The 71,555-nt window shown below is 43.3% G+C and overlaps 2 protein-coding genes and 1 long non-coding RNA gene across 4 annotated transcripts; 1 reads left to right on the plus strand and 2 right to left on the minus strand.

Moving 5' to 3' along the window:
• Positions 1-13,167: 13,167 nt before the first annotated feature.
• Positions 13,168-14,400, minus strand: LOC149317033 (uncharacterized). Of its 2 annotated transcripts, none has more exons than XR_016280560.1 (2): positions 14,226-14,400; positions 13,168-13,349 (listed from the first exon to the last, which is right to left on the minus strand). It is a non-coding gene; the product is annotated as an uncharacterized LOC149317033 (long non-coding RNA). The 2 variants fall into 2 exon arrangements; XR_016280559.1 differs by having other exon boundaries at positions 13,168-13,352.
• A 2-nt stretch (positions 14,401-14,402) lies between these two features.
• On the minus strand, positions 14,403-37,916 carry LOC149317034 (adenosine 3'-phospho 5'-phosphosulfate transporter 2). Its single transcript, XM_089516706.1, has 10 exons — positions 37,700-37,916; positions 33,739-33,992; positions 31,375-31,496; positions 29,647-29,801; positions 27,562-27,669; positions 24,620-24,717; positions 22,165-22,257; positions 21,362-21,473; positions 18,008-18,077; positions 14,403-17,523 (listed from the first exon to the last, which is right to left on the minus strand). Exons 2-10 carry the CDS (start codon positions 33,937-33,939, stop codon positions 17,373-17,375), a joined length of 1,110 nt encoding a protein of 369 aa, XP_089372832.1. The 5' UTR covers positions 33,940-33,992; positions 37,700-37,916; the 3' UTR covers positions 14,403-17,372.
• Positions 37,917-48,844: 10,928 nt separating this feature from the next.
• On the plus strand, positions 48,845-49,309 carry LOC149317035 (BTB/POZ domain-containing protein KCTD12-like). Its single transcript, XM_089518348.1, has one exon. It carries the CDS (start codon positions 48,845-48,847, stop codon positions 49,307-49,309), a length of 465 nt encoding a protein of 154 aa, XP_089374474.1.
• Positions 49,310-71,555: the final 22,246 nt, after the last annotated feature.

Below are 71,555 nucleotides of genomic sequence, written 5' to 3' on the forward strand. Positions count from 1 at the left end.
GCAGCCCCAATCCGTAGTTTTTCCTGACCATGGAGAAGTGGAAAAATGCTGCTTCTCCATGGCGCGGAAAAGGGGTGTCCTTGGGAGCCAGAGCCATGGGAGACGGTGGGGACACGTTACGCATGCACTGCTCCGTTTGGACATGACACGTGTGTGATGTCATCATGGCAGCCCCGTGTGGACAGGAGGCCGCCATGATGACACTGCCGCAATGTATTAGAGTTGCGGGGCGTGCGGATGCTCCACCCCCACACAACCTTAGTACGTGGCCAGGCCAGTGCAAAGTGCCGGTCGGGACTGGGCCTCATGAGAGTATGGGAGCTGGAGAAGTCCAAAGTGCAAAGTGAACAGATCAGGTTCTCAAGGAATATCAGGTAACCATGGTGAAAATTGTTAGCCTTCCATAACTGTCATGGATAACAGGGTGAATTTCTACAGATTTTTTTCTTTTATACTATCCCTTGTGCCAATATTAATCTTATATTTCAGTGTATGGCTTTTGTACTGGCACTTTCCTGCTCATTAAGTGTTGCCCGACTCATATATTACTTCTGAGAACAAAAGGGGTCACTGGTGTGAATTTGTCATTAACATGCTAAAGAGTTCTGCTCTAATAAGAATATGACCTGCTCTCTTGTACAGTAATGCAGACCCTCATCAAGAAATCTTGAATATAGCCCTTTGCCAAATATACAGAAATGAACTAAGAACATGAAAGGGAGAAGGGAAAGAAAAAGAATTTCTGTGTGGATGTATAATAGTAAATATTAATATGCTGCGTTTCTGCAACACCTTCTGCTGCCTAAGGCTGTTGCAAATGAATTATACATTACATAAAGCAAGTTGCTTGCAAAAAGAGATTGGGGTGCAGGGGATTTTGCCTGTGGGAGTTAGAATCCAGGAATCAGGATCACTGGTGGCCTCCCCCCTGATGACTTTTCTCACACAGTCATGTACATTTTCCTGGAGCAGCCTTCCCAGACTCAAGGCCTGGCTTCTTGCCTCTGGGCCTCAGGACATAGGGAGAAATCTCAGAGTAAGTTTCTCTGTGTGTCTTCACTGAAAGCTGCTCACTCTTACGGTTGCAAGCCAATTCAGGATGACTATTGTAGACTCTTCAGAGGGTGTGCCAGGCCACCTCTTCTCCTCCCCATCTCAACATTTCTCAAACCAAAACACGTTATTAAACCATCCTGGCCAAAAAATGCTGTTTGAAAACACTGAAATTCTGGACCATGCCAACTATCAGGTCAGAATGCACAGGGAAGCCCTTGGAATCCATAAACACATGGACAACTTCAACAGGAAAGAAGAAACTCTTAAAGTAAACAAAGTTTAGCTACCAGTCCTGAAAAACACCAAAATCAAGACCCAGCAAATGCAAATGAAAACCCCCAGGATGAGGGGGGTTCCCCAGCGGACAATGGATCATTAATTCAAGAGACACCCTGAGGCCTTGCCATTCAAACACAGAACAATACACAGATTAACATGTAAATTGTTTCCACTCTACCAACGATATATATACCCCACTCTCTTCCATGCCAGCATTCTCTGAAGATGCCAGCCACAACTGCTGATGAAATGTCAGGAATAAACTCTTCAGCCTCATAGTCTGAAAAACCCACAAAAAACTGTTTCTCAATGGCTTTGGTACAAAGGCTCTGTGGGAATGAAATATAAGTTGCCTAAAGAGTCAGTGGCTATAGTACTACAGAAGAGCTGTGTGTGCCTTTTTTTTTTTATCTTATTGGTAACTGGCTAGTTGGTCCCAGTTCTGTGGCCCCCTTCATCACACTACTGTAAATGGTTGATGTTACAGTAGGGACTGCACCACTATTAGCAAAAAGCATGATATAAATGTCTTTTTTTCAGTATAAAATAATAATAATAATAAATAAAACTTTTATTTTTATCCCACTTCTGCTGCAAGGCAATCAAAGTCGCTTACATATTTAAAACAGCACGAATATACAATATATGATACATGTACAATACAATATCTAATAATACAATAATCCAATGGGCAAAGTGGTGGCATAATACATAAAATTGGGAGAATTCATTCACAGCTGAGTTGTTCTATTCAGGGAAGGTCTGCTGGAAGAGATCCATCTTAACAGCTTTTTAAAAGCTGTCTAAGCTGGTGATTTGACGGATCTCTTCTGGCAAGCCACTCTGGGAGAGGTTGCAGAAAATATCTCTGGGAGGTTGCAATTAGTCTGGTCTTTATCAGCTGCAATAAGTTCCTCCCAGAGGACCTGAGAGTGCGGGATGGATTATACGGAAGTGCACAATCCCTTAGATAGGTTGGACTCAAGCCATGTAGGGCTTTAAGTGATAACCAACACCTTGTACTGTGCCCGGAAACTTATAGGCAGCCAGTGGAGTGACTTTAAGATAAGTGTTATATGGTCACTCATTTTAGTAGCTTAATGCCATTTTATGTAAATTCTGAAATGTTGCTTGCTTCTCTTTTTCACACCCTCTTTTCACACCAATAAATCACTTGGCATCTCTCCCTTCCCCCTCTCTGGTCCTTTTTGTCCTTTCCCTAGCTGTTGCCTGTATTCATATTACTGCTCATTTCCTGGTCCTTCTTTTTCTTGCCTTCTTTCCTCCTTCCCCTAAATGCTTTCTCCTTCCCTTCCCTTCCCTTCCCTTCCCTTCCCTTCCCTTCCCTTCCTTCTCCCTCCTTCTCCACCCCTCCACACATCTCCTTGTTGCACTCATTTCCTTGCTCATCTTCTCACTCTTCCTAAGTTTTCTGAGTACATTTTCCTCTTTCCTCCTTTCCCAGCAATTTCTTTCTCCCATCCTCTTTCTTCTCCTCTCTTCCTTATAGCTACAGTCATCTTTCTCCTCCCACCCTCCCTCCCTTCCTCTGTTTCTCCAACTCTTCCACCTTTGATCCCAGAATACTAAACCTTGATCTTTATCTTCTTCATCATGTTCTTTTCCCTTTCCCTCCTTTTCCCATCCTCTCTCAAATTTCTCATGATAATTAGTACCATTATTGTAATTATTGTTAGGGAACTAGAGCTAGATTCTCAGAACTGAAAATAGATAAGGTCATCCCATCTTCTCTTCCCTTTTGTAGTTATTGTTGAATGCCTTTGAGTTGATGGTGACCCTGTAGATGAGACATCTCCAAGACTTCCTGATCTCCACTCCTCTGCTTAGTCCCTGTAAATTCATATCTGCAACCTTAATAGAATTCTACTCATTGTCTCAGCTGAATTTGTGTAGATCCTCTATGGTTATTATTTTTGTTTTCTTTATGTTCAGCACTAAGCGTGCCTTTGCACTTTCTTCCTTAATCTTCCTTAGTAGTTGTTCTAGGTCTGTGATGTTTTCTACTAGTAGCATGGTGTTATCTGCATACTTTCGCTTGTTGATATCCTTCCTTCTATTTTCAATCATCCTTCTTTTGTGTCCAAGCCTACTTTCTGTGTAATATGTTCTGCATATAAGTTAAACAGATAGGGTGAAAGGATGCAGCCTTGCCTGACCTTTTGCCAGCTGGGAACCATTCTGTTTCTCCATATTCTGTTCTAACAGTAGCTTCTTGTCCTAAGTACAGATTTCTCATCAGGACTATCGGATGGTGGTGGCACTCCTATGTTTTTAAGGGTGTTCGTCAGCCTTTCATGATCTATGAAGTCAAAGGCTTAGGTGTAGCCTATAATACACATGCTGATTTTCTTTTGAAATTCCTTGGTGCACTCCACTAGCCATTGTATGTTTGCAATGTGGTCCCTAGTGGCGCTTCTTTTCCTGAACCCTGCTTACACCCCTGGGATTTCTCTCTTCATATATGTTGCAGAATTTTGAGCATAATTTTTCCTGCATGGGAGATTAGCGGTAGAGTCCTATAGTTCTTGCAGTCTTTTGTGTCTCCTTTTTGTTTTGGGTGGGATGTATATTGGTAATTTCCAATCTGTTGGCCACTGTTTTGTTTTCCATATCTGTTGACATATGTTGGTTAGCATTGGAGTTGATTGTCAATATGGATTGTAACAGTTAGTTCCCTCCCCTTCCCCTTTCTTTCTCTTCCCTTTTCCCAAAGCTTCTCAAGAAGATTAGGGAGTCCTATAAAACTGGCTGGCTTTTAGTATAACCCCCAAATAAGATGCTCTGAACTTGTTCAAGAAAGGAAATGATACTTATGTGATAGATAAATATTTCTAGTTAGTTATAGTTGGTAACAGTTTTATATTCTGTTTATATAAAACACTCACACTTGCATATTCAGGGGGAAGGAGCAAATAGACCAGAGATGCAGTTAGATGTGAGAACAAAGCAACATAAAGCTTCAGTAGGTGCCAGTAAACCACAGTAAATAATTGTGAGAACAAGCTGTGAATGTGTGAAGTGTATGGCAAGGGAAGGAAAAGTTCACACACCCCTCTCTTTTACCTTTGGAGAAGATGCTGATGTAAATATACAGGATTTTCTCCCCTGTCAGCAAGAAGCAGAGTCTATGACAACAATAAAACAAAACAAAAAAGGCCACCTGCCGCCAAGTTTTTTTTTTAAAGAAAGGTAAATCTTGTTCATGGACTTTGAAATTGTTACTGTACGTATTTATTTTTGCAGAAATATAAATGCCCTTTTACATTATTTAAATGGCATGTAATTAAGTAGCAAGGTTCTTGGCGGCTATGAAGGGAAATCCAGCTTGTGCTATGAATCCAAGCCCAGAGGGCTTCAAAGAAGCACAATAAGAGGAAGAGAAAAGCATGCGGCGGGGGAAAGGGTGATGGAGGGAGGAATAGAACAGAGTGTTTAACATTCAGAATTTGTTCACAGCCGATAATTTATTGGAACTCATCTGTAACAAGGCCTGGCACTGATTTATAAGTTGATTTGAAAAATAAATAAAAGTGATAGAAACCTGCATTCGGTTTTAATGATAGACTGTTGCAGCGTGAAAAGTAAGGATATGAGACATTGCAAGGAAATTAGATATTATGCCCTCAAGACAACTGCAGCTACCAGCCCATTAATTGTTAGATATTTATTATTAAAAATTTCTTTTCATGACTGACTGCAGAATATTTGCACTGTTAAAGTTGTTGAGTTCTGACATGAATGAAGTGTGTGGAACTCATTCTCTCTCTCTCTCAAACTCTTCCACCACCCCGCTTTCATTTCTGGACTTGTGTTATGTGCCTGACAAGGCGAGTGACCTGACAAAGATGGCAGACATGAAAAGAGCAAACTGTGCCTCCAAACTACTTGCTAAATCTGCAGAATCTAAGGGCACAATCCACCCCTCGGTTCTTTTCTGCAATTCTCATTCATCTCAATGAGTCTAGTGCAGGGGGACAAACATGAAGATTATGCCCTGAGTGTGCATAAAAACAGTTATACTTGAAATAATACATCTGTGAACACGTCTAAAATATGGTCCCTGTTGCAGCTAACATCAAAATGTTACACCTGCTGTTCTCCCTGACTTGTGATAACAATTTCGTGAGACACTGCATGAAAGCAACCAAAATTCACCTGCCCCCAGACCATGTTGCTCTTTTTTAAATAACACACCAGACAAGGAGGCCTAATATTCTTTTCTTCCCTTTTAAATGGCTTAATTCTGCAACAATATGCATTTCCATATGCTTTTTTACTCATCCCAGTCATCCAGTTGTACATTTCTTAGTTTGCCATGTGTCTATATTCAATGCAAGAGTTAATAAAATGCTTTCCCTGCGGTTTCTGATGGGGTTAACATCTGCAATTTTTCCAAGCATCACTTTCAGTGTGACTCCAACAGGAGCAGGCATCCTATTGCCTTCCAGACATTTCCCCAGCACTCTTGACTTTCTCATGTGGTGGCTAGGTCTTTATGTCATGGAAACCCTCTGGGTGACCTTGGGCAAGCCACACTCTCTCAGCCTCAGAGAATTGAAATGGCAAATCCGCTTTGAAGAAACTTGCCAAGAAAACCTTATGATTCTCTGAAGATGCCAGCCACAGATGCTGACAAAACATCAGGAATAAACTCTTATAGAACATGGCCACATAGCCCGAAAAACCCACAAAAAACTATGGATGCTGGTGATGAAAGTCTTTGACTTCACAAACCTTATGATAGCTTTGCCTTAGGGTTGCCATAAACAACCTGAAGGTACACAACAACAAAAACAGCAGGTTTTTTAAATGACAGTAGGAATCCAGCTATAAAGCCACAAGTTCTTCACACTTGGGAGTTTCTCACACATGGCTTTTAAACTGTGATTAGAGCTGTTAAAAAAGCAGCTTTGGTGAGACTTATTGCATAATGCTGCCTTCAGCCTGTAGCTGCTGTATCTCCCAAATGTGGTTAAGGCATCCCTTTTTATTGATGGGGAAAACCTGTCAATGAGCTTGAAACTGCACTACTCCATAGGTATGAAATCTTGTTGGGGCAGCTGTGATATTGGCAGTCATGTGGTGTCAGTGTCTGCCCATCACTATTTCCAAGCAGGCAGATTCTATCTATCTATCTATCTATCTATCTATCTATCTATCTATCATCTATCATCATCTCATTTTTTTCTCTTTTAAAACTTTTTAAAACTTAACTCACAGTAGCAGAGCTAGGGACATAACTTATAACATCTGGCATTCTCACTGCAAGAATCTGCCTGAGACACTTTCAGTTTATTGAATTAAAAATGCTTAAAATATTTTTAAGTAGAGCTCAAAAATTCAGCAGTTTGCTGTCTTGATATGCTGTTATAGGGGATGGAGGAAGTAGAATAAAAATAGGCCATGTGTGGATCTCTGGATGGTTTGGAATATGGTTCTCATAACCTTGACCTAGAATGGTCAATGAGAAAGCATTATAATAACTGTAGTTCGAAACATCTTAGAACATCACCCTGCCTATCCTTGACATAAGAGAGGAAGTGTATTGGCATTTTGTATTTCCATGTATGCATGTACTTGCATGTGTATTAGACTCAGGATCCATCCATTCTGATACTTAACTATTATAGATCAGTGACGGTGTAACCTGAAGAACCCTCTCTCTTTGTATGCATGTATGTACACACATACATTTCCCCAAGACTTCCTAAAAACCTTTGCAAAATAGGAACCACATAAGGGCAGACCCGAAATACCAGAAAGTAGGGGCAGTTGGAGCATAGTGTAGTCTCCTTCATTGTGCTTATTCCACCCCCCCCCCCTTATGGGGAGTGATATTCATGAATCTGAAAATGTATTAATTTGTGTGAAAATGTATGATGTTACAAAGTCAAACAGAAAGAAAATCCTGAATATCAGCTCACACAGAGAAGACCTCCTTGGCTCTAGCCATACTCTCATTATGTAGGAGCCTCTGCACTTCTCCAATTGGTCTGCTTTTAAAAGCATATCTATATGCATATATTCCCAAACTGTATTTTCCAACACAGGTAGGATTAGGGTGCCAGAGATCTGGATATGGTGCCATTCACTAGTATGTGTACATGTATTGGAAAATAATGCATTGAATGTGGCATGTGTGATACAATCTTGTTTTTCATGTGGGGAAAAAAACACCATGCACCATAAAATGAGCAAAGAAAACCAGGCCTTACTGAAGATTCATAGCTATGCCTCTGTCCTGTAGGTATTGCTTTTAGCATGTCCAAGGACAAACAGGGAAAAGCTGTTTGCCTGGAAGAATGGAGGTAATGGATGGGCTGCCAGCCTTTCCTGCTGTGGCAATTTTGAGAGGATGATGTGTTATACACCACCCTATTTACTGTTGAGATGAGCTTTAGACATCTCCCATTATTTATTATACAAGGCTGAGGAAATGGTAGAGGTCACCCAAATCAGATGAAGGGGGCAAATGAGGGAAGACAGTCTGTGAGAGAGACAAAGAACAATAGGTAGTCTAAATAATGGATTAAAAGGGGAAAAAAAGATTATAATGGTAATATATTTTTAAAGCTCTAACTTTGTCTGGTCACTATCTCATGGTAGTTCTTACAGTCTGAGAACAGGATAAGCTGCAAAGTCTAAATACTATACATATATTTCTGTTATTGATATTTTTTCTACTGCCCCTCCCCAGGTGAGATCTTTTAGTCACTTTTAAGCAGGGAAACTGGCAAAATAATGTTGGATTCCAACATTGTTGCTAAAAGGGTGATGAATATGAGTGTCTTTCTTATTGCTTCATGCATGCCATTTCATATATATATATATATATATAAACATGTAATTGCTTGTGGACACAATCTGGTTGGCTTGTAGGTGGTGGAACAGGGCAAGAATAAAACGGTAGGAATGAGAGAATGGCAGATGTCGTTTCTCTAACTGACAATGCCCTTATTAGCTGTACTTTAATCGTAACTTAATAAGGAATAGTGCGAAAGAGAAGAGGAGGAGAGTGATGTAACCTCAACCAGATGGAAAGGCAGGAAAATAAAAACTGGTGAAGGAATGGAGTAACAAATGGACAAAACTGATAAGACCTTTGAACTCCTGCCTTGATCAGATAGCACAAGGGAATAACTCACTGGTTGTAGATTGCTCTTTCAGCCATCCTGAGAAAGGTGGCATTAAGGTCTATAAAAAATAAGACCCACATTGTGTATGACCTTCTGCAGGATAAAAACTGCGACCTGGCGTGCATTACTGAGACCTGGCTGGGGCCTGAGAGCGAGGCAGTGTGGGCCCAGGCCCTTCCAGCCGGGTACTCAGTTAAGGACCAGATCAGGTTAGGTGGGCGGGGGTGGTGGTGTTGCCTTGGTCCATAAAAACACCCTCTCCTTAACCAGGATCCCAGTCCGGAAAACAGATCACATCGAATGTATTTACCTGTCCCTGAAGGCTAGAGACAGTCTAGGGATTCTGTTGGTCTACCGGCCACCCCGTGCGCTAACAGACTCCCTGGCCGAGCTGACATAGCTGGTCTCGGAACTGGTGTTAGAGTCCCTAGGCTTCTTGTCCTGGGGGACCTCAACATCCCTTTCGAGGCCAGTGATATTCCAACAGGTGCAGCTCAGGAGTTCATGACTACCATGACAGCCATGGGCCTGTCTCAGTTAGTTTCAGGGCCAACACACTGTGCTGGTAATACTCTTGATGTGATCTTTAGTACGGATATGGAGGCTCCGTGGGTTGAGATCTCTAGTGTCTCTCCCTTGTCATGGACGGATCATTTCCTGGTTGAGGCTAGAATCAAGGCTTCTACCATTAACCCCCCTGGGGGTGGTGGACCTATTAGGATGGTCCACCCTCGAAGGCTGATGGAACCCATAAAGTTCCAAGAAGCCCTAGAGGGGTATACGACTGGTTCTGACGGCGATTCTGTTGATGCCCTAACTGACACCTGGGATGCTAATCTCTCTAGGGCTATACACAGTATCGCTCCCAAGCGTCCTTTCCGGCCTGCTTCCAATAAACAACCCTGGTATACGGAAGATCTCAGGGAAAGGAAGCGGGTCGCGCAACGACTAGAGCATAAATGGCGAAGACATCAGCGCTTGTCTGACAGGACACTCCTTCGCTCTCATTTAAAAGCTTATGGAGTGGCAATACGTGCAGCAAAGAATTCCTTCTATGCTGCACGTATTGCGTCCGCAAAGTCGCGTCCGGCAGAGCTGTTCAGGGTGGTGAGGGAGCTAACTCGGCTTCCTCCCACCCTGAGCCCTATTTTGGAGTCATCTAAAGCCTGCTGCGACGATTTTAACAACTTCTTTGCGGATAAAATCTCTCGGATAAGGGCTGATCTCGACGCCAGTATTTATGCAGATCATACAGGAGAGGTGTCCGAAGCGTCCGTGGCCCCTGTTATACTGGATCACTTTGAGTTTGTTAGTACCGATGAAGTGGACAAGATCCTCCGACGTGTTAGGAGGACGACTTGCTCTCTTGATCCCTGTCCCTCATGGCTGACAGCTCAGGGGGGAGATGTGGTGCGACTTATGTTACACCGCATAATCAACACATCTCTAAGTGAGGGTCAGTTTCCAGCTAAATTAAAATTAGCAGTGGTTAAACCCCTGCTAAAGAAGCCCTCCTTAGACCCCCTGCTTCATAATAACTATAGACCCATCTCGCTGCTGCCTTTTTTGAGGAAGGTGATCGAGAGAGCAGTCGCCTTCCAGCTTCAGTCGATCTTGGATGACACCGATTTTCTGGACCCATTTCAAACCGGCTTCCGGGCGGGCTATGGAGTTGAGACTGCCATGGTCGCCTTAGTTGATGACCTCCGTCTGGGCATGGACAGGGGGAGCGTGTCCCTGTTAGTGCTTCTGGACATCTCAGCGGCCTTCGATACCATCGACCATGGTATCCTTCTGGGACGCCTGAGGGAGTTGGGAATTGGGGGCACTGCTTTGCAGTGGTTCCGTTCCTACCTCTCGGGCAGATCCCAGATGGTGGAGCTGGGGGACTGTCGCTCCGATAGGAGGGCCCTGACATCTCCCTCAGGGAGCGATTTTGTCCCCTATGCTATTTAACATTTACATGAAGCCGCTGGGAGAGATCATCCGGAGACATGGGGCGCGGCGTTATCAGTACGCTGATGACACCCAGATAATTTTCTCTATGTCTCCGACTGATGCAGTAACTAAGGATGGCATCTCTCCTCTAGACGCCTGCTTGGTGTCGGTAATGGGCTGGATGAGGGAGAACAAACTCAGTGTGAATCCAGGGAAAACGGAAGTACTGGTGATAGGTTCCCCGGTTTCGGGTGGTGAGATCTGTCACCCGGTCCTGAATGGGGTCACGCTCCCCCTGAAGGACTCGGTGCGCAGCTTGGGAGTACTCCTTGATTCGTCGCTCCAGCTAACTTCTCAGGTGGACGCGACGGTCAGGAGTGCTTGTTATCAGCTATGGCTGATACGCCAGCTGCGTCCCTACCTGGACCGAAAGGACCTTGAATCTGTTGTACATGCTTTGGTAACCTCTCGATTAGACTTCTGCAATGCGCTCTACATGGGGCAACCCTTGTACCAAACCCGGAAGCTGCAATTGGTGCAGAACATGGCAGCCAGACTGGTCGCTGGTAGTTCCAAGTCGGACCATATAACACCTATTTTGAAAGACCTTCATTGGCTGCCTATTTGCTTCCGAGCTCAATACAAGGTGTTGGTTTTGACCTATAAAGCCCTAAATGGCTTGGGCCCAGGGCACTTGGAGGACCGCCTCTCCCCATATAATCCGCCTCGCACACTCAGAACTTCCGGGACCAAATTGTTGGAGGTCCCTAGGTCCAACTTGATACGGACCTCACAGAGGGCTTTTACTACTGCTGCCCCTTCTCTCTGGAATAAGCTCCCTGCAGAGCTTCGCTCCGCCGCCTCATTAGCTGTCTTTAAGAAACAGCTGAAAACATATCTATTCCGGCTGGCCTTCCCACCTTAGATTGTCTGTTTATTTTCCTGCCCACCTTTTTCCCTTTCGACCCCGGACCGTTGTAAACTCCTTCTCTCTTTTCCTTGCCTTCGACATATATATTTTATTGTTTTCCTGTTCCCGTTTTTGTAGTAATGTTTTTAACTGTTATATTGTATTTTTATCTTGTATTGGAATGTTTTAAAAATTTTGTAAGCCGCCCTGATCATATCTATGGAAGGGCGGGGTAGAAATAAAATTTATTATTATTATTATTATTATAAAAGTGTTACACTGGTGTAAGTCACTAGAAGGATTTCAGCCTATAGCTGCTGCCACATCACAGAATCTTATGGAATCCTGCAATTTGTAGTTTTTTGTGGCCCCAGAGCTCTCTGACAAAACTACTGTGATAAATGGAAGCCTTTCCATTATCAGAGGTTTCTCCCCAGAAAGCAAAGGGATAAATGTGGGAGGAAATACAGTTATGATTTTAAAGAGTCTCAGGGTTGCAGGTGATGAGATAGCAGTTGCCCAATGAGATGGACAGTTGGGCAGATGTGTGAACCTTCAAGATGATTCTGGGCAGACCTTTTAAAAGGTTTTGGAAGGCACTGTGAGAGCAGGGGGGAGGCTTTGCTGGGAAGGCTGGTTGAAGTCGGACAATGGGTCCAGGCTCCCAGCCATCCCATCAAAATCAAGGACTACAAAACCCTTTAAGATTAGGGGAATGTACTAGCAGGTCACTAGGATATTCTGATTCTTTTCTTGATTTGGCTGAAATTATCTACGGTACTCTGTAACTTTTATTTCGATGTATGCCTGAAGAACAACAAAGAGCTACCCTTTTGCTATATAATTTTCTTACTTACAATAACGCCTTCCTTTAAGAGTACACTGTCTCTATCACACTCCGTTTCACATGCCTTGGCTCAGCCTGGCCCTTTCCTAGGATTTGAGAAAAGGGAGGGAAGCATCTCTGCAGCATAGTGGGCAGAAAGTCATTATTTTTGTCATTTATGTTGTTGTGTTTGTGTTTGCTATTTATATGGTGTTCGTTATTGTTGTCTTTTATTGTTTGGAAAATTAATCAAATTGTTTAAAGTAAAAAAAAAAAAAAAAAGGAAGTACAAGTGAAATTTCCAGCAAATGTCCTGTTGTGTTATTAAAGAGGGAGTACTTAAATCAACAGGTGGCGGTGATGAGAATGAGAGAAGAAAGGTGGCCTCAAGGGGTCCCATCAAGCTCAGGCAAAAGCAGGAGGGGGCCAGAGCGAACCCCTCACAATTACAAATCCCAGAATTCCATAGCATTTAATCATGGCAGTTACAGCAGTGTCAAACGGCATTAATTCTGCAGTGCAGTTGCAGCCTATGTCATCCCCAAATGGACTTGATAACTTGCCACCATGTTGACTGGTGTTCATGAACAAATGAGTTTAATTTAGTGGATAGAAGGAGCCAGGAATGGGGGGAAAAATCTCTGAATTCAGATAGCCTTGCATTTCTTAAGACCAGGAATGGGTCAGAATGTCTCTTGCCTTGTAAATCTGTACATTTCTGAGGCCTGCAATGAATTAAGAGGGAAAATATGCACAAAGCTAGGCATATATTTCAAACATGGCAGTACTAAAAAGGCACACATTTGAAAAATACACAGAAACTTGCTTTAGTCTAGTGGTTCTCAAACCTTTTACCCTTGGGATACCCCCCACCCCCTTTTACATCTACATGCAGATATTGCACCCCCTGCTCAGCATAGTATATGAATAAATGTATTTTATTTAGTGTGCATATTTTTGTTCACTTTCCTATTTTAAAATTTTATAAGGAATTAACATCATTCAAATTAGACCAGTTTTATTTAAGTAAATTCAGTATTTAACTCAATCCATGTGTAAATTTTAAACATAAAAAAGCTTGGGAAGAGAGGAGAAGATGGTGGGGCCAGGACCTTCAGATCTATGTCCCTCTTGAGCAACTCTCATGTCCTTCCATGGGTCCTGCCCCGTCATTTGAGAACCACTGCTTTAGTCCATGGAAAAAATAAACAGAGGAAGTGAAAACTCAGTGCATATGTTTTAGAAAAAAAAATACAAGTAACAAATACAAGTAAATTTTGAAAATAGTAACTTTAAAATTCATACACTTATACAAACGTCTGGGCATGAAAAAAGTAATATGTGATACAGAATCAGGATGGGAAAATTCCAGTGGAATTCTATCACAAGAATGAAATGGACAGATTTTTCTCTCTTGCTGAGTCTGCTCAACTATATTTTCATTGTAGTGACCAGATAGATGCATTTTAGATCTGCTGTTGTTGTTGTGTGTCTTCAAGTCATTTCTAATTAATGATATACCTATGATGGTGCTTTCTGGGTCTGAGAGTATGTGACTCACCCAAGGGCACCAGGAGCCCTGGTGACACAGTGGTTAAATGTCTGTACTGCAGCCACTCACTCACAAACCATAAGGTTGTGAGTTCAATACCAGCAAAAAGGCTTAAGCTCGACTCAGGCTTGCATCCTTCTGAGGTCGCTAAAATGAATACTCAGATTGTTGGGGGCAATTAGCTTAGCTTACACTTCGTAAACCGCATAGGGAGTGCTTAAGTGCACTGATAAGTGGTATAGAAATGTACTTGCTATTGTTATGAGTTTCCATGGTCAAACAGGGAATCAAACTCTGGTTTCTGGAGTTGTAGTCCAATGCTTGAACCACTAAACCATGTTGGCTCTCCTACAATTACTGAAATTGGAATAGATTATTTGTGTGGTGCTGGTTCCCACACTCATATTTCTTTTCATGATTCCATAACCAGTAATATTGTCAAGGATTGCTTTGTGGGCAGAGGGTCTTGTTTGTTTTGATGTAGAATAGATCTAAATTTCACAATACCTTTCTTAAAGCTGACTTCTCCTGTTCAGTAGCTTATTATAGGCTGATTCACCCATAGCTGAATGGATCATTGTATGTTTCTTACCTCTTCAATCAACTCTGTTTACTGAAATTTGCTTGCATATTCAGCTGCCAGATAAAATAATCAGTTTTCTATTTCAAAAATAAAATAAAATAAAATAAAAAAAGAAATAATAAAAAAGGAATAATTTATTTGCATACGCAAAATAGCCGATTGATGTAGCTAAAGAAAGAACACCTCTCCCTCCACATTAGGGGCACAGGACTCCATGAAAGTGAAAAAACTGCAAATAAATAAACAGTACTTTTTAAATCTGAGAAAACACCTCTCTAGGAGTTTCTAGGTTTTCCAGCAGAACTCTGTAGTCATTATCCATCAGATTTTGACCATAGAAACATATTGCAGGACCTACAAATGCCTAAAGAGGTATTTTCTCTAGGAATCTTTAGGTCCTTCAGTGCAATTCTGTTGTCAACTTCCAGTAGAATTTCTCTGGAAGACTGAAAGATTCCTAGGGAGAAAGCATATTAATCAAATCTGCAAATAATCAAATCCACAAAAGTCAAAAGCCGCAAATGTGGAGGGACAAGTGATTTTAGCTTCTGGATGAGGCTGGATTCAAATACAGCTTTTGGAAGCACCCACTTTCAGTCATGTTGTAAAAAAAATCCATAATCATTGGTGGTTCTGTGAATGGTTCAGCCTGCGTATGTTATGAATTAAAACATGGCCTGCAGTAAGTCTTCTGCAGCAGATTAGACCATTCTTATATATTAGACCATTCATACATTCATACATATTTCAGTCTTTTCATGGTGAGCATGCTAACTCAGAAAAGTTACTTTTTTGACAATTTTCATAATGTCCCAACCAATGTGACCACTGGCACATGGAATACGACTGGCCTGTGGAAACCACTTTCTGTATGTGGCTAAGGCATGTAGTGGGACTATGAAGGGACTTGCCAATGATTCATGTTTTCTTGATACACATCAATATTTTACTTTTGGTAAATGTGTTTATTATGAGCAGCACTGAAACAGTATACAAAGGGCTGTATGGTAATGTGACAATCACATTATCTACCAGTCTTCCAGGCATAGAATAGGTCACATCTTACCACTTTTGGACTGGAGGGATCAATTTTGCCTATACCAAGAATAAGAAAATCCAGGGAAAAGACATGAGCTAACCAATTATAGAAGTCTTACTGTAGTACATCAGCAACTGTTGGTTGCAAATCATAACAATATGAACAAAAGACAGAGCCATATTGTATTCTGCAGCAAAAATTGGTATAAGAAGCCAACAGTCAACATCCTGAGAATTTTCACATCCATTTTTTAAAAAGGAATTCTTTAGTCCATATGAATATGGTTAGGTTTGAAATGTGTGTGAGAAATTCACAGCAGTGTTACAAAAGAAAGGAATTAGGAACATAACAGAGAACAGTTGGTCTTTAGTATCCTGCATGACTACTTGCTTTTCATCATGATCTGCAAAAGCAGAATGAAGTATCTAAAACCATAAAGTATACACATATGTGCATAATTTATTCAACTTGTAGAATCCAGCTTTTCATGGCACAGAACTGATCTTTTGTTTAAAAAGTGCACAGTACAGAAAGCTCCACTGAAAGAGCTAATTTCCAAGCTAATCACAATATGCAATAAACAGTGCAAAACAATCCATCTTCCTCTACCTAGCCCACTTTTCCAGTTTCCTTTGTTGAAATGTGGCAAGGTAGCAAGGAAATATTTATTTGGTGGTCATGTGACTTGCCTGGCACATTAAGCCCTTCTGAATATTGTTTGGAATTTTAATGTGAGGGGTAAGGCTTTAAAATTGGGGACCCCATACTCACCCTGAAGCCAATGCTGGCAATCCTGACAATGTATGGCTACTTCTGAGGAGGATCCGTGTTTTCTGCTTTCAACCCAACTTTGCTCCAAACTGAGTGGAAATGGAGAAAATCCTGGTGTTTCCCAGAAACTCTAGAATGATCTTGGGTTCATTTGGCCTGTGTAAAGGCTTAAAATTTATTTGGCATGTGAACGGCTGGACTGGGTCCATTTTGGCCTTGTCAGCACAGGAAAAGGGGATGGCCTTTGAGCACTGGCACCTCTGCTTCCGCACTGGCAGAAGCCCGGTGTGTGCCCATTTCTGCTGAGGCCAGAAACAGGCTTCTGGACTCCTTCATGATCAGCTATATCACTGAGCCATTTTTATTGTAGCAGAAGAGGCAGTGCGTCAAGCAGGCTTTACACAGAGCCCCTGCTTGCAAGGAAGCGCAGCAGCTCCAAAAATGGGAAAGGCCAGTAGAGCCGATACAGTGACAGCCTGACTGACCCATTTGCAGAATGACATGGTGTTGAATTTGATTCAGGCCAGTGCATGTGGTTAGCCCAGGACGTAATGCTCTGGACTTGTCCTGGCTTAAGTGGCCGGTATAGATGCACCAAGTATGAGAGAAAAAAAAATATATGTATAAGCAGAAGACTGGTCCTTTTCAACAGGTCCCAGAGCCCTCAGTTCTAAAGAGAATTCCCAGAACAAATCTTTCAGTGCTAAAACTATCTGAACAAAAGCTTTAAAAAACTGGATACAGGGTTTTTTTTTTATTTAAAAATAATATAGTTATGGTATTAATGATCCCAACCTTGCAGGCTTAAATTTTGTTTTATCAATCAGGTTCTGATTAGTTTCTATTAAGTTTTGATATATTACATTTAAATAAACTGACCCCAACAATAAAACACAAAGATCCACTGATATCAGCAGAAAGAGCAGCATCTTTGATTCGATTAAAATGCCCAAGTTAATCATACACACTCTTTCCCAAATGGCCCATGTGGAATGAGGGTTTCCCAAGAATCAGCATTCTTCAAAGCCCATTGTCAAATAGCATTATTCATGCTAAAGTACCCCTCCTAGAAAGAGATCCATGTGCACCAAGGAGAAGCTATCAGAGATATGCTGATGTCCACCATCCACAAGCAGATAAAATGCCTTCAGGTCCTTTGGTTTCAGTATTATTCCCTTTGGAAAGTGAATCAGCTGGAAACTGTTGTAATGAAATAACGAAAAATGAACAGTCCTGTGTAATATATGGCACAAGCCACTGTTTACACAGTTTGGGACAACGTCCTGGTCTTTCTTTCTTCCACAGATTTATTCCAGAGACTGCGTAGTGAAGGCAGTTTAATTTTATCCATATTCTTGCTGTAAACATTGAGAAATATACCTAGGACAACTAACAATCCTGACCACACATACCTAAAGGAAAGAGAAACATCGCATTAGCAGCTGCATGGACATCATACGAAGGGCATTTTAGAAGACAAAACAGAGTTTCAGAACTGAAACTGGTAGAAAGGAAACAGAAGTATTCAACCTACAAAAATTCCATATAAATCTTGATTCAAATGATCTGAAACAGGTTTCTAGTTATTTCTCTTTCTACTATGAATTGTGCCATTGTTATTGATTATTTATTAAGGTCATGCACAGAAAGGGGATGTGTGAATCAAGAAAGGGATAAACACAGAAAAGTTATCTCCTCATTGAAAATACACTTACCTGGGGCACCAGGTACACAACGGAGGACAGTGGCTTGCACAAGCTAGGTGGGCCTTAAAATTTCTAATTTCTCAGCAAAAGTTATATTAGAATGGTTCTAAATAAACCTGTATAACACTATTAGATACAAAATACAATTAATATTAGTTTCATAAAATAGAGAAGTGTGGGTAATACTTACTGGAATGTGAATGGTTTTGAAAAAAACAAAAAGGAAAGTACAATTGTCATTGCTTTTCTTCCTGTTGTGACTGAATAAGAGAAAAAAATGATTTAAACATTCGTTCCAGTTCAAATAAAATGCAGTTTTAAGGCATCAGAACACAAGCCTCATGCAAAGAAAAACTAACATAGCGCTTCAGCCTCAGTTTATTTCAACTAGAATTCAGTTGCAGCCGACAAACTGAAATCATGGTCCCCAAGACATAGAAAATTAGCTGCACTTAAGGTCCCAATAAATGATTGGGATTTATGTTAGTTGCAAATAACGTGCTGTTTCGATATAGGATGCATTACTAATCTCTTCTGATCTGGGAGCCACATGCATGACTTTTTTGCAACCACATAGAATACAATGTGGCCAAAGCATCAGAGTAAAGTTATTTTGACAATAACTTTTCCAACATTCACCAGGCTACAGACATATGTAATATATTTTCTTTTAAAAAGATAAAAAATCTGTTTAATCTTGAATTCTAACCAAAAATGGTAAAAAAGTTCTAATGGCAAGCTTCCTCAGCTAGCATGATGTGTGGAATGCTTGAAGGTGCTTGTAGAAAGGAATTCAAGGCACCATAACCTTTAATTTGTACTTCAATCAATTAAACCTTCAGGGGACCACTTTTAATTTGGAAGAGAGAATGTTCATCTATGAGACTTTTGGCTATTATCTGTGTTTATTTTGGTCCAGGTGTTTCCATGCACTGGACATAAAAAAGAATTAGAAAAAGTGAAAGACCATGTATGTAAATATAAGTTGTAATGTTAATTTGTTTAAGCTCTCAAACCTCCCTTAGTTATCTCAGAATGATATATTTAAATTCTGAACAATTTAATTAATTGTTAAAAGACAGTTGACTCATCACTGCAGATTGACTGCTGTAATAAATACTGCAGTATGCTGGCTGGTTAATACAGCTCCAGCCCATAGAAGTCTACTCATCCCCAGCACCTTTAGGCATTTACACAATGAGGCAGACTTCACAGGGCAAGTGACTGTGCATGGTGGAATTCCCCTGCAGGCACAACAATGTCAGCAAATTATGTCGCTCAGGCTGCCTGTCAGTCTTCTGCTTTAGCAGAAGATTTTGTGGTTATGAAGCCTTTTATAGGACCTCTTATCAGCCTTTCGCCGTACCGTATATCTGTCTCATTCTGCCATAATCTCCTGCAATGAAATAATATGCAGCAGTAACAGAGAACTTTTTTCACCCAATGGATAGCCAAAGCACTTCTTTATGGATGTGTTAAATATTTTATTCCCATTTGAAAAATGAGAAATTGCAGAACAAGAAGGCAAAATGATTCCTCCAAGGTCATCCAAGTGTTCACTCCCAGAAGTAAAACCAGAGCCCAGATTGGAAAGCAGAAAATTGTTCTTCCTATTATTCTCCTTTACAGAAATAAAAAGATTAGGAAATATTGTAGCTTAACTGCACCACTCAATGGCAAATAAAGCTGGCATCTGGGCAGTCTGATGGCATGCAGCCACTTCAGCTGCTCACATCTCAACAGCTGCAAAAACTGTGGCATGTTTGGCTAGACGAATGTCTGTACATACAGCATGGCCTCCATTAGTCATTTAAACTGCATGGTTGGTCCTGAAACTGGGCATATCTTTTTGCGTGGATGTTAGAAATGAGGAAGCCCATAACTTTTTGTCCTTGCTTATGCATTCCTCTACAATGCTGAGGACTAAGGCACCAGGGTATACACAGATTCCTTATATGCTGACCTCATAATGTTTAGAGAGAAATGTTTAGTTCATTTTTACTGTACTATGAGAAGCAGAGGTAAATGGCCATTTCATAATCAGTAGTGGCCATGTGGATGATTGTGGAACAACTGATCACGTTCCATCCCCAATGTTAATCCAAGTTCCTTGGTGTAGCTAAGTGGACTGATGTGCCTAGTAAGTTATAGCCATTATTTTTGAAGTATGAAGACCATTACAGGAAGTCTGTTTGATAGAGAAATTTAGGATGCTTCCAAAGCTTCCCAGACTGATACCCACCTCTATATTACCATACCAGGTTTTTCTTCCAAACTATTTCAACATGCTGATGTTGAGAACATTTTTGCTGCATATATTCACAGAGCAATTTTAGGCAAACAGTAATGGGAAATAAATCCCACTGATTTGAGTGGGGCTGACCCCTGAGTAAGTGAATAGTGAACTTCCAACTAGATAGCAAAATCTTATGGTCCCAGGAACCACAGGGAAAAATATACTGAATCTTCTACACCTTCCTGAGGTGAGAGACAGATGTCCAATATCAACAGGGGAAATCCAATCTTAGATTCCTCTTTCCTAGAACTTGTGAACACTTCTCAGGCCTTTACTTTCTGTTGCTGGGAGATGGGAAAGGGGAAATGACCATGGTTTGGTACTGCCAGACATACAGCAGCTTTCATTTCACAGGAATCCAAACCCTCCTGGTCCCTGATCATGCCTCTGTGTGAAAGAACATTTACACCAGCCCTGAAATGATCTAAAAATTGCATTCCTATTGCCATCAATGGGAGATAAACAGGAATAACAACAATGTCAGAAGGATGGTGAATGTCTCTTCTTCTTTTCACTTTGCTGGCCAGAGGCTGGCAGAGCACTGGATACACTCGTCGATCACTAATCTGTTTTAATGAGTTCCACCATTAGATAGATGCAAGATTTCTTGATCACATAAAATCTTGTCAAAATGTGAAAAATGTGAAGTCCAAGAATTTCTAAAGCACCCAATTTACACGCAAGGAGCATGGAGGTTTTCTAATTCAAGCATCCCCTCTCTGTTTGTGTTTACATACATTTTCTTTCTTGTGTAATATATACTTTGGTAGACAATTCTGAATTACAAATGTATGGAAGGTGGCACTGATCCAAAACACACTGTAGAAATAATCCAGTTTGAGACTTCTTTAACTGCCTTCGCTCACTGCTAAGGAATTCTGGGATTTGTAGTTTATTATGGCATGAGATCTCTCTGACAGAGATGCTAAATGTCTCGCAAAACTGCAGTTCTCTGAATTACCTAGCATTTGAGCCAGGGCAGTTAAGTGGTCTGAAACTGGATTATTTCTGCAGTATGTGTTGGACCATTGTCTATATAGCAATGATCTAAATTTGTGCAAACAGCCTCTGCAGCTGGAAACACTGCATGAAAACAAAAAATGTACATGATTGTAAGACACACAACTCTCCATGGTATGAATCTAGCAAACCATTCACAGAACAAAAGAACCAGAGGAGAGAGAAAAAAATAATTCACAAGTGGGATTTTCTTAAATACTTCTATGAAAATAGGAACCATATATTTACCTGTTACAGCTAAAAGAGCCCCAAAGATTTTGATCAAAGCCAGGACAAAAGAGATTCCAAAATAGCCAGTCAAGGAAAACATGAATGCATAGCCATAGGTTTGCACTGGATGCTACAGAAACAGCAAGAAATTATTAGCAAAATGCTAAAATGATACTGAGATATTATAAAATGCAATAAATATATTTAATGTACTATCAAAGTTACTTTACTATCGAAGTTGGTACAAAGTAAATTGGTTCAAAGTAAAATGTTTTAAAGCAGATTTTACTTCACTTTGACTAGATAATTGAGAAGTAACAATGAAATTATAAGTATGTTTGACTTAAAACTAAATCCTGTTGAGCTTGGGTAAATGTATGAATTTTCAGGCCAAATGGTATCACAGAGCAATCTTATACATGTTTGCTTACAATTGTCCCACTGAGTTCAGTGATTATTACAGGAGTCCATCCTTAATTAGTGAGTCAAAGAATATACTTTATAATCAGTGCTGAGAATATAAAGAAATCTACCAGCATCACTGAAGCTGAGAAAAATGTATTTTTTTAGAATAAGCGTTTGAGGAATACAATCCACTTTGTCAGATGCATCAGAGGTAATGTAGCCCACAAAAGCTTATACTAGAAATTCTTTTTTCTCAAAGGTGCTACTAGCTTTTGTTAAAACAGACTAACGTGGATATCTCTTTTTCTGTGACTGTTAAAGCCATTAATGTAGTTTTACCAAACAAATAATCGAAAAGCAAAGCAATATCAAAATAATAAGTACATTCTTCACTGGAAATAATAAATGCATTTTACCTTTGAACAAAATGTTACTGCAGGAGTTAAACCATTAGTGCATGTCAGTCCCAATAAAATGTACAGGAAACCTATTGAATAGGAATACAAAACCTGGAATAGTTACAAAAACAAATTATTTAAACTTGTGGAATTTTTTTTAAAAGGTTATGAGTTGTGTGATTTGTGGTTTTGTTGGCACATCTCTTTTCTGATACCATCTCTTCTGAAAGTCATATTTCTCAAGCAAAATGAAGGTGAATTCACAAAGTGAAATTATATATTTGTTTCTCATTAACTTTCAATAAACCTTGCTCAGTTGACAGTTAATGAACAGTGATTGTCTGGTTAATTGATCTGCAATTGCAACAACCAAATAGTAATTGGTTTGAGGCAAAGGGAGCCTACATGGATCATTCTTGTTCAGTTTGCACAACTGAATGAGATCCTGACTGTTAATCCAGAAAAGGTAAAATATTCATCTCCTATGTCTTATTTCTATGCTATATCACCTAGCAAAATGCAATATATATTTTAATTTATGTAGATTTTTATCACAAAGGTTTTCGTTACAATCTGAATGGTAATCCTGCAAGACAAGAATGCAAATCTGATTAGAGAAGTTTTGCTGGAAATATTTCGTCCTTCTTATCCATGTTGTTTGTATGAAATCCTGCTATTAAGACTGCTGTTTTTTTCCAGCGATGCAATCTGTTTTTCTATGTGTGTGTGATCTAGGGTGAACAGCAGGGGCAAAAGTTTAAATCATGGCTCTTCCATGGATTGTATAGCTTGGAACTCACTGAATGCAGAACTGGGGAATAGTGGTGATTTTGGGGTTACTCCCTGTCCTAGTCCGGAGTAAGGTATTTTTTCTTAATGTTACTCCTATTCCTACTCCTGTAAAAACCTCTTACACCTTTACCCCTTACTCCTACTCCTACTCCCCAGCCCTGGGGAAAAGCCCCAGTTGTTTTGCAAGGCTGGTGTGTGTGTGTGTGTTTGTGTGTAAGCACCTTTCTTTGCCTCCCAATCCTTTCCCCAGTGCAATATAAGAAAATGGGTTTTTTTTTGGTGTTTGCATGTACAATAACAGGAATAAAGCGTAACAAATATATTTTTTTACTCCTTATTCCTACTCCTATAAAAACCTCTCACTCCTTTACTCCTTACTCCTACTCTCCAGCCCTGATCAAAGCGTACTGATGAGGGAGTCCAATTTGTCTGTTTGCTTCTCTGTGTTATTAGCATATAATAGATACAAAAAGTGTAGGTCTTAATGAATTCATTGGAAGTTAAGCATCTCCATAAATCTCTCCAATCAAACGCAATGCCACTTAAAAGTGACTACCCTATGATTTTGGTGTCATGTAACTCCCTCTCACTTTAAAACAATCTTTTCAATTCTGGGAATAAAATTATACAGGTAATTTCAGTGGATGGAGTCTTAATTTTGCTGAACTAGATCAGTGCTAACATTCGTAGATTTTAGTGGCTGTACTAATACATGGTGGAATACTACTGCTTCTGAAAATAACAGGGACCATGTGAACTTTTTATTATTTGACTGGATGGTGGTCCACAGTATTTTTATTTGCCTGCAGAGATATAAAGCAAGGGATTCATTTGGATGTTTCCAATAAAACTGTATGGATTATATGAAAAAATAAAACAAATTCCAGACATAACATCATCTGTCACAAATGATTTTCTTGAGTAGTACCATTAATTGTAAGAATGCTCCCCTATGTTTGATACAGTGCTATGCCAAAATACTACTGAAGGCATTAAGATTTTGTGTACACGCTACCCCTTTTGCTTGGGCCACTCATGCTGGTATGGACAGCTCCAGGTTTGCCATTTGAACTAGCACAAACCAGGTGTCACTTCTGAGTCAGTGTGCTGGCCATAAGCACTGGAGTTAATCACTGTATCTTACACTGTACTATTCTATTTCCAAAATGTAAAATTAAGATTGCAGCCTCACAGTCTTAATTCAGTGCTCCTAGAACAGCTTTAAAATATGTTCCTGCTTCTCCCACATGTTTAAAATTTTGCATTCAAAATATTGACAAATAAATATCCAATGCCATAAATGTTTGGAGAGTGAACATAAGCATGGCTGTGAAGAAAATGCTAAAGCTACTCAATAGTGGCAGTCTTCTCTTTGACAAGATTCAGATTACAGGGGTGTCAAGAATGTCGATGATTAATTCTACCTTGATAATATAATCAATGTTTGTAAAAAGCATTGTTTGAAGCTGCAAATGTTTTTGAGAAAAAGTTTCATTTCTCTTACAATTCTCTTAGAGTAGAACAACAAATTGTTATACCTGCCAACTATGAGCCAAGAATTTTCTAATATTAGTGTCACATCTTATAAACACAGTGACTTGATTTAAAACAGAAGGGAAAATAGAAAAGAATTCTAACCTTGCTTTTAATTAAATGAAGGAAATGACAGAAGGGAATTTACCATTTCAGAATTTGAGCCATTGTGCAACTTCATAGCTTTTTCCTGTACATTTCCTATAACTGCATCTGCACAGAGGGCAAGGGATATAAGTACCACACCTTTGCAATAAACAAATGAAAAAGGGGAATTAAGTGTGCATATTTCAATATTAGAATACAATAAAATTATATATATATATATATATATATATATATATAAAAAATCAAATGCTAACTACTGTACATATCAAAGACAATGTATGTTTAGAAGCTGTTTGTTAGAATACTAACACTATACCAAATTATTGCCATTCTTATGAAGGGAATCTGTACAGACTACCAAATTACTATCAAATTTATATTGAATAATTCTTAATAAATGTAAGATAAAGTAGCAACATGTGTAGAAAGAAAGAGATAGATAAAATTGTACCTGCCCCATTCCTGCTCCTTAAAAAAAAATCCCAAAGATTGAATATAGTTTTCCAATCTTGATATGCTTCCCCCTCAAACCCCCAATAATATGCTTGATTGGTTAACAATTATTGCAGTCATTTATATGCTGAATCTGTTCATACATTCATCCAATTTTGCAGTATCTTCAGCCAGAGAGTGCTATTTTCCTTTCCTTTCAATTCAGTAAATCACAGGGGAAAATGGCTTGCTTATAGTGCTCTAAACCAGATTTGGGATTATATTAAATTAAAATCTGTACTGATGATTTCAGATATGAAATGTTATAGTGTACAGTAGAAAATGCTAGTGGACACTAGAAAAGAACATGGTACCATAGTAGTACCACTGTCTGACAACAGCAGCAGCTTGTGGTTTGATCCATTTTTGCTTTTTAATGAAATAACAGGTACTTTCAGTCATTCATTTCTCAAACTAACATAGGACATTTGACTGTCCTCATAGCTAAGGAACTCCTAACTTCCTTTCAGAATGCTTTATATTACAGTAAAGATCTGGTAATATATTCACTACGTCCTGAAGTAAAATTTTACTGGACTCAAAAAAGTGTATAAATCAGTAATAACATTGACATCTAAGAGAAAAGGATGGGTTTACAGAGATCTGAAATGTTTAGTTTCGGGTCTGCTACTCCCTGCCCCCAAAGGGTGGGATCTCCTGCTTCATTAAGTGCGCAGCATGTGAAGGGCAGGGAGTTCTAGTGCTATTCAGCAAACAGTTCTGCTTTACAGCATTCGTTTTCTTGCCCCTTCAACTTTCCAAACAGAAAACTGCATGCAAAAGTATATTCCAGAGCTGAATGCAAATGAATTATTCAACAGTTAGGAAAAGGCTGTCCTTTAAAAAAAGGAATTTTAAATTAAAAAAATAAATCTGGGATCCAAGATAGGCCTATACATTAAGGCATTTTTAGAGTATTTGTTAAAATGTGAAGAAATATGGGTGGTCCTCAAGGGAGCAGCTCCTGAAACAAGTTTCTTTAAGGTTCATTCCTTACAGATATGGCCAAAGACTAACAAGGAACCTTCAAATGTTCTTGAATAATCTAGGAATATGGTACAGTTTATTATCACAGTGACATCCTTGGTAAAATGAAATGTAAAGAGAATTCCAAACTATCCACATTTCCAACCTGCAGAGAGCCAATGCTTGACTGATGTCACAATTCTGCTCTCCACAGCATGCATGTCAGTGCATATTTTTCAAAGTACATGTCCCATGCATGACCTCTTCTACTCAGATAACTGTGCCTCCTCCTAGGAATACAGTGTGTTACAGAAAACAGCCTTGTCAAGAAGCCTGTATTGTGTACAGAGAGCCATGAGTCTCTCACATTCTCACTCCAATACACACACTTAATTGAAGGGAAGGGTAAAAATAATAATCTTGTGGCACTTTTAAGAGTAACCAGTTTATTTCAGCATGGACTGAAGCCTACTTTTTCAGATATCTGAACTCATGAAAGCTTATGCTGAAATAAACTGGGTTAGCCTTAAAGGTGCCACAAGACTACTTTTCCTTCTCTTTTTATGCTGAAAACAGTCATCTCCTTGAAATGCAACTGAAGGGTTTGAGTTATACCACAAATAACATTTCACCTCTGAAAACAAATCTGCTTTTTCTGCAAGAGCTGCTTCTGGAAGATCTTTCCATTAGGACCTATCTCACTATGGCTCTTGGCCTTCAGTTCTTACTGGGTCCCCCCCCCCCCCCCCATTTATACTGACTTGTGGTATCTAATTATTTTTTACAAGGGGCATTATTCCTGGTTTACACAACACAAATTAGTTGGGAAGTTCTTCTGCACATACCCTATGAAAATCATCTCAATGGAATGTATTCTTTTACGGTGGTTTGTACTCCTGTCTTCAAATCCTGTAGGCCTTTATGAATGAAGTGAGGATTACAATCCCAAAGCCAATGAAGCCCTGGTAAGATCAGGGCCCCTCTATTCTTCAGTGCTGACAATGTTTACTAGGCACTTTGGGATTTGCTACAAGAAGGAAACGAGAAGGAAACCTACCCTAGCAAATAAAGTTTTACTTTACTTTGTCTTCAATCTGATTACAGGTGGAGTGGAGAGGATAAAGGACTGCATTTTTATTTGGGGGAAACTCTGTATTTATGTCTTTATTATTATATATATTACTTTTAAAAAAATCACTATAGACATATATTAATAGCATAAATTTATGCATATTTACCAAGAAGTAAGCTCCATTGACTTCATTGGGACTTACTCCCAGGTACATGTACATATGATTACAGTCTAAGATTTGCTGGGCCAGTTGACAAATGGCTTTGAATACAGTTTTATCAACAGTGATGTCTGGTGTGACATCACAAATGTTCTAAGATTTTGCAGGGATGGGGTGCAATCAGAACTGTTTTAGATCAGTCAGGTGACTACTTTACCAACAGCTTTCCCCCCTGGAAATTAAATTAATTTATATCATGAATCTTAAATTACACTGTAAAGATAAATTTTACCTGTAAGGTTGAAATTTGGTGCAACTGTGCTATCGGCTAAAGTAAACCATATTAAGCCCAGGCTCATACACATAGCAGCAGAAACATCTGCAATATTATAACGTTTTCCTGTTTTAAAAAAAGGAAGAGAAAAAGATAAATAACCAGAGGTGATGTTGTTTAAAGGCATGGCAGTTATTTCTTCTGTTCATTTGGTCTGATAACATATCAAACAAATAAATTAAAAATACAGAATTTCTCACATTGCACAGACTCATAGAGCCAATTCATAAGCATACCCCATTCCAATCTCTCTGTCTCTCTCTTTCAGTGTGGTGTACAACAAATAAACATAGAAATAAATATAAACAAATAAACATATAAAAATATAAAACTACATTATATGTTATGTTAGTCATAAAACATATCACAAAAATGTTGAATATAATCACAAGAGAACAACAAAAAGCAATACAAAACATAAGGGTAGCCAGATTAAAATGCCCAAACAGAATAGTTTGCAAAATGACTGCAAAATCAGTGCCACATTTCCACAAGAGGCTGAACAATTACAGTGTCACAATAGAAAAGGTCATTGCCCTTAGTAGAAAGCAGTCTTAAGACACAGGGAGGATGTTATAGGGAAAGGTGTTCCTTTACATTTTATATTCATATGTTGTCTTATCAAGATTGTTGCCGCTCCCATATAGTCTTTTGCTAAATGGGAACTACAGAGATAATGCATTTAGAGAACAGGTGGAAGAGACAGATGACAGACTGGTATAATCAATCCCTGGGAACCCCCAATACTTGCATGAGGAGTGAAGTATATGATCTCTTCCCACACTGTCTCCCAACAGTATACATTTATTGGTCTCATGTGGGAAGCAGCAGTGCAGAAGCAATAACTATGCTACTAAGGGTGAGATATGAACCAGCCTTTTACAATAACTGACATGTGGTATCAAAGCATTTCTACTAAAACTGAAACTTCATAACATATTATTGTATAACACCATCTGCACACCATCTACATTCTTGGAAACACAGGGGTTATAAATCTTGTAAGTGCTAGGCTCAATGCCCTTTCTAGCTGCTTTAAAACTATTCTAAAGCAGTAAGGCCAGAAGTCTGGAATTTTCAATTAAATGGAAAAGTGGGTTTCAACTTTGAGATCACTTTCGTATTGGAGATCAACTTTGCTATCATTATATAACTCAGCTATTGCCACTCCACTGCTGGTTCAAAGTCATTACATAACTGCAGCTAAGTTTCAAAAGCACATCTAGTTGCTTTGGAAGAAACAAAAAGGAAAGGGTCAATTTAGAAACCTTGTCCCTGGTTTTGCACAGACTAAATTGAGCAAAGTTCTCCCCGTGGGCTATTCTCTAGTGAATCAAATTGGAAAGAACAAACCTTATATATTTTCTGAATGGTTCAGAGTAACTATATGAGGGCAGGCAAAAGTTCTCAAATTCTTTCACTAAACTATCTTACTTTGGATGTCTCAACAAGTGTAATCACTACCCAATAAACGTAATTCATTATGCATCATTAATTCTCATTCAGGGACCAGGAGCAGCAAGCTAAATAGAAAAGGAAGACTGGCAACCTACTATCTAGTCATGTACTTTAAGATCACCAAAGTAGCAAAAAAGGGAAAGAAACTGACCAACTTGCCTCTCCTTCCCAGTGAAAATCAACACAACCAAAGTATTTCCTAGCCACTTCTGCTGAATTGGTGTATGGATGTTGAGTGAGTGATGGGAAGGAAAGAGGTAAACTCAATGAAACTCAAAAGACAGGTAAACCTTAACTATCACTTGTGGACACTTTGAGCAATCTAGACCAGATATATGCACCATGTTCTCATACCTTGGAGAACGTATCTTGCCAACAAATGCTTTCACAGTCTTTTTATAACTTGTTTTGCTTAAAATTACTTTTGACTCAATTCAGGAGAAAATCCATGCTTTTGGTGCAACCAAGACCTCTACGTGGAGGCATCGGGTGGAGATAAATAAAAATAAATAAGAAATCATTGTCAGGTCTTTACAAGGTGATTTTTGGAAATGAATAGCATTCAATAGCAAGAATAAGGCATACCTTGTATAAAGACTCCTCCTATCATAACTGGGATCAGTTTACAGCACTTGAAGATTACTTGTGTAGGATAATTCAGATATCCTAAGGAGGTATTTGATAAACCCATTGTCCCCACTGTTAGAAAAGCTATTATCATGTAGGTTTTGCCTGGAATCCTGGAAAATATAAATGAAGCTCTGTATTGGGAGCAAATGGCAACACTAAAGAGAGGCTTTAATGTTACAGTAAGCAAGGATCATTGATAAAACTGGCAACTTCGGTTGAAATTCATGGAATTTATGAATGTGGTAACATCTGAATTTCTTGAATTAGATATGATCTGTCAAAATGTTTAACTACTGTAACATCATTAAAGATAATATTTTTCTTTTATATCAATTTGTTTCCAATTTTTCCAATTTAAATAAATGGAAAGCAAATACAGTCAGCCCTTCATATCCATGAATTTTTTTAATCCATGGATTCAGGCATCCACAGCTTGAAAATATTAAAAAAAAATAAATGAATTCCAAAAAGCAAACCTTGATTTTTCAATTTTACATCAGGGACACCATTTTACTATATCATTGTATTGAATGAGACTTGGGCATCCAGGGATTTTGATATCCACGGGGGATCCTGGAACCAATCTCCAGAGAATACCAAGGGCTCATTGTACAGAAATAAAGAATATAGTCTTTTTCAGCCTTCTTTCTTTACTCCACATAAATGCTGTGTAAGGAGAAGATTTCCATTTTAGTACAGTGGTATGGTATTCACCTTTGACAAGCTCAAAGAATATATCCCAGCATCAGTCAATGGGATTACTCTAAAATGTTTCTAGTTGCCTCAGTGAAGATGAATATAAAACCTCCATCTCCCAAATTTCATCTGTTACTGTACACAAGACTAGACTGTTGCAGAAAAAAGAAGAAGAACCAGGATCTTAATAGCCCAGTTTTCTTTCTGAATACTGCCCTTTATACTGAATTGGAAGAATTCTTGCATGTTCTCTGGATGTCAGGAGTTGCAGACTCAGAGATTTGTGAGCAGAGGGGAAATTTCCAAAGGACCACTTCACACATACAAATTCCCCATAAAGCCCTCTGGATTCCAGCCTTTAGCAAGTGTTAACTTTGTAACAAGCTAACTGTACTCAAGTGTTTCATAAAGTATGAAACAGCTAGCATGAAGTTTGACTGAGATTATTCTGCACAAAGCAGCAAAACATAATTCCTCTATTTTAAAGTCAAAATGAATAAGAAAGTAGGTGCAATTGCTATAAAATTTGAGTCCCTTTGAGACAAATTTTTTTGGGGAAATCAGGCTACAAATGAATAATAATAATCATAATAATCATATAATCCCAATAGACTATTTTGTTAATTTTAATACTTCTGCCAACTGATACAGCGATCTGAAAGCATACTTTACATAGAACTCTCTATACAAAAGGGAATGGAATTGTGAAATTCTACTTCATATCCATTTTTAATTTGAACCACCCATCAATTTCTCAGGTCAACAACATGTGGATAAACTCATGGGACCCTAATAATATGACAAAATGATTAGAAATAATGTTTGATCTGATTGCTCTCTTCAGATTTCTATCTTAATTCAAAATTAAGGAAGCTGAACTTAGTTTTACTGTGGAAATATACACCCAGTAAAGCTACTTATCAAAATGGAAGTCAACTTTTAACAAATAGCATTTTGAAGATATAAGTTGGGGGGGAAATCACATACCGTCTCCTTTTGTCCTGAATAAGCTGTAGTTCTATGAGTCCAAAAATGGAATAAAACCCAAACTGCACTAATGTAAGATACCAGCCAAAGGGTTTAAAGCCTTCTACTGAAAATATGAGTTCCTGTGGGGGAAACAAAAAATTATTATATTAAATGCATTTTCAATACAGCCTCATTATTAAATAGAAATCTGCTTTTTTAACATTCAGTTTTTTGAATAACATAATCAGTAGCTGAAGGAATCTAGTCAATCCTCGTGTCAGGATTTGGCCCCAATTCATGTGCTTAGTGGATGAAAACCAGCATTTGATAATGCAAGCCCCAGCATTAAACATCTGCAGCTGCTTTTTGGCTTGGTGTGAGGTTCACACTGATAGAAAAGGGACCACTTTCTGCCCACCTCTTGTGGTGCATTCTAGTTACACTCAAAATAAGCCCTGCTTGATCAGATCCTTTCAGCCTGCAAGACAGATAAAAGGCATGAAGGCAAAGGCTTCCTCATCTCTTGCCTTTAAACATCCATTGCTCTTGAATATGGAGGTTCCATTTACAGCTCTAATTCGCTGCAGCAAATTGCATACTTTTTTATGCTCTATGGCAGTGGTCCCCAAACTGTGCTCTTTAAGGGATTTTGGACTTCAGTTTCCAGAATCCCAGACTATTGGCCAACATGGCTGAGGCTTCTGGGAGCTGAAGTCCAAAGTCTCTTAAAGGGCACAGTCTGGGGACCACTGCTCTATGGGAATAAATCTTTTGCTTTGTCTGTCCCGAATCTACTAACGAGGAGTTTAAGTAGCTAGTATCTGAACAGAGGAATAATTATCTGCCTTCTTTTTCTATTACACTTATAATCTCTAAATTTGCAAAATGTTTGCTGACACTGCATCATCCTTTCCTCTCGACTATTTCTTCTGGAGTATAAACTCTGAGGGATTCTGCTGCATGGGCATAAAGAATGTTTTCAGTTCCTAAGCATCCTGCTGGTTAGTCCCAACCAGAACAGACTCATTCTTTTTTATCTGAACAGATAAACTGAATGGATTCAATGGGTCTACTCTAGTTGGGATTAAAATAGGATTTGGGCATAAAATAGGATTTCTCTTGCATCATTGTGGCTCGTAATATAAATAAACTCATTGGGTGTTGAAAGAATTTGCTAGTAAGCAACACCCATCAGGACTGCAGCCTTAATGACTGACTTCTTGGAGTAATATAAGAGTAGCCTAGCAAAGATCAAGTACAGTGGGTTCCTCTTACCCATGGGCTTGCCATCTGCGGATCTGAGCTTCCGTGGAAGGCAAGCCCCATTATTTTAAATGGATATGTGTGCATACGGCTGCACTGCCAGCTGTGCGCACACTGCATGTCTATAGCAAAGAACAGGACTTGAAGTCCCACATTTTTTTGCTATCCACTGGGGGGGGGGGGGGTCTGGAATGGCTCTTCCACAGATAAGACAGGATGAATGTACTCACTGAAGTCTACATTCTCAGCAAGAAGATTCTCATAATAAAGTTCAATATAAAGCAACAACAAAACAATTGCTACTATTATTATTACTAGCCCACAGGAAAACTAGCCTTCCAGAAAAAAAGGTACACTTCTTACAGGCATTAGTTGATAATGGTAAAAATCTTTTTCATGAGGCGTACTGTAAAAATCTATACATGCATAACGAGACAGATCTATTATCCCAGAAATATACAGGCCTCTTAGAAAGGGCATGGGGTTGTGGTTTTTTTTATACAACTATTAACAGAATTGTAGAGCAAATATATGGTATCTGGGGGGAAAAGCTCCCTCCTCTAAAAGCCAATGGGAGATTATCCAAACTCTTTGTGTACTATACATTTCCTCACTTCCTTTAATAAAGGGAGTCTGATGGATATAGGATTTTTTTCTTTACAGCAGGGGTGCACAACTGTGAAAGGATAGGAGGCTGAATTAGTCCCCCAGGGGATCTTAGAGGCTTACCCCCTGCTCATGCTACCTGCTGCTGCAAAAAATCAAAATCAAAACTTCTGCACATCTCTAGGGGACATGGGGACACTATGACTTTGGGTGAGGAGAAGCCTTTTTTTAACAACTGGAAGTAAACAAAAGTAACTTCCTGTATCTTTTCTGTTTCAAAGATAATTTGGCCCAAGCCCATCCCCTCCAAATGCAGTGGAAATGCCCCACATACCCCTAGAGATCATTTTGGAGCAAAATTGGTTTGTGATTGTTTTTTTTTACCCCAGAGCCATAAAAGTGGCCATTTTGCCCACCCCTGGTTTTATATATAGGTTAATGCAGATGCTGTACATCTGCACCATAATAGCAATTCTACAGAAGAAAACACACAAAACGAATTACAGCACTTACCTGTAGATATCCATAAATAAGAAAAAACAGAAAGACTCCAGATACACAAATAAAAAACTGAGTAGCCTTGTTAAATTTGCTGAGATTAATACCAAGTACTATTACATCATCTACTGATTTGATGTGTGGCGACATAACTTGGGATTTTGATGGTATGCTGATAGAAACATACTTCCGAGAGGAATTGAATTTCAGATCCATGATACTTAGTTTGCTGCATTCGGTGGCAATAAAGTGCTTTCTTGACTTGGAAGCTGAAAAAAACAAACAAAACACAATTGGATCACAATTTGTATGACAATATTTAAAGGAGAATCACAAAAGTCCCCTATATCAAATCAGAACACTGAACCTTCATTTTTAAGGAAATACATTACTTTATGCACCAAACTGATCAACATGTCATACTTGTTATTGCGACTGCACTCCAGAAAATAACTTATTGGATTACCTATTGCTAATATGTAACTGCTACTGTAGTGCAGTGGTTGACAAACTTTTTGGGGCCACTGCCCCCTTTCCTCTTGGGTGACAACCCTAGCACCTCTCCCATGCCAATTTGTTGATAATAGGTTTACTGTTCTACTGCAAATTTAAAACAACCAATCTTGGTCACTGCTCCCTTTGAACCCAGCCAACTTGGGAGCAGCAACCGAGCAACTGGCTGAGCTGAGAAACCTCTTACCCTTGTGGTAAAGGCTGGTGCAGGAGAGAGGCTTCTCAGTCACAGCTCAACTGGTTGCTGCTCCCTTTGCACTGCCACCCTCAGAGCAGCAATCGAGCAGCTGGCTGAGCAATGATCTAGAAGCTTCTCATCCATTCTGTCCTTCGGGCAAAAGCCAATGTAAGCAAGAAGCTTCTTGATCACTGTTCAGCCAGCTGCTCAGTTGCTGCTTCCAAGGTGACCAGGTGCAAAGGGAGAAACCTCTCCCTGGCGAGGAAGGGCTCTCAATCCTTCATTGGGGTAAAGAGGGGCTCAGCTGGTGTGTGTATACAGTGGGTTTACAAAGGCTCTAGACTGGAGAGTGGCATGGACAAGGAAAGGGAGATATTTTAACTAAAGTAGTTGCTCCAAAGTGAAGGACTCTTTCTAAGAAATCAACCCTGGATATTCCTCTGCCTCCTTCCCCAGAAACATATCTTCCCCACACACAAACACTGCTTCTTCTGCTACTTCTCTCAACTTGTCTGATGAAAGAAAGCAGGAGCAGGTTAAAACTTCAGCTCAAACCTGCCATCCAGTTCCTTGCAAAGCTCACAAAGATTAAGCAGGGTCCCAAATGTGAAAGCTTCTTTTTGCCACCACTTCTTCCCCATCTAACTCCTTGCTCCAGTCAGTCCGTCTGTCCCAAATGAACCCATAGATGCTGGATACAGGGATGTTCTTTGCTTTGTTTCAGTGCAGAAATCCCAATTTTTGAAAGCAAAACTATAATCATGTTCTCATTTGTGACCGCGGGATATACAGTAAGAATTTAAATGTGGTTGCATTGCAAGTGCTTGATTGATTTATAAAGTCAAGTAAGAAATAAATACACAAATAGGATATATCATGAAAGGAAAAGGTGTTTATTTAACAGAATTGTCAAATGGACATGCCAATCAAACAGTGCTCCAGACGTTTAATATAGTAATTTCTAACCAAGTTTGAAGGTACATTTTCCCACTCACAGCTTCAGGCTAAACATAGTGTTCAGTAGGGATCTCTAAAAGTTCAACTCAGCAGCTTATTTAGGTGGTAGTTAGTAATTAATTTTTATTTGTCTGGTTGTTTTTCTGGCTGTACTAGAATGCACTTTATGGAGTTAGAGGTTATTTATAACATCTTCAGCCTAATGAGCCTTACATTAGCATTTTCTAAACTAAGAGTATCTTCCTCCAATAAAGTGGGCTCCCTCAACTGAGTCTATCAACAGAATGGTTAGGGCCACCAGAAAAGGGAACATTCAGAAATGTAGTTGCACAAAGCTGACACTGTATTAACAACACATACAAAAGACTTGCACTGCTATGCACAGACTGATATAAAAGGACACTTTTGCTCATCCATTTTTCAAAGCAACATTTCTCTAGCAAATGCATCAGCTACCAAAATAAATATTCAGATCACGTTGATTTGTTTTATTTATAAAACTGAAAAAATATATAATACTACAAAATGAGTATGTGCGCCAATGGCGCACTTGTGCCATTACACTCTCTCAGCCTCAGACGATGGCAGTGGCAAACCCACTCTGAAGAAACCTGCCATGAAAACTCAGTTTGCTTTAGAGCCGCCATATAGTTGGAAATGACTTGAAGGTACACAACAACAACAACAACAAATTCCTATTTACAAACAAAAACTGAAACTAATCAAACAGAGCCAAATAAAAAATTTGAGGCAGCGGTGATGTTAAAATGTCTAATACAGTGGAACCTCGCCATACGCGGGGATCCGTTCCGGATCCCGCCGCGTATGGCGATTTCCGCCTATGCTCGAGCCCCATTGTAAACAATGGGGCTCGTGCACGGCGGTGCGGAGGTGTGCGGGGTGCAACAGGTGCGCGCAGGGCGCAATGGGCGCACGCGCCCATTCAACTGAATGGGATGTGCCGCCCCTTCCGCCCCGCGTGCGCGCCGCAGCTTGAGCACATATGCTCAAGGCCGCGTATGGCGCGCCCGCCTATGGCGAGGTTCCACTGTATACAGTCTATGTACATAAATTCAGGGCTGGGGAGTAGTGGTGATTTTTGCCTTCCTTCCTTTCTTACATCTTCCTTCCTTTAACCTTCCTTCCTTTAATTCCTCTCCCTTCCCCTTTCTTAATTCCTCTATCTTGTCTATCTCTATTTAACTTCATTCTCCAGAGGGAAGGAAATACTGTATATAGAAATGGAAGGAGCCAGCATGGTTGGAGTGCTGAACTCCAGAGACCCGGGTTCAGAGAATCATAGAATCACAGTTGGAAGGGACCACAAGGGCCATCCTGTCCACCCCCATTCTGCCATGCAGGAACTCTCAATCAAAGCATCCCCCAGAGATGACCATCCAGCCTCTGCTTAAAGATCTCTAAGGAAGGAGACTCCACTACACTCCGAGGGAGTTTGTTCCACTGTCAAACAGTCCTCTTAATGTTGAGGTGGAATCTCTTTTCCTGTAGCTTGCATCCATTGCTCCAGGTGATATTCTCTGGAGCAGCAGAAAACAAGCATGCTCCCTCCTCAATATGACATCCCTTCAAGTATTTAAACAGGGCTATCATATCACCTCTTAACCTTCTCTTCTCCAGGCTCCAACATCCCCAGCTCCCTAAGGCGTTCCTCAAAGGGCCTTCCAGACCCTTCGCCATTTTAGTCGCTCTCCTTTGGACACGCTCCAATTTCTCAATGTCCTTTTTGAATTGTGGTGCCAGAACTGGACACTGTATTCCAGGTGAGGCCTGGCCAAAGCAGAATAGAGTGGCACTATTACTTCCCTTGAGACACTATACTTCTATTGATGCAGCTTAGAATCGCATTGGCCTTTTTAGCTGCTGCATCACACTGTTGACTCATGTTCAACTTGTGGTCTACTAGGACTCCCAGATCCCTTTCACATGTATATGTCTCCTTAAGCCAGGCGTCCCCCACCCTATATCTATGCATTTTCATTTTTCTGCCCTAAGTGCAGTACCTTACATTTTTCTGTGTTGAGTTTAATTTTGTTAGCTTTGGCCCAGCTTTCTGGTCTATTCAGGTCAATGTGAAACCCAGTAGGTAACCTTGGGCAAGTCACACTCTCTCAGCCTCAGGGGGAGGCAATGGGAAAATCCCCTCTGATTAAGCAACCTTGATAGGTTCCCCTTAGGGTCGCCATCAGTCAGAAACAAAGCAGGGGCTGCCATGGGGCTCAGAGGAGGGGTCCAGCCTCTGCTCCCTTCCCTTCCCTTCCCAGCCCTGCCCTCCTTCCCACCCCATTGGGATGGAGGCCTTGGCAGTACCTGGCTCTGGTCAGGCGCTTGGAGGACGAGGGGGAGGCTGGGAGAAAAAGAGGCAGCCAGCCTCGTTCTCTCTAGCCTCCTTTGCAGCCTCTCCAACTCCAGCAATCAAAATGGCGGGGAGGAGCACCGAGCTCATTGATACGAGAGGCATCGGTTTCTTCGGTGCTCGTTTAGCTTGGCCTGAACGAGCAAGTGACTCCGAAGGCGCCATTTTGGCCACTGGCACTCCTGGCTGAGGCGAGATTGTTATATCTGATTCTTGCGTCCCTGAAGGGAAAGGGGGCGGGGCCACGCTTAGGCCACGTCGCTTAGTAACCCATAGCTGCTGCTTTAGTGCTGCAGCAATAGTCCAGTCTGAGAGCGCTTTAACTGCATTGACTCAACGCTAGGGAATTATGGGAAGTGTAGTTTTGTGAGACATTGAGCTTTCTCTGTCAGAGCTCTGGTGCCACAATAAACTACAATTCCAAGGGTTCCCTAGCACTGAGCCAGGGCAGTTAAAGCGGTCTCAAAGTGGATTATTTCTGCAGTGTGTGTTGGACCTTACTCTATTAGTTTCACAAAACTAAAAAAAAATCCCAGGATTCTCTGTGGGATGAGCCATGGCAGTTTAAAGTGGTGTCAAACTGCATTATTTCTACAGTGTAGACGCACTCCTGGCATTCATTCACTCCCATCCAAGTAGTAACCAGGGCTGACCCTGCTTAGCATCCAAGATCAGATGGGATCAGGTGCCTTTTAGGTTTTAGACACTATTAAAAGGGGATAAATTGCCCCTTTTTTGTTCATAATATAGCACTCATCACAAATATTCCCAATAATAATAATAATAATGTAAGTCCAGCAGGATGTTTCACAGAGATCAGTAAGGCTTATTTTATTCATTCATTTATTTATTTAAAACACTAACAATTTACATCCGCTTCTGCTTCGTATTATAAAGTTATATACAACTCATTACAATGTTGACTTCCTTTGTTTCCCATTGACTGCCATCTTTTCTTGCAATGTATTTGAATTGGAGAATTGAAGAGATCACTGGCTGCATCTACACTGGAGAGATAACCCGGTTTGGCACAGCTTCAACTGCCCTGGCTCAAGGCTATGGGATTCTGGGAGTTGGAGTTCGTTGTGAGCCCAATCCAGACATAATATAAAATCACAAAAAACATACAAAAGTTGAAAGCGTAGCTAAAACCTCCCTGCACCATAAAAACCATCCTGGTATGACCACCCTGATGTAAGAAAAGGAGGTGGTAGAAGTAGGTTTTCCATAGGAGTTTATCACGTGTGAGGAATTTCTCTTAATTTCGAATGAAAAATGGGGCCGGGACGCATTCATGGGAATTCACTAGTTCAGCGAATTTACTTGAATTCGAATTGCGTTCAAACTGACTTCCCATTGCCCAAAAATAGCTTGCCATCTCCTGAAATGGCGTGTGGTAGTCTATCACACAATACCATGATTGCGTTTGGACTGACTCCCCATTGCCCAAAATTGCGTGTGGTAGTCTATCACGCAATAACATGAAACCTCATGATTGCATTCGGATTGCCATTGGATTATACTTCCAATTTCCCTTGTCTGATAAACTCCATAGTGCTGTTTACATGTATTGCTTGATGGAAGCTGAAATACTATGAAAAGAAAAAATCACTAAACTTGTTTTTACAGTGGAAATCCCTCTATTAATTTCGGAGAGGTTTTCAGCTAAAAACACGCACATCACATTTGCTTATAATGGACTTGGTTTCTCCCAGGTTTTTAAGAGTCATCTCATTCCTGCCCTATACAATGACTTAGGTTGATGTCATTTTCACATCTGAGTGGTTTCTTCTTGCTGAACTAGTTAATATTCAGGGTCAAGGCACTCTATTCACCTTCCCTTATGCCGGGAAAAATGGTTTTTACAGCTGGGAATTAGGTAAATCAAAAGTGTGCTCAGAAGCAATATATTGTATTTATGACTAAACAAGCAGAATTAATTTCTGCTTATCTAGTAATAAATACAGTGTGGGGGTCTAACCAGGAGAAACACGGGAACAATAATAAAAAAGGGCTTTGATATTCTTTGTAGTGTAGTGCAGAGAAAACTGGCTTTAAAAAGTATGACATAATGTATTTTTAAATGATATTTGACCTTTATTTATGCTTTATCATAGAGATGATACATACATAGTGCTATACAGTTGCACCCAGTCCTCCAAATAATGAGAATTTCAGAGCTGCAAATATTTCATTAGAGGTTTAGGGCATTTTGTAATATTTGTGCTTATTTGTAAATATATAAATTGTCTGTAAAACATATAAACCATATATAGATTATGTACAAGTAGAGAATTCATTGTTTAAAACCACTCTGCCAGACATATAAATAATAATAATAAAATATTTATTTATATCCCTAGGGTTACCATAAGTCAGGACTTCCAAACCGGGACAAATGTAGGACAAATGTAGGACAACATTTTCAAATGGAGGACACAGTTTTAATAAATGGAGGACACACGAAAAAAATTGATGATTTTTAAAAAATGTTAATATAAATGCATGTTTCTTAGACATGATCAAAATGGAGGACATTTTGAAATGTGACAGAAGAGGACATGTCCTGGAAAAGGAGGAGGATGTCTGGTCACCTTGTCTCTGGTCCAAAATACACTGCAGAAATAAAACAATGCTGGACTGAAATGCCCAGAGTTCCTCACCAAAGCTGCATCCACACTGAGGAAATAATCCAGTTCGAGAGTGACTTAACTGTCCTGGGTTAGTGCTGGGGAATGCTGGGAATTGTAGTACATTGTGGCCCCAGAGCTATCTCTGACAGGGAGTCCCATAACCCTCCAAACGTAGTTGAACTGCAGTGCCCAGAATTCCTCACCAGGTGCATCCACACTGAGGAAATGGTCCAGTTTGAGACTGCTCAGTGCTGGGGAATCCTGGGAACTGTAGTCTATTGTGGCCTCAGAGCCTCTGACAGAGAAGTCTCAATGTCTCCCAAACACTAGCATTCCCAAGATTCCCTACCATTGAGTTAAAGCAGTCTCAAAGTGGGTTATTACTCCTTGCAGTGTGTGTGTGAGAGAGAAAGGCTAGGGACTGGATTCATTCATTAACTCACAAAAGGAGGATATCTGTGTCCAAAACACACTGCTTGGACTGCCAGGGCTCAGTGCTATGGAATCCTGGGAATTGTAGTTTATTGTGGCACCAGAGCTCTCTGACAGAGAAGGCCAAATGCCTCACAGACACCAGAATTCCAGAGCATTGAGCCCTGGCAGTCAAAGTTAGAAGAAATACACAGGGGCAAAATAAATATTGAAAATGGCCACACACCACCTCCTCCTCCTCTTCCTCCTCCTCCTCCTCATCATCCTTGCCTCGGTGCCAAAGGAAATGGCCCTCTCCCCTCTGCTGCCTTGCTGGGACCAAACAGAGGAGGAGCTCCTCTCCTTAGTCTGGCAACCTCCTGTTGCCAACAAGCCTCCAAGATAATTCCCCAAACGTTTGGCCAAAACTCAGCAAATCCCCCCATATCTCACCAAATATTCAGTCAAAATCCCTGAAAAGTCCCTGTAATGTTAATATGGCAATAAAACGTAGCCCTAATTGAATAAAAATAATTGGAAGTTATTTCAACTCTCAAAATTACCATTAAAACCAACCACCAAAATCACACCAAAGGCTCTGAAAAGTACCCATTTTGGTGTGAAAGTCACCAGATTGGCAACAGGCTGGGAGTCAAGGAGGAAACCGTGCAGGGACGCCCCCAGTGGTGAAAAACCGGGAATGTCCCGCCGGCAGGAGGGTTATGGCAACCCTATATATCCCGCCTCTTCCGTTTGGGGATCAAGGTGGGTAACAACAGAGTTGCGGGTAACAACATCTATTCACATATCAGAATTCAAAGAAGTTCTTCTACCTTCAAGAATCTTTCAGGACTGAGTTCTTTTATTTTGACTAGTAGAGGTGCATCTGCTCTATATAGATGGTGTCTCGCTGGAGGAAAGGAAATGTTGCTGACCCATTCATGCACTGACCATTCACAGGGCCAAAATGGGCAAAACATGGGCCCAATCCATGCCCAAGGAATGCTTTTGATGGCCTTTTGGCTGAAGAGCAGGGTATAAATAAATATTACCTCCAAACTAGTGACCCGAAGCAGCTTTATTTTGGCCTGTCTGTTCAGGCCCAGTGTTTCTTTTATGTTCAACCAGCATGGACTAAGCTCCAGCCTTTCACCACTCTACTCAGAGAAGGTGATTACAGCAATGTTATTCCAGTGACAAGGAATCCAGCTGTATTATCCTATTGTAATTGTGCTTTTTGAGCCTCGTGTGATAAACCTCTTAACCTGCCTGTGGAAAGATATCAAGGAGGGTGCCAGTCTAACCTTTCTTGGAAGGGAGTTCCAGAGCATAGGAGCAGCCGCTAAAAAGGTCCTCTACTGTTTTCCCACCACATATACCTGTGATGGTGAAGGGACAGAGAGGAGGCCCCCCTGAAGATGATCTCAGAGTACAAGCAGACTGATATGGAAGAATATGGCACCTCAGAATACTTGGACCTGAGCTGTATAGGATATTAAAGGTCATAGCCAGAACTTTGACTTGTGCCCAGAAATGAATGGTTAGCCAGTGAAGTTGTTTCAACAAGTGCTCTTTGTAGCCAGCCACAGTTAATAATTTGACTGCAGCTCTTTGGACCAGCTGCTCTTTCTGATCATTTATAATGATGAGCTTTGCTCTTGACAAATAATGGAGGAACATAGCACATGGTTCAAGAGCTGACGTGCTCTGCTGTGGGTATCTGGGCAATGACAAGCTAGATGGGAGAAGGGTAGGGGGATGATCACAAGGAGGCTTACCATCTCTGAAAGGTCACAAAATTATCCATAAAGCATGAGGGTGTGATTGCCAGTTGCGCTTTCTCCCTGCGATCATATCGTCATGGAGGCATCATTAAAGTGTTTGTGGAGCAGCCATTTCTCTTCTTTGAAATACTCACATGTTAGCAGCTGTCATACCTGTTATGTTTTACCTGTTATCATAATATTTATCTGTTAGGATGCTCAGTGTCCAACCCAGTTGTTATACAGTGTGCTTGGAAACTAACTGTCATAAAGATATTATTTGCATTGGTGAATTGCTGTAGCCAGTGGGGAATTGATGTTAAAACGGGCAGATGAATTAAATGACTTTTAAATGCTAGATAAAAAATACCTGATAATGTAAAGATAAGTTGGTTGTATATATGGGAAAGAGTCAGCCCCATAGTATATGTGTGTGGGGGGGGGGATGAGGATATATATGTGTATGTGTGTGTGTGTGTGTGTGTGTGTGTGTATCAGGGCAGGTTGAAACCCTGGGAAAGGGGGATCATTTGTGAAACAGCCAGGTGGGGTGCTATTGCTGTGAGAAGAGAGACATGTTTCGAGTTCTGGCTATCTGGATGCTATCCTGTCTGGAAAGGATGGGAAAAGGAAAACAGGAAAGGATGTGGTGTTTGGGAATTATAGTACAAAATGGTGGTGGGAGTGTGGTGGAAATTTTGGTTGAGCAGGAACCTCTAAACCAAACTGACCAACGATAGCTGTTGCTTGACTTCAGTGGTGGGATCCCCAAAAGAACTGTATAAAGATGTTTGTTACCAAATGTATTTCAGAGCTGACAATATTCCAAAGTCATTAGTGCCTGTTATTCTATGTCTTTTTTTCCTTCAACATATCTGTTCTGAGAAATACTCCAGGGCCTGGTTATTGCTACCCACTGTACATTAAAATGCAACTATAATTGCATTTACTTGGGGGGGGGGTGTCTTGGGACTGTAATTGTAATCAATTTTTAAACCTCTCTCTGTGCTTTGTCTCTTTCCCCCAACAGATAGTGTTTATCTACATTACACAGTTGATATTTAGTACCACTTGATTCTACGGTTTGATACCTCTTTAGTTGCCATAGTTCCATGAATCACTGGAATCTGTAGTCTAGTGAGGTACTTAGAATATTTTACTAGTGTTTTCTCACCCCTCACCATGTTACAAATCTCAGGAAATTTTAAGATTTCCCCCTTTCCCTGCCACTATGGAGCTTCTTGATACTTCCCTCTTATGTATAGGTGATACATAATAGGTATAGGTGTTTTGGCTACATAAGCACTGGAACCCATTGCTAACACTAGGAATAGAATGATGGTGAAAACATCAGATTTGTTTAATTTTGACTGATGAACAAGACTTCTTTAAATTATCTGAAGTAATGAAGGCAATTTGTTTTAAACATTCCAGACTTTTTACACACAGACGTATATGATTACTTAGGGGTGTGTGTGTGTGTGTATTTTGTGCATGTACGTTTGTGTAATTTATACTTAATCTGATTTAAAACATAAAATGAACAAAATCATTAAAATATTAAAAAACTCCAGAGCCATTGGAGTGCCCACTAAGAAAGCTTTCCCCCATCAATTAAGGTTGCAGTCCTTTGCATGCTTACTTGGGAGTAAGTCACATTAAATATATTGAGAGTTATTTCCTAGCAGACATGCATAGAGTTGTGCTTCGTTTACTCAGCTGTTGGATTGTATCCTTTGTGGAATATCTGGTATAATGAGCTGACAGCCAAGTCCTGACTCAATTTGTTTAAGAATTTTGGCTTCATTATACTTGTTTTGCCAAGGCACTGAAACAGCTTTGTCAAGCTGAGCTGGAACATCTGTCCTGTATAAGGCCCTCGCATATGATTTACCACATAAACTGTAGTAAGAGTCCTTTAGGATTTATTGCCATCAGAGCACTAGGGCTGGAAGTGGTGAGCAACCATGCCCACCAAACTGGATTAAATACAGTGGGATGATGGGCTAATGAATTCACATTTTTATTCCACACATAATTCTTTCATTCATCATGAAGTATTAATTGTCCCCTGTAGAATGCCTACCCTAGTCTTTTCATCGTTTTTTTTTTTAAAGACAAACTGTTTGTTGAAATTAATGTGCCATGTGTGTACTACGGTAGGACCCCTTACGAACTTAAAAAAGCATGAATAAATGGATTCCAATTACCACCTAATGTAGGTAATGGTTTTATGGTACTTAGAGGATTGGATCTGTGTTTTCTGAGAGCCTGCAGACATTAGGAGCCCCTCATGACCAGCTTGCAATGTCGGCATTATGGAGTGATTTTTACTTTACTGCCTTTTCCATCAGATCATCCCCTTTCCTTCCACACACAAGGTTAATTCACTTCTTGATCACATTATTTCCTCACTGCTCTTTGACAATATAAAAATTCTGAGTGGACAGCTCAATCCCTCTTCCATCTCAGATTTGATTGTTATGGTATTGCCTGGCATCCCTTTGAGGCCTCTAGCAGCCTTTGCTGCACTTTATGACACTTAAATGGCTGGGCTACAATTTCTCCATCTATTCACAAAATGCTGTTAATAACTCATTTCCAAAGAGGCCCTTCTTTATGTTGTTGGCATTAAAGGATTTTTTATTAGGTGCCAGGATAGGTGACACACAGCCCCAGTAACTAAAGAGTTAATTAATCTGTTGAAATTTATAGCCTTTTATACTGCACTCAGTGTGACAGTCCCTAAGAGAAACAGATACTATATTTACAACCCAGCTGAAATATTCAGTAATATAGTCTGCATACTGACCTACTCCATCAGCGTATGCCTGTTGCTGGAGCGGCCATTAATCAACCAAGATGGATTTATGTAATCTATCTTCTTTCTTATTCTGGGATTCCAATAAATATTGAAATAATAATTTATTGATTACCCTGCAATATAAATGTGTAGTAAAGGGGCCGAGGATATTTGCATGGTAATGCGTTTTGAAGGCTCTTGGCATTCTGTAGGTACAAGGAGGGGATGCCATAATACTTATGAAGGAGAGAATGTTTTGCAGGACACCAAATTTAATGTCAGTTGCTGCGGCCTTTTTGAGGCAGTTCTGGATACGGGAAAGCATAAACTCTTAATGGCAGCATTGTTACCTTCACCTAAAGCAGAATGTTAGCCATAAAGTTACATAGCACCATTGGCAAATACAATTTGTCTAAACCAGAAGAGTCAGAGAGTCTTTTGCATTTTTCTGTATGTGTAGTAGTGGGAGTCGGAGTAGTAGCGCTTCCACCTTTGCTTGCATCAAATATTGGAAATAAATCAGGTTTACTGAGTGCTCGGGGATTATGCTACTTTAAAATCTCTCCCCCCCCCCCCCCCCAATATTCACTTAACACACCTATGCATTCCTGACCCTTTCTCGTTCATTGCCTAGTAATCAGATGGATGTCTGTTTTAAAAAAATCAGAACATCTCTAGGGAAAAAGAACCAAAGGACTCTTTCAACAATATCACTACTTTGCCTGTGTTGGAGACCTCTATTGTTTTGCAGCAAAAGTGAAAGCTGTCCTTAGAGTTAAAGCTGTTTCTGCAAGTGTTGACAGATATTCACAACTTTCTTACATACTTTAACATCCATATTTCTCTAGTGTACAAACATACTCACTGTCTTGGAACATGGGTGACAAGGAAAATCTCTTAAGGCCAATATATATGTATAACCAGCCATTAAAAGACCATACAATGTAAAATAATTATTTTGGAGTTCTGCTCTGACTCAGTGCAGTCTGACTCTTTTTCTATAGCAAGGTCTGGCACCAGTGGTCTTCCATAAGTTTTGGATTATAGCTAGGGATGCCATAACTGGCGGCTCCCGTGACAATCACGCTTTTGGGGAAACCTGGCCTGCCCCGGCCCGGTTCCCCCTAAATCCCAGGTTTGAGCCTGGCCTCTGGGCCAGGATCGCTCATGCGGCCATTGCTGCAGCCGCTAATGCGGCTGGCGCTGGCCGGCCACCCACCTCCTCCTCCTCCTCCTCCTCCTCCTCCTCGGCCGCGCCGCCCTCCTCCTCCTCCGCTCCTCCTCCTCCTTCTTCTGTGCAGCTGCTGCGCCACCCATGGCACTTGCCCGGGCAGCAGCTGGCAGCAGTGCGAGCTTGCCCCTTTTGTGCACCCGTGCGTGGGGCTTAAAAAGGAGCGCGCATCCCCGAAGCTGTCTGGCCAATGGCAGAAGAGCGGGGGCTGGCCTGTTTCCAGCCCCAGTCAGCCATTGGCCAATGGGCTTTGGAGGAGAAGGAGGAGGAGGAGGATTGGGAGGAGGAGGACCGAGGAGGATAGGCCTCTGGGCCGGGGGGGGGGGGGAAGCGCCATTTCCTGGTGTGAAATTCAACCAACAATGAGGAGGAGGAGGAGGAAGAAGTAGGAGGAAGAAGAGGAGGAGGATGAGGAGGAAGAAAGGGAGGATAAGGAAGAGGAGGAGTAGGAAGTAAGAGGAAGAAGGGGAGGAGGATGAGGAAGAGGAGGGGGAAGAGGAGGAGGAGAAGGATGAAGTAAGAGGAAGAAGAGGAGGAGGAGGAGGAGGTGGGTGGGTGCCCATTTCCAAAGGTTTATTTCCCTCAAAATGGCTTTTTTGTGTATTTTTGGTCCTTTTAATGCTAACAAATCTGCCTTGTTTTAAAAATGATAGTGATGATGACGGAATGGATGGGGGTGGTTTGGCCAGAAAGGGAAGTACATTTCTGCCATCTGTCTAGGAATAATACCGAAATGTCCTCCATTTTGATCATGCCTAAGAAACATGCATTTATATTTACACTTTTTAAAAAAAACCATCAAATTTTTTTGCATGTCCTCCATTTTTTAAAAAAATGTGTCCTACATTTGAAAATGTTGTCCTACATTTGTCCCGGTTTGGAGGTCCTGATTTATGGCAACCCTAGATGAGTGTATACTTGTTGCAAGCTTTGGAAGCTACATGGGCTTCTTTCTCAGGAAACCAAACAGGATAAGAAGAAAAAACACAAGAATTGGAGATGTCAATCAGATGCCTGCTTGTTGTTTCAGTCCCTTAGTTAAGATGGTATACTGGAGATAGGGTTGCCATAGTGCCAGACCTCCAAACCGGGAAAAATGTAGGACAAAATTTTCAAATGTAGGACACAAAAATGTGTCCTACATTTGAAAATTTTGTCCTACATTTCCCCTCGCGATCGCGGCGGGGAGTGGAGGCCAAGCGGCGAGGGAAAGCCTCCACTTAAGGAGGCTTTCCCTCCCTGCCTGGGCCCCGGGCCTCGCCGCGATCGGAGGCCAGGATCGGGGCCTCGCCTTGTTCCTGGCCCCCGCAGGGACCAGGAAGGAGGCGGGGAGAGCGCTGGCCATGGCCGGGGCCTCGCCTCCTTCTTGGCCCCCGCGGGGACCAGGAAGGAGGCGGGGAGAGCGCCGGCCATGGCCGGGGCTTCGCCTCCTTCTTGGCCCCCGCGGGGACCAGGAAGGAGGCGAGGAGGCTGCAGGGAGGCAGGGAGGTTGGCGCGGCTGTGCCCAAGAGGCGCTGCCTCCCTGCAGCCTCCTCCGCCCCAGGCCTCGCTGCCCTCCTTTTCCTCTGCGCGGCCATGCGCGGTGGAGGAGGAGGAGGGCAGCGAGGCCCCAGGGTTGCCTAGCAACCCCGCTGCAACCGGGCTTTTCCCGGTTTTTGGCTGCACCCATGCTGTGACCGGGCAGGTGCCGCCAAAACCGGGAAAAACCCGGTTGCAGCCGGGTTATGGCAACCCTAACTGGAGAGGATATATTTTGTGCAGGCAGGCAGGCAGGCAGGGTCCTCCTCCTCCTCCTGGCCATGCGGCAATAGGGAGTTTTTCAAAGTCCAGGAAATTTAAAGTCCGTTTGTGCATTTGGGTTGGCCAATAAAGATCAATACTTTCCTTCTGCCCCCCCCCCCTCCCCCATGCATGCTTTCACATCTATATTGCAGAAGCACATTCTCCTTGGTTCCAATTGACCCTCTCTTTCCTCCCATCTTCTTTTATCTGTCTCTTCTGCATTTGAGAGCTGTTTCCTTTCCTTTGCCAAGGCCTTCCCCTGAGGCTGAGAGAGTGCGACTTGGCTAAGGTCACCCAAGTGGTGTTTGGCAAAACAAACAAACAAACAAACCCTCTCTCTCTCTCTTCATAAGTGCAGCCTTGCTGTGTCTGTTGGCATCCCTGAGGAAGAGGGGAAAGAAGAGACTGGTCAAAGGCACATCGGGGGTCGGAGAAAGAGAGAGGGAGAAGGAGAAGGAAGGAGGCCGGAGGGCGGGATGGCGCTGGCAGAGAGCACCCAGGGGCTCTCCAACGGAGGCAGCAGCGGCGGCGGCGGAGTCCGCTCCCAGCCCCCTGAGGCCACACTGGGCTCTGTGGGAGGCACCACCAGCATTTCCTCCTCCTCTTCTTCCTCCTCCTCGGAGATCGTGGAGCTGAACATGAGCGGCCAGGTGTACGTGATGCGCCAGGGGATGGTGCTGTCTGTGCGGGGCTCCTTGCTCTGGAGGATGTTCTCCGAGGGGACGTCCTCCTCCTCCTCCTTGCCTCGGGACTCGAAGGGCCGCGTCTTCCTGGACCGCGACGGCTACCTCTTCCACTACGTGCTGGACTACCTCCGTGACCAGGAGCTGGTGCTGCCGGAGAGGTTCCCCAAGAGGGGCCGCCTCCAGAAGGAGGCCAAGTACTTCCAGCTCCCGGACCTGGTCCGCCGCTTGGCTGCTAATATGAACGCCATTCCATGAGCATGATATGTTAGCAGACACAAAGGCCTAATCTGCACAGCAGAAATAATGCAGTTTGACACCACTTTAGCTGCCATGGTTCAATGCTATGAAATTTTGGAATTTGTAGTGGTTTGATAGATATTTAGTCTTTTCCGATCAATTGCTCTGGTGTCACAACAAACCTCAAATTCTAGGATTCCATAAGATGGAGGCATGGTAGTTAAAGTGGTGTCAAACTGCATTATTTTTGCAGTGCAGGTTAAACCAAAGAACTGTTCAGTTAAACTGGACAGGCAGTGGGCACATAGAGGGAGGGAAATAGGTAAAGAATATTTTCTTGCATGTGCTGGTTGTGTATGCATGTGAATTTGTGTGAATTTGAAACAAGGTGGTAATTTAATAATCCAATTTGACTACCTAGGAAACATCACCAATAGGGCTGTCTTTTCATTGTACTTGGGACATAACACTGCTAAGCCACATAGCCCTTGGGACATGTGACTCTATAAGGTCAAGTGAAGCCTTCAATGAAATAATCACATGCCTCTTCCATCATGGGTGTTTTATGTCAGCATGCTAAACTTTGCCTTGAAGTACTGCAGTTGATGTTTGGGAACACTGCTGCCCACAAGGCCTTCAAATTCACCAACATATTCATGTACATGGGACAATAGCAGCATTGATTGCTGGCAGTGAGTAGTAATAATGGTTGCTAAATAAAACAGATTTTTTCCCCTGCCACCATGTCACCCTGAACCCCTCTGATCTCCCCTGATTTTGGTAGCTAAGCAGAAATAGCTTATTGTTTGGTAGAACATCAGGGAATTTCAGGAATTCCATATAGAGGCTAGGCAAAAATCTTGGTACGAACCGGTCAGAGATACTTGCCTAGATGGAATATAGGTCTAACCTAGCATAAACCCTATGTTTCCATGATGTTTCCCGGGGGGGGGGGGGGGGGGGAAGAGCTTTGGGATTATTTGGTCATATTGGTGTGGTACAGACCTCCCAAAAAGGGAGGCCTCCCACTGCCTTTTTCCCCCCACAGGGAAGCCGCAGCAGCCAAACCGCATGGCTTCCCTGTGGCAGAAAAAGTGCACCATTGGCACACTCATTATGAAAGCGCCTTATAACAATGGCGGCGCCCATGTGTACAGGGCACCGCCATTTTGACACCCTCATCACGTGCTAGGATTGAGGGGCATCTGGAATCCCCGCCCCGAGGCAACCCTAGCATGTGATGAGGGCATGCTTCAGGGCATGTATGTACATGGCCATTGTTTATAAGACCAGATCATAATATAATATTGCTTGGGTCAAAGGTATCTGAATGGTAAATGGAAAAGGTAGCCCATTTTTATTCACTCTGTTCATTTCATGGAAATGAAGCAGGGGAAATCAAAATGTACCTCATCAAAGACAGAACAGCCTTCCACAATTCTAGCACACTTTTGACTATGGGTGTTTTTAAACTACACACAGTGTATCAGTGTCATACTACTTTTATTGTAGTGGTGTCCTACAGAAGCCTGGGATTTGTAATTTGGCAAAGTATCTAGAATTTGTTCTCAGAGAGTTTTACTGCCTATTTACACAGAATTCTAAGTAAGGTGGGCCCTTGGTATTCGCTGGGATATGGATACCAAAATCTGTGAATGTTCAAGTCTTATTAAATACAATGGTGTTGTAAAATGATGTCTCTTAAATAAAATAGCAAAATCAAGGTGGTTTTTTATTTGCATATATATATATATATATATATATATATAATCTCAGTGGATCCAAAGTGATGTGAAACTGTTAAACTGTATACTGTAGATACATCCTGCCATTCTCCTGACAACTATTAGAAATTCCCTCCTGAATAAATTGTTTGTGCCAAGGAAAAAAGGGAGCAGGAGCAAGGAGAGAACACAGGATAGCTATAAATCAAAAATAAAATGTTTTGACTCCCTCTCAAATTCTGTGAGTAAAACAGAGCCATTGAAAAATAAAAGGCTGTCCTGAAAGCACTTTCTGGCCTGGAGTAAGACCATTGAATCAGTGGGATTTACCTATGTATCGATTTGCTGATATACTACTTTGATCGGTACTAACAATATTTTAGCCACAAAGAACAAACTTTTGCCCATTTCTGTATGACAGTGACAGACCTTCAGACTGTAGGAGAAGAAAAAAAGACTTCCCAGCTTCACACAGGGGGATAGAATCCCAGATTTCTGGAGGGAAATGTCTATTGTTGTTTATTGTTGTTGTGTCTCTTCAAGTTGTTTCCGACTTATGGCGAATCTATCATGGTGTTTTCTTAGTAAGATTTGTTCAGAGGGGGTTTGCTGTTGCCTTCCCCTGACGCTAAGAACATGGCTAAGCTGAGTGCTACTCTGATAATGGCTTCCTCTTTACAGAATGCCCTCTTGAGGGAAGTTAATCAGAACTGACTATAGAGTTTATCATACTGGGCGGATCCCGTGCAAAAATGTGATTTAAAGTGAAAAAAAAAATCTGCAAAAGCGGGTTGTTTTTCAAATGATGATTAGGCTTATCTCAAACATAAATTAGAAATAAGTCGCAAAACTGAGTAGTTTTTCAGATGACGTTTGCATCAGTGAGAAATAACGTGACATTAATCTGAACACAAAGCTGACAAAACCCTTTCCTTTTTACTTTTGGGAACTTGGCTTAGGACTTTATGGCTTCCATAACAATCATGGATCTGTCCCAAGTGGTATCTTGCTGCTGGGCACACTCTGACCTTGTTTTCTGTGCTGGGTGGGGTGATTATGATCTTAGTGTGGTGGAACTCTCCACAGTTCCATTGTCATGGACAGATCATTATCTGTTCAGGTTTAGACTCACTGGGACTCGGAACCTCTGCAGGAGTGGGGGAGCGATTAGGAAAGTCCGTCCCAGGAGCCTGATATATCTGGATGGATTCCTGAGGGCTCCTGAGGTTTTCTGTCACCTCGGCAGGCACTTCTGTTGAAGCCCTGATCAATCTTTGGAATGAGGAAATGGCCTAGGCCAGTGATGAGAAACCTTTTTGAGGACACATGCCCCAATTGCTTTTTTTTTAATGGCACTGGGCTCTACCTGGTGCTGGGGGTGAAGCTTCTGCCCTTTAAAGGGTGGGGGTTCTGCTGTACAAGGAGCGGGGCTTCCACCCCATTTTTCTGGTCTCCAGCTGTCCGGAGGATAGGAGCCAGAGACGGGAGCATTTGAGGGTACCTTTGGGTCTCACAGAGGCTGGTAAACGGGCTTTGGAGAATGGCTGCCAGAGCAGGGAGCCTCTAGTCGCCACCCTCGTCCTTTCCCTGCCTCTGAAGGTCCCTTTGGGTCTCTCAGAGGCCAGTAAATGGGGTTTGAAGGATGGCTGCCAGAGCAGGGAGCCTCTCGTCACCACCCTGCATCATTTCTCATCCTCTGAGGGTCTCTTTGGGTCTCTCAGAGTTTGGGAATGGGCTTTGGAGGACAGTTGCCAGAGGACGGAGCCTGTGGTCACTGCTCTCTGTCATATCCCGGCCACTGAGGGCCCCAAAGTATCCCCAAGAGCCAAGAAACAAGCTTTGGAGGATGGCTTAGAGAGGAGGGAGCCTCTAGTCGCCACCCTCCTTCATTTCCCAGTTACTGAGGGTCCCTTTAGGTCTCTCAGAGGTAGGGAAACACACTTTGGGGGATGGCTGCCAGAAGAGGGAGCCTCTGGCCCCCACCCTCCGTAATTTCCCAGCCACTGGGGGTACCAAAGAGTCCCTCAGGGGTGGGGAAATAGGCTTTGGAAGACAACTGCCAGAACAGGGAGCCTCTGGTCACTGCTATCTGCCACTGAGGGTCCCTTTGGGTTAGGGTTAGGGTTGGCAGTAGAGCTTTCCCAGGCTTTCCTTTGGATGTATTTGGTGGAGTGGAAAACCAGGGATAGACCTATACAGCGCTGCATGGGGGAAAGCGATGGCGTGCGTGCTCATGGCATGTGCACCGCACCACACCGTGAGTTCACGCCCCATTATTTTCAATGGGGCTTCAGCACACACACTTTTTCTCTTACTCAGGGGTCCGGAACAGATCCCCCACGTAAGGAAAGGCCCCCCTAACAACAACAACAACAACAACAACTGGAACTCCATTTTAACAAACCAGTCTGTTTCTGTAACAGAAAGGCTGGTAAACAAAGAAGAATACTAATAAATAAACATGTCCTTTAAAAGTCTTCACTGATGTTAATATCCATCCATTTGTGGTTTTGGCGATGAATGACTGTGCTTATAAAAATTAAAAATTTGGTATATCAGCAGTAGTAGTTCATTAGACCCATCAGTGCAGTTGTGGCAAATCAGATGTCTATATCAGGCCTGCACAACATACGGCCCCTAAGGGACCTATAGGCCGGCCCTTTTTGGCCGTGCAGGAATACATAGGATCAGAGAGCTGGAGGTTACTAATAACGGTCATATAGGCCATCCCTCTTCAGCTGTGCAGGAATACATAGGATCCGAGAAATGGAAGTTACTACTAAGGGCCATATAGGCCTAGCCTCTTTGGCTGTGCAGGAATACCTAAGATCCGAGAGCTGGAAGTTACTACTAAGGGCCATATAGGCCTAGCCTCTTTGGCCGTGCAGGAATACATAGGATCCTAGACCTGGAAGTTACTACTAAGGGGCATATAGGCTGACCCTCTTAGGCCCTGCATAGGGTTGCCATAAGGCAGGACCTCCAAACCGGGACAAATGTAGGGCCACATTTTCAAATGTAGGACACGTTTTTTAAAAAATGGAGGACACATGAAAAAATTGATAATTTTTTAAAAATGTTAATATAAATGCATGTTTCTTAGGCATGCTCAAAATGGAGGACATTTTGGCATTATTCCTAGACAGAAGGATGAAATGTACTTCTCGTTCTGGCCAAACACCCCCCCCCCCCAATTCTACAAGAACATTCCCCACTTCCAAGCAGGCATAGCATTTGCAAGATCACAGGCAGTCCCTTGTGCCATTGCAAACTACATTTCCCACTTCCAAGCAGGCATAGCATTTGCAAGATCACAGGCAGTCCCTTGTGCCACTGCAAACTACATTCCCCACTTCCAAGCAGGCATAGCATTTGCAAGATCACAGGCAGTCCCTTGTGCCATTGAAAACTACATTTCTCACTCCCAAGCAGCCATAGCATTTGCAAGATCACAGGCAGTCCCTTGTGCCATTGCAAACTACATTTCCCACTTCCAAGCAGCCATAGCATTTGCAAGATCACAGGCAGTCCCTTGTGCCACTGCAAACTACATTTCCCACTTCCAAGCAGGCATAGCATTTGCAAGATCACAGGCAGTCCCTTGTGCCACTGCAAACTACATTTCCCACTTCCAAGCAGGCATAGCATTTGCAAGATCACAGGCAGTCCCTTGTGCCACTGCAAACTACATTTCCCACTCCCAATCAGGCATAGCATTTGCAAGATCACAGGCAGTCCCTTGTGCCACTGCAAACTACATTTCCCACTCCCAAGCCTTCTTAGCAATTCCCCCCTTCGTCCTTTTCCTTGCCCCCTCCAACCCCCCAAACCCCTCGCCCCCTCTTTTTCCCAGGTATGTCTCAACTTAGGAGGGATTTATGGGACAGATCCAAAGCCTTTTTTCTTTTCTAATGGGGGCAAAGCCTTGAGAAGCCCTGGACCCCTGAGAAGAAGAGGAGGGGAGCTTAGAGAGAGGAAGAAAGAGAAAAAGAAGATGAGGAGGGGGAAGAAAAGAAGAAAAAGGAGAGGAGGAAGAGGAGGGGAAGAGGAGGAGGAGAAAAAAAACAGAATAACAAGAAGAAGAGAAGGAGGGGAAAGAGAAAGAAGGGAAGCAGCTCGCCTGAATGCAAATTCCTCCCTGCTTGGATGTTGCCCAAGTAAGGAAGCAGAGGGTTGGCCAATAGAGGCAGGGCAGTGCAGCAGCCCCCACCCCTGCTGGTTTCAGTCGTCCTGCTGCTGCTGCTCCAGACAAGCTGCATAGGCAGCACGCTATAGAAGGCAGGCAGCAGCCCTGGGAGCTCAGAAGTGGGCAGCCACCCGGGAATGGGGGCGGGGTGGGACTGGGCACGCCCCCCAGGGGGCGGGAAAGTCCCGCCCACCACAGTGAAATGGCAACCCTAGCCCTGCAGGAATACATAGGATCCTAGAGCTGAAAGTTACTACTAAGGGTCATATAGGCCAACCCTCTTTGGCCGCGCAGGAATACATAGGATCCTAGAGCTGAAAGTTACTACTAAGGTTGATAAAAGCCAACCGTCTTCGGCCGTGTAGAAATACAGATAATTCAAGACAGTGGGAAGGGAAAGGATTAACTGGGATAATTGGAGAGTTTGCAGTGGAAGGAAGCTGAGGATGAAGGGGAAAAGGGAAAGAGAAACTGGTACATTATTAAAAGCAGCTGAGAAATTGGGAGGTCAGAAGGTCTGAAGAAAAAACAAGGCAAAGTGCATGAACACACAAATTACTATTTAACATAACCATTTTTTATTACACAATAACCATGCTAGAACTGTCTTTCACCAGTCTTTTTGTACTCTGCTGCTGTTTTTGCCTCTTTGGCCTGCTGCTGGGCTCATCAACAGGGAGCTGGTTCATCATCATCCTCCCATTCTCTGCTGCAGATGGCAGGCAGGCAGGCGGACGGACGGAAGGAAGGAAGGAAGGAAGGAAGGAAGAGAAAAAGGAGATTTCCCCCTAAGACTGGAGCTGCCTCCTGGACAGAGAGGAGGATGGCAGCTGCAGAAGGGCCATGCCAGTCTCATGCACCAGCAGAGACCCATCATCATCCTCTGCCTCTGGCTCCCAGAGTCTAGTTCTGGATTATTGGGAGCCCTCCTCTTTCATGGGAAGGGAGGGAGGGAGAGGGGAAGGGGAAAAGGGAAAGAAGGGAAGGAAGGAGGGGAAGGGGAAGAAGGGAAGGAAGGAGGTATGGGGGAAGGAGTGAAGGAAGGAGGGGAAGGGGGAAGGAGGGAAGGAAGGAAAAGGGATGTAGGGAAGGAAGGAAGGAAAGAAAAAAGAGGGAAAGAAGGAAGGAAGGACAGAGGGAATGAATGAAAGAAAGAAAAACAGATGGAGGGAAGGAAAAGGAAGGAAGGAAGGGAGGGAGGAAACAAAGAAAGAAAGAAGGAAAGCAAGGAAGGAAGGAAGGAAGGAAAGGGGGAAGGAAGGGAGTAAAGAAAGAGAAAAGAAAGAGTGGTAGGGAGTAAAAAAGGAGGAAAGGAAGAAGGGAAGGAGATAGAAAGGAAGGAAGGGACTAGAACTTCTTTTTGGATGGTATGGATATCTATTTCATACTAAATTAAATTCTAAGAAGCAATTAAGAGTATTGGTTGAATATTAAACCTAAATGTTGTCCAGTCCTTCCGAAATGGGCATCCATAAAGGAAGCGTTTTGTAACTGGGTCCAGCTAAGCCAAGAAAAATGGGTAAGGTATGAAGATCTGATTGATCAAAAAGGCAAAAGAGATACAAATAAAGTCACAAAGCAATTGATATCAGAAGGCTTTAGCTGTACCTGGTTTACTTATAGACAGATTAGGGAAAGGTTTATAATGGATGTTATGACTTTAGCAATTGGCGAAGCGGATATGGAATAGGAAAAAAAATTGTTCAATCAGAAGATAATCATAGAATCAACATTTTTTATAAAATGTTATTAAAAATTGAATTAGAGAATGAACAAGTCAAAACCCAGATGGTGAAATGGGCGCAAAATATGGGACAAAATATAGATTTTGATCAGTGGGAGAAAACAGGAGTGAAGAGATTAAAGTATACTTTAAGTGTTAATTACAAAGAAAATTATTGTAATATATATTTACGTTGGTATAGCCCATTTAAAAAGTCAAAAATGTTGAAAAACACAAAGAAAATTTGTTGGAAATGTGAGGAAAAAACACGGTACGCTATTTCATATGTGCTGGGAATGTGCTGAAACTAAAAAAATACTGGAATGAAATACATAAGTCAATACAAATTATATTAGAAGAAAAGATAGAAAAAGAACACAAAATGCATTTACTTAATATTATCTCAGATGATAAATTAGAACAAAAAATATGGGAAACTACTATTTTATATGATTTCAGCTGGCAGAATGGTTTACACTCAGAAATGGAAAATGAAGACAATACCTAATGTAAAGGACTGGTAGATAAAATTGTATGATGTTATAGAAACTGATGAATTAAGACATTTATTAAAGAAGAATTCAATTAATACGTCTGAAAAGCAATGGGAGCCTTTGATAAAAATTTTAAAAACAGAATGAGGAAAAGACTTTACTTTTGGACTGGAGTGATAATTTTTTTTTTTGGTAAAATAGTTAGTATACTTTAAAGCAACCACAAATAGATGGACTTGGATGTATGTGATTGTAGATACTTCTTAAAAATGCAGTATGTTTAGATTGTAAGTAATATATTTCACTGTGAATAATGTCTGGAGATCTCATTTAATACTAGAAGGCAGGAGATCTCAAGTAAAAAGAAAGAAGAGTTGATATGGTTTAGACATATAATTAGATTTGCTTGTGGTTTGTTATGAAAGAAAATGAATTGTATGTGCGTGTTTAAATTTTATATATTATTTCTTTTTAAAAATTTAATAACGAATTTATTTTTAAACAAGAAAGAAAGGAAGAAGATGATGAAGGAGAAGAGGAAAGAGGAGGAAGGAAAGCAAGAGGAGGAAGAAGAGGAAGGAAGAGGAAGGAGAGAAAAGAGGAGAAAGAAGAGGAAAGAGGAGGAAGGAGATGAAGGGAAGGAAAGAGGGAGAGGAAAGAGGGAGAGGAAAGAGGAAAAGGAAAGAGGGAGAGGAAAGAGGGAGGGGAAAGAGGGAGAGGAAAGAGGGAGAGGAAAGAGGGAGAGGAAAGAGGAGGAAGGGGTGGAAAGAAGGAAGGAAAGAAGAGAGAACTATATCCCCCAGCAGCCCCTGCCCACCATGCCCTTCCAGCCTGCCACTGCTGGTCAGTTGGCTGGGCTCCCCTAAGCGCCAGCCAACTGACTAGCAGTGGCAGAATGGAAGGGCATAGTGGGCAGGGGCTGCTGGGAGATATAGTTCTCTCTTCCTTCCTTCCTTCCACCCCTTCCTCCTCTTCGTTACTTCCTTCTTTGGTTAAGCCGAGTTTTGAATCCAGCCAGAGCTCAAAGCACCCGGCTGGAATCTGAGAGTTGAAGCCCCAGAGTCCAATCCCCATTGCTGCAGAGCTGTGTCCCGTCACTTGAACCCGGCAAAGGCAGCTCGACCTGGATGGGACATTTTAAGCCTGGGTGGAACCAGTGGGATTGTCCTGCCCCAAATGGGAAAATGTACACACCCTACGTCCGAGTGCCACAGCTTGGAAAGGCATGATGGCATCCTTCTCCAGCCACGCCCTCCTGCTGCTGCCTGGCCTCTGCTGCCTTCTGTGCCCCTGGTGTAGTTGGGGGAAGAGAGAAGGCTTGCTTCTGCCTTGGCTGCTGGTCTTCCTGAGGGCTGGAGGAATGGCTTTTGAAGCTTCCCACTCCTGCCATGCTCTCCTGCTGCTGCCTGGCCTCTGCTGCCTTTTGTGCCCCTGGTGGAGTTGGGGGAAGAGGGAAGGCTTGCTTCTGGCTTGGCTGCTGGTCTTCCTGAGGGCTGGAGGAATGGCTTTTGAAGCTTCCCACTCCTGCCATACCCTCCTGCTGCTGCCTGGCCTCTGCTGCCTTTTGTGCCACTGATGGAGTTGGGTGAAGAGGGAAGGCTTGCTTCTGGCTTGGCTGCTGGTCCTCCTGAGGGCTGGAGGAATGGCTTTTGAAGCTTCCCACTCCTGCCATGCCCTCCTGCCGCTGCCTGGCTTCTGCTGCCTTCTTTGCCCCTGGTGGAGTTGAGGGACGAGGGAAGGCTTGCTTCTGGCTTGGCTGCTGGTCTTCCTGAGGGCTGGAGGAGTGGCTTTAGAAGCTTCCCACTCCTGCCATGCCCTCCTGCTGCTGCCTGGCCTCTGCTGCCTTTTGTGCCCCTGGTGGAGTTGGGGGAAGGGGGAAGGCTTCCTTCTGGCTTGGCTGCTGGTCTTCCTGAGGGCTGGAGGAATGGCTTTTGAAGCTTCCCACTCCTGCCATGCCCTCCTGCTGCTGCCTGGCCTCTGCTGCCTTTTGTGCCACTGATGGAGTTGGGGGAAGAGGGACGGCTTGCTTCTGGCTTGGCTGCTGGTCTTCCGGAGGGCTGGAGGAGTGGCTTTTAAAGCGACCCACTCCTGCCATTCCCTCCTGCTGCTGCCTGGCCTCTGCAGCCTTCTGTGCCCCTGGTGGAGTTGGGGGAAGAGGGAAACTTGCTTCTGGCTTAGCTACTGGTCTTCCTGAGGGCTGGAGGAGTGGCTTTTGAAGCTTACCACTCCTGCCACGCTCTCCTGCTGCTGCCTGGCCTCTGCTGCCTTCTGGATTATTGGGAGCCCTCCTCTTTCATGGGAAGGGAGGAGGGAGAGGGGAAGGGGAAGAAAGGAAGGAAGGAGGGGAAGGGGAAGAAAGGAAGGAAAGTGGGGAAGGGGGAAGGAGTGAAGGAAGGAGGGGAAGTGGGAAGGAGGGAAGGAAAAGGGATGTAGGAAAGGAAGGAAAGAAAAAGAGGGAAGGAAGGAAGGAAGGACAGCGGGAATGAAAGAAATAAAAAAACAGAAGCAGGGAATGAAAAAGAAGGAAGGAAGGAAGGACGGAAGAAGGAAAGAAAGAAAAAAGGAAGGAAGGCATGAAAGAAAGAAAGGAAACAGAGAAGGAGGGAGGAAGTAATGGAAAGAAGAAGGAAAGGGAAGTGAGGGAGGGAGGGAGGGAGGAAGGAAGGAAGGAAGGAAGGAAGGAAGGGAAAAAGAAAGAAGGAAGGAATGAACGAAAGAAAGAAAGAAAGAAAGAAAGAAAGGAAAAGGGAAGGGAGGGAGGAATAAGGGAAAGGGAGTGAAGGAAGCAAAGAAGGAAGAGAAGGGAAGGGAAGGAGGGAGGAAGGAGGGAGGGAGGGAGGAGGAAGAAAAGAGGTAGAAAGGAAGGAAGGAGGAAAGAAAGAAAGAAAGAAATAGGGAGGGAGGGAAGGAAGGAAGGAAGGAAGGACAAACGGAAGTGAGGGAGGGAAAGAGAGACGGAGCAGAAAGGGAGGAAGTAGAAAAAAGAAAAGAAGGAAAGAGGGAAGGAGGTAGAAAGAAAGGGAAGGGAGGGAGGAAAGGGAGAGAGGAAGCAAAGAAAGAAAGGAAGGAAGGAAGGAAGGAAGGGAGGAAGGGAGGAAGGAAAGTGGGAAGCTAGGAAGTAAAGAAGGAGAAAAGAAAGGAGAGAGGGAGGGAGTAAAAAAGAGGAAAGAGGAGGAAGGAGATGAAGGGAAGGAAAGAGGGAGAGGAAAGAGGGAGAGGAAAGAGGAAAAGGAAATAGGGAGAGGAAAGAGGGAGAGGAAAGAGGAGGAAGGGGTGGAAGGAAGGAAGGAAAGAAGAGAGAACTATATCTCCCAGCAGCCCCTGCCCACCATGCCCTTCCAGCCTGCCACTGCTGGTCAGTTGGCTGGCGCTGAGGGGAGCCCAGCCAACTGACCAGCAGTGGCAGGATGGAAGGGCATAGTGGGCAGGGGCTGCTGGGAGATATAGTTCTCTCTTCCTTCCTTCCTTCCACCCCTTCCTATCTTCGTTACTTCCTTCTTTGGTTAAGCCGAGTTTTGAATCCAGCCAGAGCTCAAAGCACCCGGCTGGACTCTGAGAGTTGAAGCCCCAGAGCTCAATCCAGACCTGGGTTTGGGTGCTAGTGCTCCCTTCATCTTCCCCATTGGTGCAGAGCTGCGTTCCGTCACTTGAACCTGGCAAAGGCAGCTCGACGGGGATGGCACATTTAAAGCCTGGGTGGAACTGGTGGGATTGTCCTGCCCCAAATGGACTAATGTCCACACCCAACGTCCTAGTGGCACAGCTGGGAAAGGCATAATGCCATCCTTCTGCCACGCTCTCCTGCTGCTGCCTGGCTTCTGCTGCCTTCTGTTCCTCTGTTGGAGTTGGGGGAAGAGGGAAGGCTTGCTTCTGGCTTGGCTGCTGGTCTTCCAGAGGGCAGGAGGAGTGGCTTTTAAAGCTTACCACTCCTGCCATGCCCTCATGCTTTTGACTGGCTTCTGCTGCCTTCTGTGCCCCTGGTGGAGTTGGGGGAAGAAGGAAGACTTCTTCTGCCTTGGCTGCTGGTCCTCCTGAGGGCTGGAGGAGTGGCTTTTGAAGCTTACCACTCCTCACATGCCCTCCTGCTTCTGCCTGGCCTCTGCTGTCTTCTGTACCCCTGGTGGAGTAAGGGGAAGAGGGAAGGCTTGCTTCTGGCTTGGCTGCTGGTCTTTCTGAGGGCTGGAGGAGTGGCTTTTGAAGCTTCCCACTCCTGCCATGCCCTCCTGCTGCTGCCTAGCCTCTGCTGTCTTCTGTGCCCCTGGTGGAGTTAGGGGAAGAGGGAAGGCTTGCTTCTGGCTTGGCTGCTGGACTTCCTGAGGGCAGGAAGTGTGGCTTTTGAAGCTTACCACTCCTGCCATGCCCTCCTGCTGCTGCCTGGCCTCTGCTGTCTTCTGTGCCCCTGGTGGAGTTAGGGGAAGAGGGAAGGCTTGCTTCTGGCTTGGCTGCTGGTCTTCCTGAGGGCTGGAAGTGTGGCTTTTGAAGCTAACCACTGCTGCCATGCCCTCCTGCTGCTGGCTGGTTTCTGCTGCCTTTTGTGCCCCTGGTGGAGTTAGGGGAAGAGGGAAGGCTCGCTTCCGGCTTTCTTGCTGGTCTTCCTGAGGGCTGGAGGAGTGGCTTTTAAAGCTTACCACTGCTGCCATGCCCTCCTGCTGCTGCCTGGCCTCTGCAGCCTTCTGTGTCCCTGGTGGAGTTAGGGGAAGAGGGAAGGCTTGCTTCTGGCTTGGCTGCTGGTCTTCCTGAGGGTTGGAGGAGTGGCTTTTGAAGCTTACCTCTCCTGCCATGCCCTCCTGCTGCTGCCTGGCTCCTGCTGCCTTCTGTGCCCCTGGTGGAGTTGGGGGAAGAGGGAAGGCTTGCTTCTGGCTTGGCTGCTGGTCTTCCTGAGGGTTGGAGGAGTGACTTTTGAAGCTTACCTCTCCTGCCATGCCCTCCTGCTCCTGCCTGGCCTCTGCTCCCTTCTGTGTCCCTGGTAGAGTTAGGGGAAGAGGGAAGGCTTGCTTCTGCCTTGGCCGCTGGTCTTCCTGAGGGCTGGCAGAGCAGCTTCTAAACTTACCACTCCTGCCATGCCCTCCTGCTGCTGCTTGGCCTCTGCTGTTTTCTCTGCCCCTGGTGGAGTTGGTGGAAGAGGGAAGGCTTGCTTCTGGCTTGTTTCCTGGTCTTCCTGAGGGCTGGAGGAATGGCTTTTGAAGCTTCCCACTCCTGCCATGCCCTCCTGCTGCTGCCTGGCCTCGGCTGCCTTCTGTGCCCCTGGTGGAGTTGGGGGAAGAGGGAAGGCTTGCTTCTGGCTTGACTGCTGGTGTTCCTGAGGTCTGAAGGAGTGGCTTTTCAAGCTTCCCACTCCTGCCACGCCCTTCTGCTGCTGCTTGGCCTCTGATGTCTTCTCTGCCCCTGGTGGAGTTGGCGGAAGAGGGAAGGCTTGCTTCTGGGTTGTTTGCTGGTCTTCTTGAGGGCTGGAGGAATGGTTTTTGAAGCTTACCACTCCTCCTGTGCCCTCCTGCTTTTGACTGGCTTCTGCTGTCTTCTGTGCCCCTGGTGGAGTTGGGGGAAGAGGGAAGGCTTGCTTTTGCCTTGGCTGCTGGTCTTCCTGAGAGCTGGAAGTGTGGCTTTTGAAGCTAACCACTGCTGCCATGCCCTCCTGCTGCTGCCTGTCCTCTGCTGCCTTCTGAGCCCCTAGTGGAGTTGGGGGAGGAGGGAAGGCTTTCTTCTGCCTTGGCTGCTGGTCTTCCCCAGGGCTGGAAGTGTGGCTTTTGAAGCTAACCACTGCTGCCATGCCCTCCTGCTGCTTCCTGCTACCTTCTGTGCCCCTGGTGGAGTTGGGGGAAGAGCGAATACTTGCTTCTGGCTTGGCTGCTGGTCTTCCTGAGGGCTGGAGGAGTGCCTTTTGAAGCTTACCACTCCTGCCACGCCCTCCTGCTTCTGCCTGGCCTGTGCTGTCTTCTGTGCCCCTGGTGGAGTTGGGGGAAGAGGGAAGGCTTGCTTCTGGTCTTCCTGAGGGCTGGAGGAGTGCCTTTTAAAGCTTACCACTCCTGCCATGCCCTCCTGCTTCTGCCTGGCCTCTGCTGTCTTCTGTGCCCCTGGTGAAGTTGGGAGAAGAGGGAAGGCTTGCTTCTGGCTTGGCTGCTGGTCTTCCTTAGGGATGGAAGAGTGGCTTTTGAAGCTAATCACTGCGACTATGCCCTCGTGCTGCTGCCTGGCCTCGGCTGCCTTCTGTGCCCCTGGTGGAGTTGGGGGAAGAGGGAAGGCTTGCTTCTGGCTTGGCTGCTGGTGTTCCTGAGGTCTGAAGGAGTGGCTTTTCAAGCTTCCCACTCCTGCCACGCCCTCCTGCTGCTGCTTGGCCTCTGATGTCTTCTCTGCCCCTGGTGGAGTTGGCGGAAGAGGGAAGGCTTGCTTCTGGGTTGTTTGCTGGTCTTCTTGAGGGCTGGAGGAATGGTTTTTGAAGCTTACCACTCCTCCTGTGCCCTCCTGCTTTTGACTGGCTTCTGCTGTCTTCTGTGCCCCTGGTGGAGTTGGGGGAAGAGGGAAGGCTTGCTTTTGCCTTGCCTGCTGGTCTTCCTGAGGGCTGGAAGTGTGGCATTTGAAGCTAACCACTGCTGCCATGCCCTCCTGCTGCTGCCTGTCCTCTGCTGCCTTCTGAGCCCCTAGTGGAGTTGGGGGAGGAGGGAAGGCTTTCTTCTGCCTTGGCTGCTGGTCTTCCCCAGGGCTGGAAGTGTGGCTTTTGAAGCTAACCACTGCTGCCATGCCCTCCTGCTGCTTCCTGCTACCTTCTGTGCCCCTGGTGGAGTTGGGGGAAGAGCGAATACTTGCTTCTGGCTTGGCTGCTGGTCTTCCTGAGGGCTGGAGGAGTGCCTTTTGAAGCTTACCACTCCTGCCACGTCCTCCTGCTTCTGCCTGGCCTGTGCTGTCTTCTGTGCCCCTGGTGGAGTTGGGGGAAGAGGGAAGGCTTGCTTCTGGCTTGGCTGCTGGTCTTCCTAAGGGCTGGAGGAGTGGCTTTTGAAGATTGCCATTCATGCCTCTCCTCCTGCTGCTCCCTGGCCTCTGCTGCCTTGTGTGCCCCTGGTGGAGTTGGGGGAAGAGGGAAGGCTTGCTTCTGGCTTGGCTGCTGGTCTTCCTGAGGGCTGAAGGAGTGGCTTTTGAAGCTGACCACTCCTGCCACACTCTCCTGCTGCTGCCTGGCCTCTGTTGCCTTCTGTGCCCCCATTGCTTAGCCACCCACATACACGAACACCAAAATCAACATCCACAAATAGACTGTAGACGGAAACATTCTTCTTCTACAGTGAGGTCTTCTTGACCTCTCAGGCTGAAGACCAACAACGGCAGAACCAGGAGAGGAAGGAGACTGGATCCAGCCGTGTTGGGTTTTCAAAGCTCAAATGCCCAAGTGGATGCATTCTGGAACCTTTTGAGCCATGTAGCTGACCTGCCATTGTGACTTCATATGACCTCACAGTTCTGCTGAGCTGTCCTGGTTGACTCAAAGATATATGCCCTTGTTACTCTGTAAAATCAGTGTCTCGCAGCACCTTTGAGACTGAAAGAGATAATTTGGCAGGAGGAGCTTTCCTAAAGTCCAATTGCATGAGGCCACTATGACCACAATGTGGATATCTGGTCTTATAGCATAAGACCGTAACATCTGTTTTCTTGTATTGATAAAATCAGTTCCCCCTCCTTCTCCATGGATTCTCCAAAATAAACCAACTTATTTTTATTTTTATGTGTTTACGATATTTCTAGCCTGCTTTTCTCCTGGGGCAGGCTATTGGTTAGGAGGGGCTGATCTGAGGCAGAGAACATGGGAAACTCTCTTTCTCTGTGTCCATCAGGGTCACAAGGTGGGAGCCCCTTGCCATTTATCGGGATTTGCGGAATTAGCAAAAGCATCCTTCCTCCAGACTTTAAAGCAGAGCACTCTTTAACGCTGTGTCTACATCACAGAACATCCAATTATTAAATCAGTTTCATACCAGCTGAGCCTCCATCCTATGGAATCCTGGGAGTTGCAGTTTTCTATGATATTTTAGCCTTCTCTCTCAGAGAGTTCTGGTGCCACAGCAAACTACTGCACATCCCAGGATTTCTATCAGATGGAGCCATGGCACTGTCAAGCTGCATTATTTCTACAGTGCAGACGCACCCAAAGTTAAACCTACACTGGAAACGTGGGCTGTATCTACACTGTGGAAATGAATGTAGTTTGACGCTGCTTCAAGCACGGTGGCTCAGCGCTACAGAAAACCTGAGATGTGTAGTTTTTGTGAGATGGCTTTGGTGCCAAGGCAACCTGGGCACCCCAGGATTTCCATAGGATGGAGCCGTGGCAGTTAAAGCGGTGTCAGGCTGCATTGATTCTGCAGTGTGGCAGCAGCCTGGGCTTGAAATGGAATTGCTGCTGTGAGGGCATTTCCCATTGTCAGCTCAGTTCCCAAAGAGGGATTCTGGCCGGCCACAGCCGCTGGGGCTCTTAAACGGCTGGTCTGATCTGGAAGCTGAAATGGATGAAGGCACTTCAGATGTCAGGCAGAGGTTGTTCACCCCTCCCTCGCATTCGGCACATGGCCAGGGTCCTCTTTGCGCCTCTATTGTGGTTCCATCCAATTTTAGACCAAGTGCTTTGAAGTTGTTTCAAACTTATCAGGGGGCTTCTTTGGTATCTTTCTTGGGGGGGGGGGTCTTTGCCATGGCTATTCTCTGAGACTGAGAGAATGTGCCTTGCCCAGGGTCACCCACTGGGTTTTCATGGCCAAGGCAGGATTTGAACCCTTGCCTCCCAGGAGTCTTAGTAGACCGTCAGTGTGATGCTTCAGCTAAGAAAGCCAGTGCAATTCTTGGTTGCATCAACAGAAGTGTAGTATCTAGATTGAGGCAAATGATAGTACAGTGGGCCCTTATCCGCTGGGGTTTGGTTCCAGGATCCCCTGCGGATAACAAAGTCCATGGATGCTCAAGCCCCACTGAATAAAATGGCATAGCAAAATTGTGTCTCTTATATAAAATGGAAAATCAAGGTTTGCTGTTTAAATCTGTGGATAAAAAATTCATGGATAAGGAGGGCCGACTGTATTCCAGTCTATTCTGCTTTGGTTAGGCTTCACCTGGAATAATCCTGTGTCCAGGTCTGGGCCCCACAATTCAAAAAGCATGTTGAGACGGTGTCCAAAGGACAGCGACTAAAATGGTGAAGGGTCTTGAAACCATGAAGCCCTATGAGGAAAGACTTAGGGAGCAGGGGATGTTTAGCCTGCAGAAGAGACGATTAAGAGGTGATACGATAGCCCTGTTTAAATATTTGAAGGGATGTCATATTGAGGAGGGAGCAAGCTTGTTTTCTGCTGCTCCAGAGAACAGGATTCAGAACAATGGATGCAAGTTACAGGAAAAGAGGTTCTTGCTCAACATTAGGAGGCAGTTCCTGACAGTAAGAGCTGTTTGATAGTGGAATATGCTGCTGCCTTGGAGAGTGGTGTAGTCTCCTCCTTTGGAGGTCTTGAGACAGTGGCTGGATGGCCATCTGTCTCAGGGAGGGCTTGGATAGTGTTTTCCTGCATGGCAGAACGGGGTTAGATTGGATGGTCCTTGGGGTTTCCTCCAACTCTATGATGTTAGGATTACAAAAAGGCAATAATTAAATAGTAGCAAGACTGAGAATTCACATTAGGCATTCCTTTTGCATTCTGGCACTTCCTAGCCGGCGTCTGGATGACCATCAGGATTGCCTCAATGCCCATCAGTGCCTGTTGCACATTGGGTCCATGGTGCACGAGTCACTTCACCGTCAACTATTGCACAGCGGTTGTCTCGATGTTGTAATGTCACAGTAGCCCCTGAGGTGAAGACGGATATTGCAAAAGTACTTAATTATGTTCTCCACAGATGTAAGTACCATTACAAAGACCCAAGTCCCATGCCAGATTGCAGCCATATTCTTAGAAACTGGGAGAAAGCCCTGTCCCTCATTCTGATTAAGTGTGAAGGTGGTGGGATCCAGAGTAGTTCCTCCCCTGAGGATCACAGCAGCGTTGGATGTTTTATGAGATCAAAATCCTAACATCTGATCACCAGTACTTAATATATGAGCAGAAATCTGTTAGGAAGGCCATGGTACCCAAGTGACCAGATATTCTAAACAGAAAGGAGGACAGGCACCGTGAAATGTAGGGCCTTCAAAATGCAAAATGCAAGCTAAAAACACTAATACAGTCAGTCCTCAATATCCACGGATTTTTTTTATCCACGGATTCAAGTATCCATGGATTGAAAATAGTCCAAAAAATATAAATTCCAAATAGCAAATGTTCATTTTGCCATTTTATATAAGGGACACCATTTCATTATGCCATTGTATTTAATGGGACTTTGAGGATGCACAGATTTTGCTATCCATAGAGGATCCTGGAATCAAACCCCAGCAGGTAACAAGGACCCACAGTAATAATAATAATAATAATAATAATAATAATAATAATAATAACTTACAAACCCCATTGTATTTAATTGGACTTGAGCATCCATGGATTTCGCTATCCACGGGGGGTCCTGGAACCAAACCGCAGCAGATAACAAGGACCCACAGTAATAATAATAAGAAGAAGAAGAAGGAAAAAAATGACAAAGGGTGAGTAAGAGTACTTAAAGTGCAGGGTAAATAATAATATGAAGCATTTTGTGTGTAGAGCTTCTGGATCAGCAAGTTCTGCCAGAAATTGAAAGGTTGCGTCCTGATGCCGCCTGCACCAGTGCTGTACTCCCTTTGGGAAAAGCTGGACTTTTGGACTCCCTGGGACAGGGATGTCTCTGTAGAAAAGAATTTAGCAATTTCCAAAAGTAATTTGGATATCATCTAAAATAGTATCAAAAAAATTGGCCACCTGATCATCCAGTGTCAATCTCCCATCACTACGACAAGCTCTATCTCTATATTTTAGAACTGGAGTGCTTCAGTCCCTTTCAGAACTGAAAAGTAGTCTTGTTCTAGTTCTCTAGTGTAACTCAGCAATAGCTAAGCTTCCCCATACTATTTTTCTATTTCCCCACTCTAAACTCCTTATCATAATTGTTATCTCACATTAACTAAGTCGATACTATAACCCAAATCTCATCTATAGCTTTTATATGTAACAGGAAGAAATGTAGGAACGCACCTTCATAATAGTTACCTGTGATTTATTTCACATGTAAAAACTGAGTGATAAGAGAACCAATTTGAAAAGCAAAATTTAAAAAAAGAATTGCTAATTTCTGAAATCATGAACAACATAGATTCATCTGGATGTCTGTGTTAAGAATGGGATAGGTGGTTTCTATAGAGTCACACTATTCCAACTTAAAAAACATACCCTATACAACAAGCGTAGAGGAAACCTGAATTTGATGGCAGCCTGTGTTTAGCTAGTGTGATGTAGTGGTTTGGGTGTTGGCCTAGGATCCTGGGAGACTAAGGTCCAAATCTCCACTCAGCCATGGAAATCCAATGAGTGACCTTAGGCAAGTCACACACTCTCAGCCTCAGAGGAAGGCAAAGGCAAACTCCCTTTGAACAACACTTGCCAAGAAACCCTCCTTCACATTACGGTCGCCCTAAGATATTATTTGAAGGCACATAAATGCGTTTAGTCCTTTCCTCCCTCCACTCAGTCAAATGTGATATCAATCAGACCCATTTGTACACTCGACTTTCCACATTTGCGATTTTGGCTTTTGGGTATTTGATTATTCATGGATTCTATTAATATGTTCTCTCTAGGAATATCTAGGTCCTCCAATGCAACGCTGTGGCCAACAGTAACCAAAAGTCGCACTGAAGGATCTAGAGATTCCTAGAGAGAACGCTCCATAGGCATTTGTAGCTCCTCCAGCTTAATTCTGTGGTCAAGGTCTAGCAGATGTTGACCACAGAGTTGCACTGAAGGATCTAGAGATTCCTAGAGAGAACGCTCCATAGGCATTTGTAGCTCCTCCAGCTTAATTCTGTGGTCAAGGTCTAGCAGATGTTGACCACAGAGTTGCACTGAAGAATCTAGAGATTCCTAGAGAGAACGCTCCATAGGCATTTGTAGCTCCTCCAGCTTAATTCTGTGGTCAAGGTCTAGCAGATGTTGACCACAGTTGCACTGAAGAATCTAGAGATTCCTAGAGAGAACGCTCCATAGGCATTTGTAGCTCCCCCAGCTTAATTCTGTGGTCAAGGTCTAGCAGATGTTGACCACAGAGTTGCACTGGAGGACCTAGAGATTCTTAGATAGATGTTCTCTCAGGTAAAAACAAGTGTTTTTGTTATTTGCAGTTTTTCTGCATTCACGGGGGTCCTGTGCCTCTAACCTCAGCAAATGTGGAGTGATGAGTGTATTTACATCCCCCCCTTAAAATTTTTGGGTGAGGAGATCACTGTCATGAATCTCCATTATCATATGTAAGTTAGACCTCAATGGTGAAGAAAATTCTTTCTGTACAAATATTCTCTTCATTATTTGTCTGAAAATGAGTTCTGAGTTGGCTCAAGGATGCTGTTGGGAGACAACACTGAGACTGTATCATCATGGGTTCCTGGAGCGTTTAGAGCCAACCTGTGAGATCTTAGCTGCTGGTCTGCTGTGAGTTTCCATGAAAGAAGCAAAGAGTTGTAGTCAATGGGCACAAATTGGGGACTGGTCTCTGGCACACTGGGGGGAAATACCCCATCTTTCCAGTTCCCTGCATCAGACACATTTATTGTTTTAGAGCAGTCTCCTCAAACCTGTTGTGTGATGGAGCTGGGCATTGGTAAGAGATGTCAACCTTAAAAAGTGAGGCCATGCGGGGAGGCGGGGAGGGCAGTGCAGGGCTTCCCACTTCGCCTCCTCTGCCTCAGGCCACACCGCCCTCCCCGCCTCCCTGCGTAGCCCCAAGCTGCCATCCCCATCTCCCTGCACAGCCCCGCGCTGCCCTACCCACCTCCCCACCATGCCACCCACCTCCTTCTCCTCTGCCTCCTCCGCCCCGCTACCAGGCCGCACGGCGCATGGAGGAGGGGGGAGGAGAAGAAGGAGGAGGTGGAAGAGGAGGGAGGAGGAGGGGGAGAAGAAGGAGGAAGATGGGGAAGAGGAGGAAGGGGAAGCAGAAGGAGGAAGAGGAGGAGGGGAGCAGAAGGAGGAAGAGGAGGAGGGGGAGCAGAAGGAGGAAGAGGAGGAAGAGGAGGAGGGGGGAGCAGAAGGAGGAAGAGGAGGAAGAAGAGGAGGGGGGAGCAGAAGGAGGAAGAGGAGGAATAGGAGGAGGGGGGAGCAGAAGGAGGAAGAGGAGGAGGGGGAGCAGAAGGAGGGAGAGGAGGAAGAGGAGGAGGGAGGAGCAGAAGGAGGAAGAGGAGGAAGAGGAGGAGGGGGAGTAGAAGGAGGAAGAGGAGGAAGAGGAGGAGGGGGGAGCAGAAGGCGGAAGAGGAGGAGGAGGGGGAGCAGAATGAGGAAGAGGAGGAGGGGGGAACAGAAGGAGGAAGAGGAGGAGGGGGAACAGAAGAAAGAAGAGGAGGAGGGGGAGCAGAAGGCGGAAGAGGAGGAGGAGGGGGAGCAGAATGAGGAAGAGGAGGAGGGGGAACAAAAGGAGGAAGAGGAGGAGGGGGAACAGAAGGAAGAAGAGGAGGAGGGGGAGCAGAAGGCGGAAGAGGAGGAGGAGGGGGAGCAGAATGAGGAAGAGGAGGAGGGGGGAACAGAAGGAGGAAGAGGAGGAGGGGGAACAGAAGGAAGAAGAGGAGGAGGGGGAGCAGAAGGAGGAAGAGGAGGAAGAGGAGGAGGGGGGAGCAGAAGGAGGAGATGGTGAGTGGCCAGAGGCCTCAAGGTTTTTTTAAATTTTATTTTGCCTGCTTTATAACAAGTCTCCTTGCTTTGACAATGATAGTGTGGTGATGCTGATATTATTATTATTATTATTATTATTATTATTATTAACCTTTATTTATAAAGCGCTGTACATACAATCTTTTTAATTGGATGGTTTCCTGCCCTCAGGCTTACAATCTAAAAAGACACGACACAAAAGGAGAAGGGAAAGGTGGTGGGGAAGGGGCCTCTCTAGTAGGATAATACATATAAAATACATAGCAATACAGGAGATGATTCAATAAAACAGACAACAAAAGAATATCAAATAGCAAGTGACAATTATGCAATGCCTG

This window comes from Sceloporus occidentalis, unplaced genomic scaffold (assembly GCF_023333645.1).
Source record: "Sceloporus occidentalis isolate IW3139 unplaced genomic scaffold, rSceOcc1.0.p SCAF_3, whole genome shotgun sequence".
Classification (NCBI taxonomy): domain Eukaryota; kingdom Metazoa; phylum Chordata; class Lepidosauria; order Squamata; family Phrynosomatidae; genus Sceloporus; species Sceloporus occidentalis.

What these genes read in the sequence shown, in the direction of transcription:
- LOC149317034 (XM_089516706.1), bottom strand. Translation starts at nt 33,939, where the DNA reads ATGGATCTGAAATTCAATTCCTCTCGGAAGTATGTTTCTATCAGCATA. An exon ending in ATGGCTCAAATTCTGAAATG is followed by an intron (nt 22,258 to 24,619) that starts GTAAATTCCCTT and finishes TAACTATTCCAG; the next exon opens with GTTTTGTATTCCTATTCAAT. An exon ending in CAGTAACATTTTGTTCAAAG is followed by an intron (nt 21,474 to 22,164) that starts GTAAAATGCATT and finishes CTGTTTCTGTAG; the next exon opens with CATCCAGTGCAAACCTATGG.
- LOC149317035 (XM_089518348.1), top strand. Translation starts at nt 48,845, where the DNA reads ATGGCGCTGGCAGAGAGCACCCAGGGGCTCTCCAACGGAGGCAGCAGC.